A 72,089-nucleotide genomic window follows, 5' to 3' on the forward strand; every position below is an offset into this window, starting at 1 on the left:
TTTTTCTCTATAGTCTCACTACCAATTTTTATCTCTTGCCTTTTTGACAACAGACATACTGACAAGTGTAAGGTAATATCTCTTTGCAGGTTTGATTTGCATTTCCCTGATGATTAGTGATATTGAGCATCCTTTTGTATAACTGTTGGCTATTTGATTTTTTTTTAATAGCTATTGAGGTCCTTTGGCATTTATTTGTTTGTTTATTTATTTATTTATTTACTCTATTGAGTTTGAGTTTCTTGAATATTTTGGATATTAACCTCTAATCAGATATGTAGTTAGCAAATATGTTCTCCCATTCCATATGTTGCCTTTTAATTTTGTTGACAGTTTTCTTTTGTTTGCAGAAGCTTTTTAGTTTGATGTAGTTCCCCCTTATTTATTTTTGCTTTTTTTGCCTTTGTTTTTGGTGTTGAATTAAAAAAAGTCATCGCCAAGGCTGATATCAAGGAGCTTATTGGCTGTTTTCCTCTGAGTTGTATGATTTTTTGGGTCTTATTTTCAAGTCTTTAATCCATTTTGAGTTGATTTTTGTATATGGTGTAAGATAGAGATATGGTTTCATTGTTTTGTGTGTAGTTATTCAGTTTTTCCAACACTGTTTCTTGGAGAGACTATTCTTACCCCATTATACATTGTTAGCCCCATTGTCAAATTAATTGACCGTGTGTGTGGATTTATTGCTGGGTTCTCCACTCTGTTCCATTAATAAATGTGTCTCTTTTTATGCCAATCCCATACTGTTGTGATTACTAAAACTTTGTGATATAGTTTGGAATCTGCTTTCTCAAGATTGCTTTGAATATTTGGGGTACTTTGTGATTTAATGTGAATATTAGAATTGTTTTTATATTTCTGTGAAACTGCCATAGAATTTTGATAGGGACTGCATTTTATCTGTAGTTTATTTGGGGCAATAAAAATATTTTAATAATATAATTTTTCCAATATATGAGCATTGATATTTTCAATTTACCTAAATTTTTTTCATCAATGTCTTATAGGTTTCAGTGTACAGATCTTTCACCTCCTTGGGTAAGTTTATTTTTAAGTTTATTCTTTTTTATACAATTGTAAATGGGATTGTTTTCTAAATCTCTGTTAATTAACCATTAATGTATCCAAATATGACATATTTTTGTATATTGATTTTGTATCCTGTGACTTTACCAAGTTCATTGATTTGTTCAAATAGTTACTTGGCAAAGTCTTCAGGGTTTTATGTATATAAAGATCATATCATCTGCAAATAATGATGGTTTTACTCTTTCTTTTCCATGGATAATTTTTATTTATTTTCTTTGCCTAACTGCTCTTGTTAGAACTTCCTGTTCTAGATTAAGTGAAAGTGGCAAGAGTGGGCTTCCTTGTTCCTGAACTTAGAGGAAAAGATCCAGCTTTTCACTGTTACATATAATGGTAGTTGTGAAGTTGCCATATGTGGCCTTTATTATGTTGAGGTATATTCCCTCTATATCCACTTTGTTGAGAGGTTTTTGTTTTGTTTTGTTTTTTCTTGAAAGGATGTTGAATTTTTCAAATATATATATTTTTCTGCATTTATTGAGATGATCATGATTTTCATTCTTCATTTTGTTAATGTGATGAGTCACAGTGACTGATTTGCAGATATTAAACCATCCTTGCATCCCTGGAATAAATCTCACTTGATCAAGGTATATGATTTTTTTCAATATGTTGTCAATTCTGTTTGCTCATATTTTGCTGAGGATTTTTGCATCTAAGTTTATCATTGATACTGGTCTCTCTATATTTTTTTTGTAGTGTCTTTGTCTGACTTAGTATCAAAAGTTATGCTGGCTTTGTAACATAAATTGGAAGGGTTCCTTCCTTTGTTTTTTTTTGTTGTTGTTTTGTTTTGTTTTGTGTTTTGGAAGAATTTGAGAAGAATTGGCATTAAATCTTCTTTAAATGTTCAGTAGAATTCACCAATGAAACCATCATTGGTGGTTTCATTGGTGATATCATCATTTTTTGATATTCGGTTTTCCTATATTTTGATCACAGGAGTTTCTTTCAGATACTTTTTGAAATTTACTTTGGAGTACTCACTTTTATATATGTTCCATGTTTATATTTAATGTTTGCATAAAAATGGTATATTTATATTGTTAGATTAAAAAATATTCCAGCATATGTGAACGTTAAACATACAAAAAAAATTCAAAATTGTAATAGAAAACTAACTTCATAGTGTCTTTCTTCCATTGATGGACATTTTCAATGTTTCTAGTTTTGGCCATTATAGGCACTGCAACTTTAGATACCCTAAACACTTAGAAACTTATATGTAGTTACCTATATTTCTACTGTGCGAATGAAAATGTTGAATTGAAAGGACATTTTCTAGTTTTCAATTTTAATAGATGTTTTCAAATTTTTTTCTAAAAACACTATAATTCTTCACATTTTCTCAATCTGTAGATAAACACTCTTTCCTTCACAGCCTGATACCTATAGGTATCTCCCTACTAATTTTGCCAGTCTAATAGGTATAAGGTAATCACTTTTCTTGTTACGTTAATTTCTATAGTTTAGTTTTCAGACAACTAGAGAATATGAGCATATTTTAGTTTATTTTTCCATAGGTTTTCTGTGAATTCTTTTATGTTATGTTTTTATCCAATGTCTTTTGAACTATTTGTTTTTCTATTTTTAAGAACTTATACTTTATAAATATTAACACTTTGCGTGTCATAAAGTTAGAAGTAGTTTATCTGTTTTACTCCTATTCAGCCACAGAGAACTGACTTATTTATCTAGCCACTGAATATTTTTTAAATGTTTTTCTGTTACAATAAAATTTTCTCTATTAATTCCTACCTTCTGCATTTTTATTTCCTACTTTATTAAAATTGATATTATTTTAATTCCTTTTCACCATTAACCTCAAAGGCATTTACAGGTATTCATTTCCCTTTGAAAAAAGAAGGAACTATTACATAGACATTATTTTGCCATGTTACATAGATATTCTTCTGGGCTGTTCTTTTTCTTACTTTCTAGATCATTTGTAATTTCATTTACAATTTTAGACTTTCTTAGTTACTATTCATACGTACCTTGAAAACTAGTAAACTTGATTTTATTCCTTCCATTTTATTTTATTTTATCCTTTATTATACATTGTTTTCTCTCTTTCTTTGTGTTGTGCTCAGTTGATGAAGTTACTATTCCTTTCATGTTTCCCTTATAAATTTGGTAATTCTGCAAATTTCAAATTAAAATGGTTATTATTTTTATAATCAGACACTTCGGAATATATTATTTATTGAAGCTAAGAGACAATTTTTTCCACCAAGCTATACTTACATCACCACAAAGAGACCAGGACCAATATGTACTTTGTGTTTCAAAAGATCTTTTGTAAAACTTCCAGGAAATATAAATGTAACCCTTTATATTACAGAAGACATATTCAAATTGTAACGATGGCATAGAAACCTGCCCAAGCAGTTGGAACACCAATCTCAGAAAAACACACCATCCATATACTGTGAGTCTGCTTGCAATTACTGGCTAACTGTAGTTCTGCACATTGCTATTCATACATGTATTTCTATATCCACCTATATCTCGTTCCTTAGCTACGTAGATACCTAGTTATGTAGCCTATATATCATTTTTTATTAAATTTTTCTCTTCTTTACAATTTCTAGGTTTCTTTTCTGGTTCATACATTTATTGTTGTGGTTTGTTGTTGCTGCTGTTGTTAATGAGAGACAAGACTCAGAATTCTGGTCTAACCCCAGATATCTATCTTTCATTTTCACCGATGAATGAGGTCTTGGCTGCTATAGGATTCAGTAGACAACAGCCCTTTTCCCTTTCACTACTCTCCACATTGCTGCTTCCTTTTGGTTGTTGTTGTTGCTGTTTCCAGCCTTCCAGTTTTAGAGATGAAAAACCTGGTGATGGCCTGATTTTTGTTTTTTCCTTTGGGATATTTTATTAATTCTGCTTGAAAATGGTTAGTTTTTTAAATTAAATTTATTGAGGTGACAATGGTTAGTAAAATTATACAGGTTCCAAGTGTACAATTCTATAATACATCATCTATATCTCACATTGTGTGTTCACTACCCAGAGTCAGTTCTCCTTCCATCACCATATATTTGACCCCTTTAACCCTCTTCTAACACCTTCCCTCCCCTTGATTTTTTTTTTTTTAATCAGTTTTTAGAATCAGAAAATTTACTACTATTTACCTAGGTGTGTTTTTTTCCTTATCAATATAGCCTGGTGTAAAATCAGAACTTTTTTTTTAAGGAAATTTTATTTTCTCATTTGTTTCAGTTTGCCTCTCTTGCTTTTTTCCCCCTTCTGGAAGTAATATTTTTATTTTCTGTTCTCACTGTAATTTGCATTTCACTATATGTTTTTCTCTGCTTTGAGGTACTTTGGCACTTGATCTTCCAGGCCTCTAATAAATGCTAACCTACCTACCTCATCTCGAGTCTTCTAATAAATTACTGTGGTGGGTTGCATTGCTATTCACCATTATTTCTTCGTCATTCTTTGGAAAAGCATAATATATTCCTGTCCCTTTGAATTCAGTTTTGACTATGTGACATGTTTGTCTGATACATATGAATTCATATGACCAGTGCTATGCTTGAGCCTAACCCATATAGGGAATGGGCTCCCACCAGCACTCTTGCTTGTACTTGCATTTTCCATATCAGGACTGCTCCGTCTGCCTGGGGTAAAAGATGAAAGACAGGTGGAATGCAGCTGCAGCAATCCAGCTGAGGTCTTCATTAGAAATAAATCTTTGTGAATTGTATAATAAGTCAAAGATATTTTTGATGCTCCCTTGTCCAAACCTGTGGCCCACACTCAGTAGGACAGGCAGTCCTGAAGGAAGTGGAGGGTGGGGACTGAACAAGGATAGATTGGGAACCGTGAGGATGAGCTAGAATCCACAAAAATGGATAGGAATTCATATTGGTCTCTGACAACCTCTAATAATCTACTTTTGATGACAGTTGGAAAGGCAGGAGAGGCGGGTGTCTTTCACAGTGAAAGTAAACCTACAAGGTTCAGGAATCTGAGAAGTTGGAGGAAGGTGTCAAATGGGATCTGGAAGTGGTGTAGCCTCAGCTGTTGGTTCATTTCAACAAGGTGGGCTAAGGGATACGTGACAGAGCCCCAGAGAGAACATGCTGTGCTTCACTGCTGTTGTCCAAATCTAGCACAAAATATCTCCTGTCCATGGTCCACACTAACTGGACCTATGCCGGGAAGGGAATTCTAGAAACAGTTTCAGCTCAGCTAAAAGCAGACAACAATAGGACATACAAAAACTTCTCAAGTAATATTTGATAAATGAATGAACGAATGCATGAATGAACAACTAAGTTAAATGCCTTTAGTATTTCACTGTAGTGAATTTCACATCTTTAAATTATCAGGGCTTCTCTCTTCCCTCAGGGAATTTAACATTTCATTTATTGGAAAAATATATTTATTATCATTTGTTTATTTGTTAGCATCACGTCTCTCACCTTATACCTCCTGTAAAACATCATCTCAGCCCATCCACTGGAACTGGTATTTGAATCAGTCTCAACCCATTTATCTATGTCAAGGATGCTGCATTGCCCTAGATTAACCAAGCATCGCTTTCTTGATGTTTTGATTATTCTAAATGTCTATCTCAACATGCAAGAGTAATCAAATAGCATTTATAGAAAGGGTTCAGGAGAGATAAAAGATAATAAAAGCTGCCTCTTGTTTAATGGAGCATGCAATGTTAACTTCTGTAGATAATGAAAAAGAGGAGGCAAGGAGAGATAAGGAAAATAAAGATTAGCTGCTTTCCTTCACCCCAAACCTCGATCCTAATACATTTATAATAAGTTACCATCTATCATGGTAAAGATAAATATTCAAAAATTAAGAGATGACTGATAGCTTTTGATTATTATTAAGTGATTTTCCAGCATTAGCTAATTTGGATGTAGAAAGTTAATTCATTAAGAGTAATTACAAAAATGATTCACATTGAATCGTTCAGTGCCAAAATATGGCAACACCCCTGTGACAGGAAGGCTCTTATACCTGTGGTTCTCAAACTAGCATGGGGAAGAATCACCAGGAGGGCTTGTTGAAAGCCCAGGTTACTGGCCCCCACTCCCAGAGTTTCTGATTCAGTAGGTCTGGGGTGAAGCATTTCTAAGAGGTTCCAGATGATACTGATATTGCTCATCTGAGGACTGCACTCTGAGAAACTCTGGTAGAATAAAGCTACCTAAAGAGGATGGAGAGTCTGTATATTATTTGTCAGGATCACTTAAAGGTATGTCTTGCAGGTACCTGCAATTAACTCCACAATTAAAGTACTTATTATCACAAATGGCTAAACACTAAGCTATGTGTCAAATCACTGCTTAGCACAACCTTAAGTTAAAGCATCTACTGTATGTCTTGTTATCCAGCCAATACAGAGAGTCGAGCCAAGTATTTAAAATCCTGTTTAAATAGACACAGTTACTATATCTAATCAACACAGCAGTGGGGCTTGCCAAAAACCTATAAAACTAATGGGTTTGCAAGAAAATTACATCACCTTCGAATCAATGCTGGTAACATAGGTGGCATTTATAAAAGTACAGAAATTGACATGAACACAGTCCATCTCTGCAGCCTGCCAATGAGTATTCCAGCTTTGTTAAGGAAAGATTCTCTCCCTTCCAAGAATTATATTGAAACACCCTAACATAAATCATTCTAAAATAGTGCAGTAGGAAGGACCGTTGACTGCTCTAAAATATGTCAATTGATAGGTTGAGAATATTTGGATCTAAGTATCAGAGGGATGTCCTTATCCAGCAATGGGAATGGTCTTTAAAAACCCATGTGTTTTTTTTTCCTGTTGAAAAATAAATAAAAGCATTACCCATCTAACTCAAACGTCCCTCGCTCCATCACTACAGAGGCCACAGAAATTGCAGTGCACAATGTAATGAAAAAGCAGCTGAGATCTTTAAACTGTGACTGCATGCATAACCTCTGCTCTGAGGACCTGCATTACTTAGCAGATGGAATTAAAATTCTGATAAGTGATATAAAAGGTTTGTAAGGGAGGAAATTGGTGTGTGGTCAGATTGTCTCCCTTAATCCCCTTCACTTTGCACTACCCAGCTTGTTGTTAGAATCAATCCATGGGGAATCATTTTCACCTTGAATACTGCAGATGTTCATGTGAAGCTTAAAAATAAAGCTCTCCGGGAAAATGCTTCCCTGCATAATTCTGGAGAAACAGGTAGTACATGTTGAAAGTGCGTATATGCACACATGTGTGTGCTTGCACACCACCATCATAAACAGCTAGCATATTTCCTAAGAAGAGATAGTGTGTGTTCCAGATTTAATCAGCTACAAATCTATTCAAGCGTAGAAACAGCTTTTATTCCACTGACTGAGCTGCACAAATGTTTCACCAACATGACTAGATAGTGACATAGACTATTTGGATCACTCGTGTTTAGAAGTACCTGTACTGTCCACTATGAACATTTTGTTATCTCCTTTAAGGAAAAAAAAAATAATTAGAGAAACTCAGAAGCATGAGCTACACAATGGAAACCAAATAGGTAGTGGTCAGTTTGCTTGTAAGTTTTGGTATCTTACATAGCTTATTTTTGTTCCTAAGGACTAAAAACCTGAAGAGGTTATATGAACAATACCCATATTAAAGATATTTATGTATATGAGAATTCTCCAATGAATTATTTTAGAAAGAGAGGTTTGAACAAAGGATATCCGTAAATATAATTAGCTACAACATTTTTTTTAAACCACTGTATTAGCTCAGGCTTCCATAACAGAATACAGCATGTCCTCCAATAGCATCATTTCAGTCAGTGTTGTTTTGTTATGTTGATGAGATACCATAGGAACGCAACTCTTATTTATATCAATTAACCTCTGGTACAATTGGTTTTGTTATGCATCATTTTTGCTTAAAGTCCCAGAGCCTATCAATGACGTTAAGCGAGGATTCTGAACGATAGACTGGAAGGCAGAGATTCAGATACATAACAGAAATAAACAACAGAAATTCATCTTCTCAGTTCTGGAAGCTAGAAGTCCGGGATCAAGGTCCAGCAGGGTCAGTTTCTGCTGAAGCATCTCTTTCTGCTTTGTAGACTGCCACCTTCTGCTACTATGTCCTCACGTGGTCTTTCCTTAGTGCGCGCACATAGAGAGATATAGATGGAGTGAGCTCTCTGACATCTCTTCTTAAAAGGACACTAATCCTATTGGATCAGGGCCCCACCCTTATGGTCTCCTTTTACTTTATTTACCTTCTTATTCCAAATACAGCCAACCTTCTTATTCCAAATAAACTGGGGTTTAGGGCTGCAACATAAGAATTTTGGTGGCCATATCCATTTAGTCCATAACAAGTGGTATTCCCATTAGCAATTAATTTACCCAGCCTTCACCTGAGTATTTGTCCTAATGTAATTACTCAGAGAAAAGCCAAACTGGATTTTAATCACATTGTATTTTTAGCATTGTCGTTGTTTATTATGCTTCTTAAGTCGACACTTAAAACTGAGTGAAAAACTGTGGCTTTTGAGGAAGTGTTGCTTCCTGCTTTAGATTGCATTAATTATTTCTCAGAAGGGCCCAGGGAGGGACACATTATCTCCATATCATAGAGGAGGAAATAGTCACAATCCATTCATTCACACTCCCTCAGAAATTGGAAAAAAAAAAAATCTTTCACAGGTTTCTCTTTTAGCATCTCCTGAACTAGAAGAGAAACTACTTTTTTCTAAATTACGTACTAATATTTTTGACAGCGAAATGTAAAATAGCATGTGTTGACTTATTTCTGGTCCAAGGTTCTTCTAATTATGTTTTCTATGAAGAAGGTAGATGAGGTCATTATATAAATAATCAAATGATTAGCACTATCTTCTTATTTCAAATACAAAGTGAACACCCTGCAGCATATCCATTTCCCCTCTCTGATTTTAAGTTCACCTTTTGGTCACTCCCCCTTAAGTCTAAACATGTGAGTCATTTATTCCAATAATTCACTTACCCAACCTCACAACGTAACCAATTTCTACATTCGATAAACAAGAAGCATTCTGATGGCCAATAACATTCCATTTTCTAACCTGAGTTTGTCTAACTTGGCCCCACTGTGGTCTGAGATGAATAAGACAGTCATGAAGTCCTTATTCCGGGGCCACTGCATAAACCCAGCACATTGTGCATTGCAGTACGAGACACAACATCCTCATCTGTTTATGACGTGACTGGTGCCCTCTAGAGCAGTACTTGGTCACTGTTGTAGCCTTGTGAGAAGAACATGTAAAGTATGTGAGAGAAGTCTGAAGAAAACACTTTATTAGAAGAATATCAAGAACCAATATTTGCTAAATTAATATATTCTGGTTTTTCTCATTTATTGATATAATAGAGCCTTTACATTTAATATTACCCTGAATATTTAAACAAACCCAATACAACTTTCACAATTATCTGTCCTATGGACAGTATTTCCTCATGTGTGTATGTACGTATTTTTTGTCACAATAAAAATGAGTAAAGCAGTTTGAGGTACAGATGGGAAACTTTGAACATGGGACGTAAAGCATATATAACATCAAGTGTATGACCAAGCTAACATCTTTATGGTTGTGAGTGTGTCAACACAAAGCAGATTGAAGACAAAATGACAGCGTGATAATAGTTTTCATCAGCTACATTCACACAATTCAAGTAAAGGCACAGATGGAAAACATTCCAATTGCAAATGTTAACAGGCACTATACAGAGGAGAAAGAACAATTAGGTTGAGCAATGAGCTATTTATGATTTCAGTTGCCTTGAATCTTGAATTTTCCTTACCACCGTGTAGCTGTGGTTATTTCTTGAATGAGTCTCAGCCTGACGTATCCTAGTAGCAGGTTTTCAATTTGATGAAAAAAAATGACACTTTTTTTCCTTCTAAAAAATACGAAGGTGCTGTATCCATATCGGTGAGAGAAGGACTTTTGTTATCCTTTTATTCTTCTTGATGTCTTTTTTCTCCACCTTTTTTTGCATTTGGCTGTGAATCCATTATCTTAGCTAAATGTGACAACAGTGGTCCAGAGTGATGTTACAAAACAAAGAAGTTTCAGTTTTAATATACTAGATTTTAAGGTTCTTGAGGGCAGGGACAAATTTATTTGTATCCCTAGTATCCAGCATACTGTCTCTCAAATAGTAGAAAAGAAATGCTTTTTTGAATGAATGAATGAATAACATATGATTGATCAGTATTTAAATCAACAGAACATTATCAAATATACATACCAATAACATTGTTCCAAAATAATTTTTGTACTGTGATTCAGAAAGTAGAATATTATTTCTTATCCTAAGTGAGTAGTATAAATAATGATAGATAACAATCACATTTAGATTGTTTTAGCTTTCGGTTATTTGGACTCTTGATGGGTACTGTAAAATTTATCTTCTGATTTTTTTTAAAGCATTAAAAGCTTTTAAATTCTTCTCTTTCCTGTAAAATGACTTAGAATGCCTTTCTTTGTTCTTTAACATGGTCTGGGCTTTGAGGAATAGCAGTAATTAATAAAGATGGAATACACTAAGAAACTTTTTCCATAAGAGCCATTATAAATATATCACTCCTGACAGCCTTTTATTCCCACATAAACTCTTCTCTCACCAAAAGTTATCAGTCTCACAACCACCACGAGAATCTACCAAACGCAGATTATTATACATTTTGTCAATTCAAGCTATATTTATCGGAGGACAGGAACTTTAGGTTAAAAAGGAAGCTAGCCTACAAGGAGCCTCTCTCAAACTGAAGAACTGTTTCAGCATCACTATCCATGGTCTGTGTAACTGGAATAACTCAACAGTAACTGCACATGTCCGGTAGGTCTTTTCACTTCTGAGACCTTTATTTAAGAGCTGGAGGGGTTCTTTTAATGTGGACTTTATAATAACTAATAAAGGATTTTAACATGGGGAAAGAAAACTACTTTGTGGAATAAACAATTTACAATATATTCATTCATTCCATACATATATTGATGGAGAGCTGCCGACATGCCAAGAAATGTGCAACTAAACTTTACACTATTAACTGTTGTATGCATATATAAAATGAGAAGTAAGTAATGTGAAGGTATAATTGCAATCTATAAATGGGTTAGCCTCCTCACGGTGGTATTTTTTATCTTATCTAGAAGCAACAAGGCATTGGGTTCTGATTGGGGTCTTCATTTAGATCTTCCTTTATCATTATAATTCTATGGCTCAAGCTGCTTTTGTTGTCTATGAAAGACTGGCCGTGTTGTGGTGTGAAATTCTCTATACCTTGGTTCGTCACAATTCTTCACTTGTATCATTGTGAGAAGTCTTCTGATTAGTAATTGTTATTGTCTAATTCTATGCATTGCTTGTAACCACGGAGAGGTAAAAACAAGTATTTTCAGTGTCTTGAAATATTTGCAAATATATCCCATCTTCTAGTCTGTGATGGGTGGAGATTTCAAAATCTCCTCAAATTAAGATGAAATACAAATAAGTTCTGAGATGAAAGCTCAGGTCACTTACCCACCGTGTTTTTCCTTTGATACTTTGAAGTCCCTTTCATTCTTTACCCCTTCCCAATGCCATGGTCCCCCTCCGCTGCAGCAGCAGAAGTTGAAAGATAGCTCAGGCCATTCTGCACTTGTGTACAGAGTAAACCCCCCTTTTCAGGTCGACTTCTATTGGATAGATGCTCTAAATGTATTTTGAATATCTTTTTACTGCTTCTGGATTCTGAAGGGAATGCTTTAGAACGTTTAGATTTTAATCATTTTTGTCACCCATCTATGCTATTTTTCTTAATCCTCTCTTTACCCTCTATATGGAAACAGTTCTCCTATGTATCTGTTACAAATTGCCAGGGACAAGAATAGGCTAATCTTGGAAAGAGGTATCGTCTTCAAGTTGGGAGATTTATTCCTATTGATGCTGGAAACTATGAAAATAAAGTTAAGTAGTATACAAAAAATATGTGGGAGGGAAAGCTAAGCTGAAGCACAACCCTGAGGCTGTGTAAATAAACACTTCTACTTGGCATGATGTGACAGCAGGTAAGAATCAGGGCTTGGACCTGCATCATCTGGCCTCCAGTCCCCAATCCGCTTCTCTTTGTGCATCAGTTTTCTCATATGTAAAATAGAGGTAATAATAATAAGTATCCATGTGGTTATTGACAAAATTAAATAAGTAAATCCATGTAAAGCAATAAAAATGTGCCTGACAAAAATAATAAGCCCTCAATTAATACATTTATTATTATTAGCTAGGTAAGAATTGGAAAAAATGCCGTCTACTGCTTACTGTTTTGTAAATGCATATAATAGAGCAAAAAGATCAAAAACACATGAAAGCACAGGCATGATAATGTACTTGAGATACTTGGCCATATATTCACTTAAGAAGTGTTATCGAGTACTTACTATAGACCAGGTATTGTAAGGTGTTAAAAGACATGGTGCCTATCTCCTACCAAGTCACTTATAGAAAAGGGACAGATGAATACCAAGAACATGCTACATGTAAATGTCATGGTAGAGATGAGAGAGGAAGGGGTTTACAGGCAGCTCAGCATGTGCTCCAGACTGTAAGGTAGAGAGGCAGGAAATGACAAATAGCCTTCAATGTCATATTAAGTACTTGGGCTTTTAACCTTAGTAATGGTGAGCATTAGAAGAATGGTTTTCATCTCACTGTCTACATTGGGGGAAGGAATGGAGGAAGGCATAGGTGAAGGCAGGAAAACCAGTTAGTTTGCCATTTCAGTATTCCATAATCTGAGAGAAAGCTGAGTGATCTGAAATAAGGCAATGGAATTGGAATAGTGAACCGGCAGAAGACTGAGGGACATTAAGATAAAAAATAAATATATAATTTTTGTCATCAATTGGATTAAAAAGGTAAAGAAGAGGTAGAAATAAAGCATACATTCAAGATGAAGAACATTAAGGTTTAAATAGATTTAGGTAAAAAGGTGCTGTCTCCAGATTTGCGTCTATTTAGACAGAGATTCACTTGTAAATTCCTGCAAAAGAAGTTTAGTTGACAGTAGAACCTATTTGTTTATTACACAGAAGAGAGGTCTGGATTAGAAATGCTGATTTTGGAGATAACTCCTAAAAATGGCAGTTGCAGCCTACAGAGCCATATTTTCACCCCAAAAGAGTGGTTGAAATGGAACAAAAACAAAGGCTAATGATGGAACCCTGAAGATTACTAATATGTAACATAGAATTAGGAACCTGCTGAGAATTGTCAAGAACAACTACTGGAAAATCAGGACAAAGTGGTGTCACTGATACCAAAGGAAGGGGAACTACAAGAAAGATGAGATGCTCTTCAGGAACAAATTCAGCAGAGAAGCTTAGTAGGTTGAAGAATTGAACAAATTCTGTGACATTAGCATCTGGAAAGCCATTGACAGTTTTGGTAAAAAGTATCCAGGTGGGTGACAGAGGTGTGTGTTCATAGGGAACGTGTAGGCGTGTGGAAGTTATGGGAATGTTGGTTGTTCTTTATGGAAGTTTGTCAGAGTAACAGCTACAGAGAGATGGGTAATGAAGTGAGGTTTTTTTGTTTAGTTTAGTTTTGTTTTTCTGCCTTTCTTCTGGCTCTTAGATTTAAGAGATTTGAAAAGGAAATCTAAAAGGAAAAGCCTATGTGATAACAGTAGACAAATTTTGGAGCAAATGGTGATATGATCCAAGCAGTAGAAGTACAGATATAAGAAGGGAGAGGATGATGGTTTGGGGCACATTTTGTTCATGGAGTTGGGTGGCAGTTTGAGGTGTTCTTGACTGACTTTCTCTGTGGAAAAAGGAAAAGAGATTATCTGTGGAAAATGATGATAAATGAATGAAGCCGAGGACTTGAAGGGAGGATTGACTGAAATAATTGATTCAAAGATGAGGAAATGGAACCAAGGAGGAAAGAATTGCTGGTTGGCATCATAAGCCCAGACGGGTTAGCTTTGTAATGGTGGCACCATGCTAGACTAGAATTCATATTTCCCTTGTAGGCTTTATGGTCTAATGAAGAGGGTATAATAAAACATTATTTGTAAGCTATGTGAGGCCTAGGACGCTTGATAAGGATTGTATAAATGGAATTGCTTTGAGGGGCACAATTCACACCATATAACAAAGTAACATGGGCTAAGTGGCTAAGAATTTGGGCATTGCCCTTATGGAGGAAACCACGTGGGCCCCACAGTGTAGACAGCCCTGAGTGATCTCAGAAGAGCTATGGCTGAGCATATCCAGACTCCGCCTTCCTAAGCCATAGGCACACAAGCCTTTCTTGGGAAACATCAATTGTTCCTGAGTTGAAGGAGTTTCTTCCCTTTTGAAGGAGGTCTTAACCCTCAGGTCTTCACACCAGTGAGTTGTTTACAGGCATTATATTAAATCTTTAGTGACATTCAATCTAATAATATCTTTAAATTTGAGAATGGAGCCTTGTAAAAATATCATAATCACTGGTAGACTTGTCTCGTGATATGTCTGTCTCTCAGTCAGAGAAGTCTGGAGGTCCAGATATACCAGTTTGTATGTTTGGCTTTCTGGCTTTCTGTTATGAAATTATATTTCAGAGTCACATTTTTGTCAAGTTTTTTTCTAAACACACTTATAAAATTTATTGCATCTGCCTTTTTTTTCCTTTCTTTCTTTTTTTTTTTTTTTTTTTTTTTTTTTTTTTTTTTTTTTTTTTAGGAAACGGCAGCATCATCAAGGGAGACAGGAACAGAGCACTAAAGGAATAAAGGAGCCCTAGGTTAGCGCCCCAGTTCTACCAATTACTAATGTATATCACCTATCCAGCCACATAAACCATCAAGCCTCAGATTTCTCCCTTGGATAGAAAAGGTTTGACTAGATATTATAATTTTCAATTCGAATAGTTTTCGTAAGATAGAAATTTTACTTTGTCATGGTCAATTTGAAGTGTAACATTAAAAGCCAAACAGCCAAGAACACCTGCAATCAGGGCAGGTAGCAGGCTGTGCCCATGTGTTCTAGAAGCCTAATACTGACACCAGAGTTTTACAGTACAGCAGCATAATCGTTTCTACCAGCATGTTCCATTAAAGCTTGACTTACTGCCAGGGAATTCACCTGCTGACATAGTAAAACTCCTAACTGGAAGCATTAACATTGCAGTGTCAGATGGGGGAAAAAATTGTTCATAAATTCCATGAACGTGCACTGCTTTATTTGGGGTCCTGGTTGCAAACTCATTATTTATGCTGTGTACAGTAGGCCATCAACATATCCCACTGGGAAATTAGTTTGCAATTTAGAATCGTTTCAAAGTACAAGTGATTCTCAAGTCATTTTCCGAGGTTAAATGAGAACTCTTATTGCTTTCTGCAGGCTCAGAGGGAATTTTTACTCCACGTGTTCCCTCTTGCCCCAGTATAGCTTCTGCTATACTGTCTTGATTTTTCTTTCTTGAATGTACTTTGGTGCTAAATCTCTTTTTTTCAATTTTTCAAAGCCAGTAAATGAAATGGTATTTGTTGCATTTTCTTGCTTTCTGGGACTGCTTAAGTACCTCACTTTTGATGACTGCTTTTATTCTTCGAAGACCCCTGAGAGGTTTCCAAACGGGAAACATCTACAGACGGGATTGCTTAGCTAACACAAGAGTGATTTTGGAAGATTGGATGGCATCCATGTTAGGGAACAGTGAATCAGAGTCATCACTCCACTCCCATTACAGCCTCTTGCTCAGGGACCGGACCAGTGGACAGGGATTCACGCAGATGGCTGAGAGCAGAAGTGAGTCTAATAACTCCGGGTAATATAAATTGGAGGTTCAACCCTGCCAATGAGCCCATAAGCACAGAACAAATTATTAAGGTAAAAAGGGTTCCACTGACCTTTCCTACTTTCACACATCCCTTCGGTTGTTTGATTCTTTCCTTTAGAACCTCCTTAAGCATTTTTAAAAACTTCATTCACTGGTAAAATGTGGGCATGCTCCCTGTGGGGACAGAGCCCCAAAAAGCAGTTTCCAGGCTCTCAGCCTCACATAGAAAGGTGCTGGCTCAGGTAGTAAATGGCCATCGACTGTGATCAAATGGCCATCAGCTGTGGCTAGTTGGCCGTCAGCTGTAACCAGTGAGCCATTGGCCACTAATATAACTGCCGTGGCTGGGTTAGCAGAAAATGGGGGCTAGCAAGGAGATGGTGGCTGAGCCTGCAAGCGGCACAGTGAGGGTTGAGAATTGTGTGGCTCCTGTTTCCTGTGTCTCCAACACAGCGGCCAGTGAGAGTATAGTGGTGTGACTCCCCTACCTATGGCTCCGTGGGGGTTCCTTTTTGGCCTCGCCATGTCCTGCGTTTTTGTGTGGGGAGTGGGACCAGAGACCCCGCCTGACACCCCGCACGACACTCCCCCACCCCCATCTTACCCCGATTTAGTAGAATTGGCCTCAAGCTACCTTGTAGACAATTTGTAACCTGATATTATCCTTGGGGAATAAATACCATTATTTTAAGTGTATCATGCTACCCTTTATCACTCCCAAAAAGTAGAAAATAATTGGTACTATGAAGATCTTACAGGGATTTTTTTCTTTTCCTCTTTTCTCAGCAAATATCCAAAATTCCAAGACCTGATATTATTAGATATAATAAAGACCAAATAGAAAATAAAGCAAAATTGTTAAGCAACATCAAGTGACTCTCCTCTACCCCAACAACAAGAAGCACTAGGGTTTATTTGAAACCAAGATTTCAACATCTCTCTAATGCATTAGGAGAGTGCTTCCATAGGCACAGACCAGAAAGTATACAAACCAAGGAGATTAAGTGTTTAGTTTCAAAATACATGAATCACTAGCTTAAACATAGAAACTGCACACAAAGAGTGCAAAGAAACAATGAAAGCAAGAGATCAACAGAGTAAATACCAGCTAGAAATACTAACAGTCTTAAAGGTCAGAAATCCTTAGTTAAACAGAAAAGACCCATCCATCAAAAGCAATCAATTGCAAGATAACCTGAGACTACTACTCTATGAATTCCCTTTAAAAGCAGAAGTTATTCAGCGAAAAGCTATTAGCTATGTGCTCTAGAGGTAACTAAATAGAGCAGGTAACAAACAGACTGAAACCCGAAGGAAAAGAAACTGAAAAATAAGTGCATTTGAAACTGCTTAATATCGAACTTGTAAGGCATAGGGGAAAGCCTTTTGTTTTGTGGATATCCATTGCTATGTGCCAGTGTGTACAAGTTCTTTGGAGCTTCATGGAAGGAAAGCAAAACTGTTCACTAGATTCAGGATTCTGAATTAGTCTTTTTGGTTGAAATTGGCTTAAAATGTTTTCATTGATTACTGATAATTTGAGTCCCCCCACACACACTATTTGAATGTGACAGTGCTTCAAAAAAAAATTTCCTTATCCTTCAAGCTTTTAAAAAAAAAAAAAAAAAAAAAAAAAACAGGTTTGGGTATGGTTTGTAGTGCTTTTGGTGTTTTTTTTTCTTTTCTCATGTTGTATACACACTAAAATTTTTTAACATCTATATTTAACTCATCTTGGCTTTGCTTGGTAAAATAATAAGTTAGACAGGTATGATACCTGGCATACAGAAACTTAACATCTTAGAATCTTTAGGAACATGCAAGTGTTCCCAACACCATTTATTGAAGAGCTTGTCTTTATCCCACTGTATATTCTTATCCCCTTTGTCATAGATTAATTGACCATTTAGGCATGGGTTTATTTCTGGGCTCCCTATTCTATTCCGTTGAGCTGTGTGTCTTTTTATGCCAGTAGCCTGCTCTTTTGATTACGATGGCCGTGTAGTATAGTTTTGTTATTATGTAGCATGATACCTCCACTTTGTTCTTTCTCAAGATTACTGTGGCTATTTGTGATCTTCTGTTGTTCCGTATTAATTTTAGGATTATTTGTTAGAGTTCTGTAAAAACTGTATGGGTATCTGACCAATTGGGATTGCATTGAATCTATAGATTGCTTTGGGTAGTATGGAATATAATGTACCTCCAAAATATATGAACTCATACAACTTCACACCCCCCCAAAAAAAAATCTGATTAAAAAATGGACAGAGCGACCTAAACAGACATTTCTCCAAAGAGGGCATAGGGATGGCCAGTAGACATATCAAAAGATGCTCCACATCACTAATCATTAGAGAAATGCAAATTAAAACCACAATGAGATATTACCTCACACCTGTCAGAATGGCTATCATCAATAAGTCAACAAACAAGTGTTGGTGAGTATATAGAGGAAAGGGAACCCTTGTGCACTGTTGGCAGGATTGCAAATTGGTGCAGCCACTATGGAAAACAGTTTTGAGGTTCCTCAAAACATTAAAAATAGAACTACCGTGTAACCAGGCAATCCCACTTGTATTTTTCTGAACAATTCCAAAACACTAATTCAAAGAGATGTATGCACCCCTGTATTCACTGCAGCAGCACTATTTACAATAGCCGAGATACGGAAGCAACCTAAATGTCCATCAGTAGATGACTGAATGAATATGTGGTGCATGCATACAATGGAATATTACTCAGCCATAAAAAAAGAATGGAATCTTACCATTTGCGACAACGTGGATGGACCTACAGAATATTATGCTAAGGTGAAATAAGTCATACAGAGAAAGACAAATACCATATGATTCCACTTATATGTGAAATCTAAAAACAAAGAAACAAGGACAACAGAAACAGACTCATAGATACAGAGAACAAAGTGATGGTTGCCAAATGGGAGGAAGTTTGAGGGGTTTGGTGAAGGGATTAAGAAGTACAAATTGACAGTTACAAAGTAGTCACAGGATATAAAGTATAGCACAGGGAATATTGTCAATAATGTTGCAATAACTATGAATGGTGCCAGATGGGCACTAGACTTATTATGGGAATCACTTTGTAAGTTATATAGATGTCTAACCACTATGCTATATACCTGAAACTAGTATAATATTGAATGTCAACTGTAATTGAAAATTTAAAAAGAAAAAAAATAGAACATGCAAATGGATGGCATTTATAAAGACATTTCTCATGTCTCCCACAATTCTTTTTCCTAGACTTCCATATTGTATTAGGTTGGTGCAAAAGTAGTTGCGGTTTTTGCAATTATTTTTAACCTTTTAAACCACAATTACTTTTGCACCAACCTAATAATTTTTACTTTTAGATGGCATACTAATTATTTATCATTAAAGCCCAAATCTTCTCATAGGTATAGAAAGATAGGCTTAAGCCATTAAATCTTCCCAACTCTCGAGGACATTATCTTATTATTAAGACAACTTCAGAGACTTCTGCAATTTTAATGTTTCATGAAATAATTTTATTTTTTAATAATTAATTTTATTAATACTGGTTTCCTACAATGTGGAAAAAGGCAGTAGGAAATACTCTTGTAACTTTTCTATTTTTACATACATTATTTGAGCAAGAGAAGAAATACTTCTCTAGAAGTCAGATTCCGTTTCTCGCTTCTCTAAATTCTAACCTACTTTGGCTGTGTGATAGCACCTTCCTTGGAAGGTATATAAATTGTAAAAATGGAGAAAAACATTTCTTCCTTTCCTCTCACACCAAAATGTTGACCTTGCTCAAAAGCCTTATGCTTTGCCATGTGCCAGAGGATGCCTTCTCTACCTAAACTAGAATCTGAATGATTGTAAAACCAAATCTTTGAAAATAATTCCACACAGGAACTATTATTCCACAAGTCCATGATAGGCCATTTTGTTTTTCTAGATCACTAACAGCTAGTGCGATTCTATGCTTACAGGTGAACTTTTACAAAATGCAAACATTGAAAGCAAGAGAAAAAACAATGACTTCAAGGCAGCAAGAAGGTTCCAGGTTAGAACTATTGTCATTTCAGTGGGTTAGGATGCTGGTGAAAGTTGCGAATCCTATTCTTTACGTAAATATCTGCCAAAATCTAATTCTATGCATAGTCATCCCTTGCTATTAGCAGGGAATTGGTCCCAGGAACCCCCGTGGATACCAAAATCCATGGATGCTCAAATCCCATATATAAAATGGTGCAGAACAATACATACAGTCAGCCCTTCACTTCGAGGGATTGCCAACCATGTAACAAAAATACTGTTTTTGAGTGATTATTGGTTGAATCCACTGATTTGAAACCCGAGAATACAGAAGCTGACTGAACAGTATTTGGAAAAAAATCCACATATAATTCACCCTCAGAGTTCAAATTCATGTTGTTCAAGGGTCAACTGAGCTAGGAGCTGGCCTTTTTTTAATCTTCATTGGCATTATTGCACCATCCTTCTAGCCACACAAACATTTTGTGTATAATTTCTGGGTATTATTTATTTTCACGTTAGATGTAATCACACACTTTAAGTTTGCTTAATTGTCCTGAAATCCTTCACCAATGAGAAAGGAAAAGAACAGGACACATCCTCTGTATAAAACACAAATTTCCAACAATTGTACCTTCTTTCTCTCATTAGTCCTGTGGTCAGACCTCTGGAGCACAGTTACTGTACACAGACTGCCTGATTATGAAATTTTCAATAATCAAAGTAATATTTTAAAAAGCCAACATAATCAGCCTGAAATCCTGCTGTTCTAGACCCGTAAACACATGGCCTTGGAAGGAACAGATGAGGCTGTAACAATTTTAATGGCATATTGTTGAAGCAAAGAGTGGAAAGAACACAGTGTGTCCATTTCTTTATCTAGTGTTCACAAGTTTGTCCCTGTCAGCCACTCAGTCTTACCATAGTCAAAACAGAATCCTGGAGTTGATCTTGTTGCCTCCAAAGCTTGCTGTTCTGCCATGTAGAGGTCAACATTTTTTGTGACCTTTTTAAGGTTTTATTTCTGGGACCAGAGAGCAGAGGTTAGACGTAAATGTATTTCCACACTGATTAACTTGGCTTTCTTCCTTTTTTACATTTCTTAGAAACATACTGGCTCTCCCTGTACAGATTTTTAAAGATCTTCTGTCTGAGTGCCTTTGGAAAATGAAAAATTAAAAAAAAAAAAAGTCTATGTGGCACGTGGCCAGATTTGGCTTAACAAAGTTGCTAATTTTGGACTCACTTCTCTCCATTAGGGCAGTGTGAGAATTATGCACACAAGGCTGGGGCTTTTCCCTGCTTAGAAAACATCTGCATTCAATTAGAAATAAGCCTGAGTTGTCGTGTTAATTCTGCAGAACCAAACAAAGTCATTTTTGTTTAAACTCTTTCAGTACTGGGAGGATGAGAGGTTACAGAAGAAGAAGAAAAAAAAGGCAATAGAACAAAACTGCTGTGTGGCCCTGGAACGGAGCTGAGGAGGAAAATAAGAAGTTACTTTTCCTTGAGAATACAGACTTGGAATTTTTTTCCAGAATTCTCTTCTCTACCATTTCTCTCTTGGGGGTATAGGGGTGGGGAGCAAGCCTACTCTTTTTTTAAAAAAATGCATCTTTTGAGGCAATGGAACATTCTCCAGATTCCCCCAAAATGAATTAAGTCCCAAATAGTTGATGTTTGTCAAATGAGTAGTAGCATTTTTTTTTTAATTCTGTGGAAAGCTAAATAAGTCAAAACTATATTTATAGCCCATTGTGTGTATTTCAAATCACTTTCACAATTACTACATGTGATTGGTGTTCTGACCTCAAATATACTAAAAAAAGCTATTTCTTTTGAAACACTGAAACACGCATCTTGCCATGAACATAGATATACATGCCCCTCTTTTGTTAACATCAGTAGCACTGATTCTACTGGAAATTGAATTTATCTTTGTCTAAGAATCTGTGGCTAACCCTAGATATAATGTCCTCACAAGTACATTGGAACTGCAAGTCTTTAAAGCTGATGGTTCCTATTTAGAAAGGGGATTTCAGCTATTCCTTTGGGCTGGTGTATTATTTCTTTTCCAGGTCCTACTGTATCTTAGATAAGACGGATGAAGACCTTACTTTTGTTTAATTGAGAGTTGAGAGATGAATCAGCCCTTAATCTGAAGCACTAAATAGCTACACTACAGGTTTTTTTTTTCAGGCAGATAAAAATGTTTACGTCTCTGCTATTTAACTCTAATCAAAACATGGGCTGAGGGGAACTGTTTGTGGAGTAAGCTTTATGAGTATGCTAAATATTTATTCTTTTATATGAATCAAACCAAAGAGCTGGGCCATGAACCAAAATGTTTGACACCATTTTTATTGGTTTTCACTAAGTTGTCCAGTAACTTTATGCCAGTTGTCTGTATTGAGAAGCACTATAAGAAACAGTCTAATAAAATGTGCCATTATATTTACTATAGGAATATTTATGTTGCATTATCCAATACCGGTTTATAAGAAGCATGAGAGAAATTTCTCAGATTTTTAGTTTTAGGTATGTTTTTCTGAATTTTCTATTTTTATGTTTTTCTGAGTTTTCTATTTTGTTTTCTTTTTTAAGTCTTAGGACCACTGTGATTCTTAAAACCAGTATTAGTTCCCTTCTTGCTTTAAGTGCTAAAAACTTTGAGGCCTAATCTGTGGCTTATCTTTAGTAATTACTGTATGTCTAATATATGTATTTATATTTTTATATATCAGGAGGTTTATTAGAATGTAACCGTTATATTCTGTTTACTGTGCCACTCTCAAAACTATTTGTTTTATTCTTTTTATGTTTAGTTTTGTAAGCTATGACAATTCCTTTGTGAAATAAGTCAAGGTGTTTACAAGTAAATAAATAAGTAAATCTAAGTGAAGCCCTACTATTGAAGTGTAAGTCTATTTAACCTAAGCCTTCCATGTGAGTGCTTGCTATGTAATAATTTTTCTAAAATATTCAATTTATGTATTATTTTTATATCAGACAGCTTTTTGTTTTATGTTCTAAATTCATAAGAGTGAATAAGATGAAAAGGATGACTTTGAATATGTGCAAAGAAAGTCATGGAGAACGTCTGAAATAATTACATAATTGGCAAAAAGGACATAAAGATTGTAAAATAAATTAAGGTTATTTGACTTTAAGGGGGGAAATGATTCTAATAAAATTAAATAATAATGACAACCATCTTGACAACTGTTTCATACCTCTTTAGAAAACAATGACTAAGTAAAAATAAGAGGAATTAAGTTTAAAAATCTGAAATGAACATTGGAAAAATGGTACTGTATGCTTGCATAATATTTTACTCGAGAAATTGATGCTGCAGTTCACCCATTGCTTTCTGTGTTATCTCTCTAAAAGTGATCACAGAATCCAAACCAATTGAAATAATGCCTTTCCCCTTTAATTATATATCTAAAAAAAAATACAAATTTGAAAATGCAAACGTTTTAAAGCCAAACTAAAACGATTGAGAATTTTATCAACCTCAATTTAACCTGTTCTCAAGTTAACTTTGATAATTGAAATGCAATCACATGTTTGCTAGTATTATCACCATATGTATAAGTATGAATGAAGCGTGAAACTGAAGCACAAAAACGTTAGTATCAAAATGATTGCACTTGTAATCAGATGTGACAAAATAGGCTTGTCTCTTGACTACTGGTTCAAACTGTTTTATCTTTAGTTTTCAAGAAGATGTAGATAGGGATATGAGCTATAGGCTAAATAGAAAACAATAAAGAAAAAATTGGGAAGATGAAACATAAAGCTCAATGTTTCTAGGTCTTCTCCATTCTTTATGTATTGTCTTTAGATTTTAGAGTTTAGAGAGATCTTCATATTATAAAAAAAAAGAAATAAGGGCAGAGATGTAGCTAAAACTCAGGTCCACAATGCCAACTCCCTCTAAACCTTTCTTTAGGCATATTTTCATTCAGGGGAACAAGATGAAAAACCCAAGTGACACCTGGCCAAAGCCTACATAGACTAGGGGAAATATCAGGGGACAGAGTTCCCACTGTTTTGTCAGATCACAAAGGACTATTCTATTTTTCACTAACAATACCCTCTGTACTGTCTCTCAATATGTCCTCAAATATTGAAATGAAAAGTTAAAGCAGAATATCAGTCATTTAACATCTTCCAAAATCCGGAAGTGCTGGTCCTATGCCACCCTAACTCCATTTCCATATGATATAAAAGAGTTTTTTGATAAAGAAATAATTGGTGTTTAAGAGCAGAGTCATTGCACATCTTAACATGGGAAGTTATTTTAGTAGACAGTTATTTAAATTCTGATTTTCCTAGAGACTGGGATACCCACAATAAACTATCACATAAATGACTTACCCACTTTATCTCAATCAACAATCTGGGAACTACTACCTGGTAATTGTGTATGTCCTTTTATAATTTTTAAATAAATATAAACTTATATTTCATCATGAATTCATATTAACACAAAAGATTTTCCACTTAAGGAGAAGAGTAAGGACAGTGTGTGGGGGGGAATGTTGAGAGCCAAGAGGACATCAAATCTTTCATGGTTTTCCTATGTGGATTTTTTTTTGTCATGAGTTGTTTTAAATTTGTCATTATTTCCCATATGAGTACTACCTGGGTAAATTATGGCTTACATCGCCCTCCACTTGAAATGAAAAGCAGATTGCTTTGCAGACTTGAATTATCCTCCAATATTACATGATATATGATCCATCACGCTGGGAAACTATTGTTATATATTTCATAGTTATGATTTCCAAGGTATCAAACTCCTCATTATCTTCCCGTGCTAGCCAGCTATAAATGCCAAACCACTCTAACTTTCAGTATGTACTTTTTGAAACTTATGGTCCTGTGTTCTGTGTATGTTTAACATTTTATGGTGCTGCATAATATAGAAATGTCATAATACTTTATCAAAAGCTCCAGCTATGCCATTGACAGTATAGGTTTCATTTAATTTCTAGGTATAGCAGAAGTTCTTTGATATTTCCTGTATAACATTAAAAAACACCAAATGCAGTGCTTAAAATGAATATCTGAAAATCAATCAGGCTTGAAATTTAATTTTCTCTAATTGGCTTGCTGTATTCTAACAAAATTGAATTACATAAAAATTTCACCTACCCTATATAATTTCATATTTTCTCCAATCATAAAAATAGATCTTTTTCACTTCCTTCATTATAATCTTTCAATTTATTAAGTTAATTTAACCCTCTCCTACACAGGTTGGAAAAAAACAACTGTGTATCCTCATCCTAGGGTAGTAATCACATGTGTAATATAATTTCATATCTGCTACTCTATTCATGCTTCACTGCTATGAATATCCAAGGCAACTTAATAGCACTTTGGTCTAGGTTGTAAGGACTGGTTATTTTTTGTATATACATTTCTGGGATGAACTGAGCTAGAAGAAGATAGCAGCTTATCTCTTCTGTTCTCCTAGAACCTTCTGGAAATAAGGATCCTACATTGATTCGCTCTCTAACAGAAAGGAGTGATCAGTGGGACTCACACCACAGTAAATATTAGCAGTGCTTCTGGGAAAGAAAAGGTAGGGCTTAATGGAAAATATTAAAGCAACAACAGAAGCTGGCTTAAACACAGACAACAATAGGGAAATATATATTTTACATATAGTCTATATGTCAGATTGAAAAATATACATAAATGTAAAACTAGCCATATAGAAACCGTGGAGGAGTATGAAGCACACATTTGTTTCTGATTAACTAACATGATTAATTTAGTATACTTATTTGGCTGTGTTTCCATACTCAGGTGAGTTTATTGAATTTTGTGTTAAAATATTAAAAAATTGTATTTACAAAAACAATTTTGTTGTTGCTATTTTACCCTAATACCAAATAATTACTTTGCTGCCATTTTCCCTCTTTTTATTTTCCTCTAACGGGCATGTTACCGTAGACTTGCATCCAGAAATAACAAGGTAATGGAAACTCAAACATGTTGCTTCTGACCAATTATCAAATATTGCAAGCTAAAGTTAGTGTGTCCATGACAAGTAAGAAACACATCTACCGGACAACCCCAAAAGCAGTGAACTTTTGGAATACTCCTTCTTAATATGAAAATAAGTTCAAAAATATTATTACTCAAATGTCTTTTTCTTTTAATCCTGATTACGTATACATAGGTATATTAGGGATGAACCAGAACAGGCTCAAAACTCTACACAACCAATTTGTATATCGTCTAGTATGGTACAGCCAATTAATTGGCTGTCGCAGGAAGTATGTGTCCCAATTTTTTCTAAGAATGGAAACTTCTGTGACGAGCCAGACAAGCTAAAAAAAAATGAGTTTATGATGCTAAAACTACAGCCTGAAGGAATGCTGATTCTGCAAGCCTCTAACAGTATGACCGGGCAAAACACTGTGAGGAAGCAACGATTTTGTCTTCACCGGCAGCACCAATACCCTTAGTGCCCATGTTCCTCATTTAATTAACTAAAATTCTTACTTAAGTATAAGGACCATTTTCTTTAATTGAAATTCTGGATGAAATGGAAAGTGTGTGAAAAGTATTATTTTCTCTCCACTGACCTCATGTAGCCGTTTTTGGACTAAGTGGGAATGTCTCATTTTTACCTGTGTATCTGATTCCTATTCAGATTAATCCTACTGTTATGATTTATGATGCCCTCACTTTCATATTTATTGCTAGCTCAAACTAATAAGCTCTCCCTGGACCAGTGCCAAGACACGAGGTCAACACGTAGTTAATCATGCCATTGTTTTTCCATACATGTTGCCCTCTGAATTATCTACAATGATAATTGATGAAAACCACATCTTGGATGATGTCATTTTTATAAAAGGAGCAAATTCAAATTTTCAAAAGAAACTTGTTTTTGGTTTGTACCAGACTCTTTCTGAACATCTTAAATCATTTTATTAAGTAGATTTCACATTCATCAAAATATACATATATGTTGAGAATTAGCATTAATCACTATTAAAATCTCTTTTGAATCTCCATTTGTGAAGCCACAAAGCTTCCAAGTTTCCTATGTGAGCAAGAACTAGATCACACCACACCATAGGGAAAGATGGAAGTGTATGGACAGTTTCATTTTTGACATATTGTTTCATATTATATAAATCCCTTTATTTTCTATATTTTATTGAGAGTGACAGTTTTTGTAAGTCACATTAAAATGTTCAAGATAACAGTACTAAAGCATAAGACATAAGATGCACTTCTGAGTTTTCAGTGCTGGCTCTAATTTCTATGAAATCTTTTCATATATAGCATGTGTAGTGTTGCTTTATTTTTTTCCCCTTAAAATAGTATCTTATGTTACAGTTTTTACTATTTCTACTATCCACAAAGGACTATATTCTGCAGACATTAATAGGAGAGAGTCACTTTTGGATTCATGTTTTCCAAGTAATTCGGATCATACAAAATGCTGTAGATGTATAAAATAAGTTAAATCTAGTGTCAAAATATTAAACCAGGAAACAAAAGGTTTTGTATCTATTTCTGATTTTGTGCATCCTGACCTTAGCAGAGTTGCTTTTTTTTTCAGTTTTCTTTTTCTTGGAGTAAATATAGCCTCTGTGTACTAACAACCACAGATATATTACGTTATGAAGATTTAGCCACTGGCTGCCAGAAACAATCAGATCCAAGAATGTTGTGTGGTTTGTTTACTGTATTTATATTGGTTACATGGCACATAATTAAAAGAAAAAACAACAAATCCATATTCTATTGGCTTAAGGGTCTTCAGGAGTGCATTGAGCAAATGGTTTTTAAATCAAAGAAAGAAATTCTTTCTGGAAAGGAGATGGAGTGTGAGGAAGATATGGGAAAAATTAAAAAGTGAAAATAGACAAGCAGATCTATCCAGATAGTACTAGAAAATTCTATTAGTAATGCAATGCTGGTACTACTATTTGCCCTCATATTTTTTTTCTTTCTGTATTGTGTTCATGTTACTGTTCACCTCCACTTATCTTTGTAATGGCTAAAGGTAGTAACTTTTAGCAGTGGGCATCCAGTAATCACAAACAAATTTTGATTGCTAGTATCAATAGCTACTTTCCCCTATTTGACTGTGGAGTATCTGCACAACAAAAATTAAAATGACTGGGTTTGGTGACTAAAATTATTATATGTGAATGACTCTTTGAATTATACATTGCCTTTTCTGTATTCTGTTTTATATTATAAAACCATTTAATTGTTGCTTGTAATACATAGCCACATATAATGCCATGTAATGTCTATTCTCTTTCCACTTTCTATTAAATTCTAGGTTAGCCCCTCACACTCACTGAGAATTGGGCAAACACATTCCCAGTCTTCCACCCTTCTCCTTAGTCCTACAGTTATTCTGCAAATCTTCATTTACCATTTGGGTCATCCAGTCAAGAGTTCACATTTTATATCTGAGATTTCATGTCTGAGAAGGATTATCTTGAAAACTTAAAAGTGGCTCTTCTAATTCTATTCATTGTTTGAGATTTGGAGACCTCAGTTGTTTCCTAATCAGTAAAGAGAACAAGCTGTGTTAAGTGATTGCTAAAGTCCAGTCAATTTAAAAATGTACTGCTTACTTTCGTTGCCAAAACTTTTTTTCATCCTTCTATCTCCATTTTAGAACATATCCCTGGCACGGATACCCATTCCTACCAATATTAAAAATGTAGCATCTTCGTTTCTTATTGTCCACCACCAATTGTCACTAATTTGGTTGCATTTATCTCCCCAATACAGCTAGTACTCGTATCTATAACTAAAATAATTATGATTCATTCTCTCTTACTATGTTCAAATGAAGGGGCATGATCCCCATTTTGTGTCCCTCTGTGGAATACACTAAATATATTTTGACCAACTGACTTAGTCTCCATTCACCAGCACCCCACTCATTAAGGGGGTCAAACTTTAAGAGCCAGAGGCTTGTCTGTATAGCTTCTGACTTTCAAGGCTGCTCCAGCATCTCACATCTAAATGTCATCACTCCGTCCAACTTCCAGAGGGCAGCTAGAGTAACAGTTTTTTTCCTTCCAAGGCTTGGTAAATTCAACCAGTGGTAAATATTCAAATTATCCCTTGGGTTTTGTTATGAAATTCAAGAACGTTTAGCAAACATGGTTCAAAGATTACTCTTTCATGAGTCTTGTCTAACTTTGTAGGAATTCCCAAGCTTTCCCTCTCTGGGCCATGGTGTATCACTTGTGCAATACTATAACATACTGTTAGTTAGACCCTGCAATGTAACATAAACAGAAATAATGTTTTCCTTCTTTATTGAAGAATCATTTCAAATTCCACAAGTTGTCAGCTCTGCTACTTCCTCTAAAGCAGAGGTGTCCAAACTTTTTTCAACGGTTTTCACCAAGGGCCATATGCGGTAAAATACACAAACAGCCGGGCCACTCACTCGAGGTGAAGTACGTATTGCCTCACCTGGTTTATTTAAGTAAACTCAGTATATTTTTGGAATTTGCTGCGGGCCAATAAAAAATGGATTGCGGGCCGCAGTTAGGACACCCCTGCTCTAAAGTATAGAAGAGCCAGCACAGAACTGGACATAAGGATGGCTTAATCCACCAGATTAGGCCTCAGGCCAGACTCTGCGGAATAAATTAGTGAGCAGAACATCCCAGCCTCTGAGACTTTCTATTCTTCGTCATCAAAAATCTCATCACTAGTTATTAGTATGGTTCTTTCTGCCAGTTTCCCAAGTTTCCATTAGCAATTAGCTTGTATCAGTGGTTCCAAAGCCTGTTTATTTGACAATCCCACAGCAATTTCCAAGTCCCCACGGATCCAGTTTCACTAGTAGAACTAGAAACTTGGAATTAATCTCAGCTTGGGTGCCATTAATCTTCTCCACGCTTCTAGAAGAGACTCTAACTCCTTAAGAAACAGGGGCTCCTTAAGAGGTTGGGTTAAACACTCCCAGGCAGCGAATGCAGGAAGTTTTTTTCTTAAGATTTCTTGTATCTGGTGAACATATATACAAATTGATAGGCTCTGTTCACTCTCTGAAACATGTAGTCCCAAATAGCACATTCTCCCTTCTGTAGCAATTTTGACTTCACTGTAAACTCCATTATAACTTTTTCTTTTTTCTTATGTGTGTCTTTTTCTTTTCTTTTCTTTTCTTTTCTTTTTTTTTTTTTAAATATGTTCTTGTTGGGAAGAGCCTCTGTGTGTGTGTGTGTGTGTGTGTGTGTGTGTGTGTGTGTGTGCATATGTATGTATGGGTGTATGGGCTTAATTTTTCTTCCTGTCTTTTAAGAACTATCATGGCTCAAGAAGTTTTCCAATACCACCCACTCCCTTTTCTTTATAGTATTTTCCAAAAATATGAAAGTTTGAGAAAAATAAACCCTTGGCTTAAGTCTACTGTAATGATTTGAACTGGAGACAAAACTGAGAACTTCACTTTGAGTTCAGCCTTCCAGAGGTTAAGCCTCATTATCTACCCAAATGCAACTGGAGGTTCATAGTTACTGAGTGGGCTTGCTTTCAAAGGCATACAGTCTGGCAAACAAAAATTAAAACTAAATACATCCAATTTTTACATTGAATCTCAAGGAAATATTAAAGGATGCATAAAGTACCAGTATGTACAGTATTAATAGACAGAGTATGTTTCTCCATCACTGTTTGCCCAAAAGGTGTTTACCTGAAATTCTGAAATTCTCTTTCCCACAATCAAATCCCAATGCAGAAGATTCTCACCTACAATAAGATTATGCCATCCTTTTTTCTTTCCTTTTTCTTGGTTTTTGTTAAGTCGGTTTTAATGTATCTCAACCAGGATTCTATAACTTTAATTATTTTGACATTAACCCGAATATTACAAATAAGAATCGGGGGACTGAAATAACCCCCAAGAAATCTTCAGAGGGAGATAGAATATTGTCAATAGTCCCCCATTAACAATTTTTGCTTGTATTACATAATGATTTCAGAATCTGCTAAATGAGTAATCAATTTTGAGTTTTCACTATTTATTTAAAACATTTATTGAGAACCTACAAGTGTTGTCCTAGGCTTTGGACAAATAAAACCGCTCAAGTCCCTTTTCTCATGGTGCTTACATTCTAACTAGGAGCAACAGACATAAAAGCAAATACATAGTATATCAGTTGGTGATTAGGAAAAAAAAGTAAAGCAAGGTAAGTGATGAAAATAAGGGAGTAAGGGAAGTAGAAGTGATATCTTTAAAAGAGTGGTTGAAGAAGTTCTCTAAAATTAAAAAGTTGGCACATCTTAGAAGGAATCTGGAAATACTATAAGGCATGGTAAAAGAAACAAGTTTTATTTTCAAAAAAGCAATTATAAATTATTATATTCTTTAATTTATTCAATGAGTACGTACAAAGCAAGCAGCATGAGGCAGGAATTCTGTTACAGTCAGTTGTTAAGGATGCAGAACTAAAACAGACAGACATACAGGTAGTGCTGCTCTAACGGAGCTTGCAAGGGAAAAGAGGCAGTAAACAGGTAGTTTCCAATAATGAAAATGATGAGTTTTCTAATGGACAAACAAGCATGTCATGGGAACCTATATGTGAGACCTAATCCAGTCAGGAGAAGTGATCTCAAAGAGCTAGTCTGTTCAAAGTGAGGGCAAGAGCAGTCTAGAAAAGAGGAATAGTGTACATGAAAGCCCTGAAGTGGGAGGACTTTGGCACATTGAAGGAATGAAGAACATAAAGCAGCAGGAGTCATGTGTAAACATATATATTGCAAACAATGCACTTATTGGTGAAATGCTAGGGACATTTTCCTTTGCTTTAAAGGCAGGATCAGAACTTCAAGGAAGTCCTGGCCAATGCACTATGATAAGAAAGTGATAGATCTTAAAATTATAAAGGAAAGGGGTATTTTAAAACTTCATTAGGCATTCAGATTTGTCTTTCAAATGTTTTTGTTTACTCTTTATTCACTACTATGATTTTTGTGGTAGAAGAGAGTTTGATTTTTGTGTTTGTTATTTTTCTACTGTTTGAGTTTTTTTGTTTTGGTTTTTGTTTTGTTTTTCTTTCTGATTTCTTATGGGGGACCTCTAAGCATAAATTTAAAATGCTATTTTGACCAAAAATATACTCATACTTTAAAAATCTTTATGATTTCCTTCCTCCTGCTTGCTTTGAACGTGCAGTCTGTTTTTCCAAACACTTGAATTACGGATGATACCATTTTTATGTTGTTTAGCTTATTTACTTCTGTGATATCTTCTTAAATAATGAATGGATTTAGGGTAATGGGTTTACTTTTCTGCACACAGTTGACTCTACAGAGATACTCACTTTTGTGACACAGAGCCTGCTTTTATAAAATGAGAAAAAATCTTCATAGAAGTTTATTACCAAATGAGGCATAGTGTAACACTTCAATGAATTAACCTTAATTACTTATTAAGATACACTCCTTAAGTAATGATATGTAGTGATTTCTACTTTGGTTTTTCCTAAATGATTAAAAATAGTGTCGATTTCGTATTTCCACAATAATTATATAATAGCAATGGTGATTTAACACAAGTAATTAACATTTTAAGAGTAACCTTTGTTAATTCCTAAATGGTTTGTATTGTGATCAGAAATCACACATATGAAATACTGGCTGTGAAAAAAAAATTGACGTTGTAGCAGCATTTAGTCAATGTTTTAAATGTTCAAAGGCTATTTGAACAGGGCACATATAATCTAGTTGTAGGTTATAAATCTTAAGATGTTTGTAGTAACTCAGCAATTTAAATTATGTTTTTAGCCCTTTAATAGCCCTTTGTTTCTACATTGCTCTTGTTAAATCACTCAGTAGTGTTGAGCTCTTCAAAATCAGTGGTAAATTATTTACTACACACAATTTCTTGAGTATAATTATGGTAGAGTATACTTCACAAATATGATATTTACCCTATTGCCCTACTTTTGAATTTTGTCTTGAGTCATTAATTTCTTTTCTGTCAAATGGTAATGATGTAACTTCTGCTCTCTTTAGGAGATAATTATGACAGATAGTTCTTTGATTATATTTTATTTTTATTCTGTTTTGTTACTTGAATTGATTGTTTAAAAATTTAACTGGAAGAGGTCTGATTTCCACAGTTAGCACATTATATTTTAATTAAAATGTTCAGATTTGATAAAAAATTACAATACACAGAAAGAAACAGGAAATTATGGATCCTACTTAAGAAAAAGGAGTAGTCAATAGCAACTGTTCCAAAGAAGCTCATACATATTACATTAAACAAAGATTTTAAATCAACTATTTTAAGTAAGTTTAAGGAACTTAAAAAAAAAATCTAAAGATTTAAAGTATGCGAACAATATCTCACTAAATAAAGAATATCAATAAAGAAAAATAAATTATAAAAAGAACCAAACAGGAATTCTGAAATAAAAAGAAATGTTGCAGAGAGGCTCACCAGCAGATTTGAACTGGAACAGTTAATAACCAACAAAACCAAAGACAGATAAATTGAGATTTTGCACTCCTAGGAACAAAAAAGAAAAAATAATTTAAAAAAAAATGATTAGAACTTAAGAGACCAGTTGGATACCATCCACCACACCATATGCATAATTAGATTCTCGGAGGGAGAGAAGAGAGACAGAAGAATATTTGATGAAATAAAGACCCAAAGTCCCAAAATGATGAAAGCATTTATCTGAACATCCAAGAAGTTCAATGAACTCCAAGCAGGATAAACTCAAAGAGATCATTACCTAGGCTCATCAAAAGATAAATTTTAGAAATAGAAAGAGAAAAGATGAATCATCATATACAAAAGATCCTCAGTAAGATTAAGACATGACTTCTCATCATGAACCATGGAGGCCAAAAGCAATGGAATGATATGTTCAAAGAGCTGATAGAAAACACTATAAAAAATCCTTCATCCAGCAAAAATACACTTCAAAAATAAAGAAAGAATTAAGACTTTACCTGATAAAGAAAAACTGAGAAAATATGTCACTGTAAGAAAGACCCTGGTATTGTAACAGCTGCGTACTATCTATGTTAGAGGGTAGTATAATAGATTGGTGGGGAAGGTGGGGTTATTGATTTGTGAGGGGTGTAAATGTCTAACTATTATATTGCTTTGTACGCTTGAAATGTAGGAAGAAAGGAAGGATGGAAGGAAGGAAGGAAAAGAAAGTCTCATAAGAAATACTAACAGAAGTACATCAGGCTCAAATGAAGGAAATTTCAGAATAACTTGAATTCACACAAAAAATGAAGAACACTGATAAAGGTAACTGCCTCGGTAAATATAAAAGGCAATATAAATGCATCTTATTTGTATCTTTCTTCCCCCTTTTGATTCAAAACACAATTACATAATGATTGCAAAATTGTGTTGACAGGCTTATGTTGTATAGAGATGTAATTTTGTATGATAATACCATAAAAGAGTGAGAAGAGAATGGTTATATTGTTGCAAACGTTTTACATATTATTGAAATTAAGTAAGTATTAGTCTGAACTAGATTGTTTTAAATTAAGATGTTAGTTGTAATCCCTAGGGCAACCACTAGAAAATAACTTTACAATATAGTAAAAGAAACAATAAGAGAGTTAAAATGGCAAACTAGAATACACTGAACACAGAGAAAGGCAGTTAAGGAGGAACAGAGGAAAAAAGATACAGATATATAGAGGCCTAATGGAAAATGGCAGATATAAATCCTAACTTATCAGTAATTACTTTAAATGTAAATAGACCAAAACTAAAATCAAAAGTTTTAGATTGGAAGAATAGATTAAAAAAAAAAGATCAAACTATATGCTTTCTATAGGACACACTTTAAATTCAAACACACAATTAGGTTGATTGAAAGTGAAAGGATAAAAAAAGATATGACATGCAAAAAGTACTCAAAATGGAATTGAAGTGGTTATACTAATACCACTAAAAATAGACTTAAGACAAAAGTTGTTACTAGAGATAAAGATTTTTCAAATGACAAAATGGTGAATCAAGGCAGTTCAACAAGGCAGATTGTGAAGATCATGAACTCACATCCTCCCACAGGCACCACATACCTATACCTGTATATTAAACAGCTCCTTCTGAAAAAGGTCTGGAAACTAGTTTGAAGAGCTTCTACACAACAAAGGATAAAAGGGCCACCAACCCTCAGCACAGCGACTCACAGTGGGAGTCTCACAATTACGGAGCTTATCCCTGAGGAATGATGGGTTTGTGCCACATAAGGCTCCTCAACCCTTGGGGCCTACACCAGAGGTGAACCTCCAAAATGTTTGCCTTTAAGATCCCAACAGAGCTATGTCCAGGAGAACCATAGGGCTTTAGAAAACAGATTCCCCTCTTAAAGGGCTCACATGCAGATTTGCTCTCCCAGGGACCCAGTACAAAAGCAGCAGTTTGAAAAGCACCTGGACCATATTTGAAGGAGTGTCCATTTGTCAATCATAAAGTGCCTGTCAGAGGGACAGAAGCCTAACAGAACTCTCTCCAGGGCTAAAGGCACTGGCACATACTATTTTTGCATTTGCCACGTACCTTGCTAGTGGTGGCACTGGCAGGCACCATTTTGCACTCTCCCTCTAACCTGTGAGCAGGCAACACACTGCCCCTGCACTGCTCCCATGGCCCTGCCAAAGCAGGGCGAATGAATGCCTTGCCCCCATGCCATTCTTGCAGCCATGCCAAAGCCAGCAAGAATGTGTACCCCACACAGGGGGCACTTTTTGAGCAACTGGCTCTGGTGGCCAAAGGAGATTACACTTCTGAGCCCCATGCATCTGAAACAATCAGAAAGTCGGTTCTTGGGCACAGCACAAACAATAGACTAAACACACCCTTATTTGTCCTGTGATAAAGGCCTATTCACTTGTCCTAGGTTTTCAGCATAAAGGGCAGGCTTCAGGTTTACCACACATCTAGAGGCTACCAAAGTGTTCTCTACAAAAGAACATAGGCTAAAGGATGCCATCTTTGTACTCTCCCTGAGACGTAACATACTTGCTGGTACCTTTTAGAAAGGATCTCATACATTCATCTGGAGCCCCATTTTTTGCAACTGTCATCAACGGGATACCTCCAGACCACCTATTCTGGAAGCCAGCAGGGTTTCGGATTGTGGTCCCACAGGACTATATATGAGGCCTGACAATTAAATTCACGAACTCATCCTAGAATAAGTGCTACATACCTCATTGCTGAATATCACTACAGTCAACTTTGAAGTACTCCCCTTGGAAAGCTATGCACCAATGCCAGCGCTTAGTTCACCTTTCAAAGCAATTTTGGAACTCTTTTTCTGGAACAGCCTTCAGATCTGGCATCATATTACCCTTGATGCTCTGAATGTCATCATAATGTCTTCCTTTCAATATTTCCTTCATCTTTGGGTAAAGAAAGAAGTCATTGGGGGCCAGGTCAGGTGAGTAGGGAGGGTGTTCCAATACAGTTTTTTGTTTATTGGCTAAAAATTCCCTCACAGATGGTGCCTTGAGAGCTGGTGCATTGTTTTGATGCAAGAGCCATGAATTGTTGGTGAAAAGTTCAGGTCTTCTAACTTTTTTCATGTTGCCTTTTCAGCACTTCCAAATAGTAAACTTGGTTAACTGTCCAGTGGGTACACATTCATAATGAATAATCCTTCTGATATCATAAAAGGTTAGCAACATCATTGCAACAAGTTCTCAAACTTAATTGTCAAACCTCATATACTTTCATATCGTAAAAGCTGCTGCCTGAGAGTCGAGCTTCTAATCAGCCTGAAGCTAGATGCTGACAGACCTGTTCCTCTGGAACACTCACAGATCTTGGCACACCCTCAACAGCTGGGACCTATCAGGAATAAATCACCCTGCTCAAAAAAAATTTACTAAGGTTGGAGAGACAACCAAGAGCTTGGACAAGGTTAAACAATGTTTCATTTACTACAAAAGGCCACTCCTTAAGACTGAAAGAGATAGATTTTTTTTGCCTAATACATAGAAACAAACTCAGAGTCAAGCAAAATGAGGAAAAAGAGTAATATATTCCAAATGAAGGAACCTGGTAAAACCCCAGGGGAAAAAAAATTACCTAATAAAGAGTTCAAAGTAATAGCTACATAAACTGCTAACCAAACTCTTGGAAAGAATGAATGAACACAGAGAGAAATTCAACAAAGAGATAGAAAATATAAGAATGTACCAAACAGAATTTAGAAAGCTAAAAAATAGAAGAATTCAAACTTAAACTACCCTAGAGTGTTTCAATAGCAGACTAGATGAAGCATAAGAAAGGATCAGTGATTTTGAAAACAGGACTGTGAAACTCACCCAAATGCAATAGCAAAAAAAAAAAAAAAAAAAAAAAAAAAGAAAAGAAAAGAATCATAAAAAGTGAAGATAGCATAAGAGACCTATGGGAAAACATCAAGCAGAATAACATTCACATTATAGGGGCCACAAAGGAGAAAAAAGAGAGAAAGAATAAGAAAAGTTATTTGAAAAAAGAATAGCTTAAAACTTCCCTAACCTGGGCAAGGAAACAAATATCCAGGTCCAGGAAGCACAGAGAGTGCCAAACAAGATGAACCCAAAGATACCACACCAAGACACATTATAGTAAAAGTATTAAAAGTTAAAAATAAAGAGAATTATAAAAGCAACAAGAGAAAACCAACTTATTATGTGCAAAGGAACCCCCATAAGACTATCAACTGATTTTTCAGCAGAAACATTATAGGCCAGAAGGAAATGGCATGATATATTGAAGATGCTGAAAGGAAAACAAAACAAAACAAAAAATCTTCCAACCAAGGTCATTCTAATGAAAAGGTTATCATTCAGAATTAAAGCATAGATAAAGAAATTTTCCAGACAAACAAAAGCTAAAGGAATTTATCATGACTAAACAGGCCTTACAAGAAATATTAAAAGGACTTATTTAAGCTGAAAAAAAAAAGGCTAAAACTAATAGTAAAACATATGAAAGTTAAAATCTCATTGACAATGTCAAATATATAGCAAAAGTAGTATATTAACCTTTTATGAAGCTAGTATGAAAGTTAAAAGACAAAAGTAGTAAAATTAACATAACTACAATAATTAATCAAGGGATACACAAAAGAAAAAGATGTAAAATATGACAAATGCACTTGGAACATTCTCTAAGATATACCATATGTTAGGCCATAAAACAAAGTTCAATAAAGTTAAAAGAATTGGAATCACATGAAGTATGTTCTTTGACAAAATTGAATGAAATTACAAATTGATAACAAAAGGAAATTTGAGAATATCAGATATATGTGGAAATTTAAAAAACACTTCCCTAAACAACCAATGAAAGGAACTAAGAAGAAATCATAAGGAAAATTACACAATATTTGAGATGAAAGAAAATGAAGACATGATGTACCAGAACTTGTGGAATATAGCTGTATTAGTTTACTGTTGCTGCTCTAACAAATTAATATAAACTTAGTTGTTTAAAACAACACAAGTTTATGTCACGTTTCTGGAGGTCTAAAGTTCAAAATGGCAAAAGTCAAGGTGTCAACAGTGCTCCATTCTTTCTGGAGCCTCTATGGGCAAATGTGGTTTTTTTGCCTTTCTATCTTTTACAGTCAGCCTACAATCCTTGGCTCATGATGTCTTCTGCAAATACTGTGTGATGTCTTCAGATCTCTATGACTACCAGTGTAATGTCTTCAAATCTCTATGACTGACTTCTTCCTCCATCTTTTTAAGGATTATTGTGATTACATGGAGCTCACCCATATAGTCTAGAATGTCTTCCCTTCTCAAGACCAGCAGATTATCAACCTCAATTCCATCTGCAAGCTTCCTTTCCCCTTGCGATGTAAAATAACATCTTCTCAGGTTTCAGGGATGAGGATGTGAACATTGTTGAGAAAGGGAAGGGCATTATTACTTTTTTTATGGAGTTATAATTGACATGTAACATTAGTTTCAGATGTACAACATAATGATTCAATATTTGTATACTTTGCAAAATGATCATCACAATAAGTCTGGTTAACATCCATCACCTTACATAGTTACAAAAAAAATGTGATATTTTTCTTCTGATAAGAACTTTTAAGATCTACTCTAACTGCTTTCAAATATGCAATACACTGTTATTAAGTATAGCGATCAGGCTGTATATTCCATCCCCATGACTTATTTTATAAATGGAAGTTTGTATCTTTTGACCCATTTCATCCACTGCCCTTCCCCCGCCACTGGCAGCCACCAATCTGTTCTCTGTATCCATGAGCTTGGTTTTTGTTTCGTTTTAGCTTATAAGTGAAATCATATCGTATTTGTTGTTGTCTGACTTATTTCACTTAGCATAAACCTTTCAGGCTTATGGGTGGTAAAGATCCCTGATGTTTCTGGTTTGGGTTATTGAGTTTAACCTGGTAGTGTCCCTACATCTGCGCACACAGTTTAAACAGCAGTTTTATTCAAGTGCCCGCCTATCTCCTATCAATCCCTGTTGATATGCTGTGTTTGGTTTAATATCTTTTCATTGTGTTATATGCTTTACATTTGGTTTCTTTGCTTTTTCATCTTCTTCTAGTTTGTTAGGGAATGTCTTTCAGTTTTGTTTTCAGCAGGGCTGTTCAATACTTAAGATTAGCTTAAGGTCTTAATGCCGTTTTTAGAACTATATTAAACTACCGATATCTGTAACAAATATTCCATCTTTCTTCAAGATGAGGGATTTGGCCATTTTCCCACCTCTCTCTCTTTCTCTGTTTTAGGTAATTTACTCTGTGTTTGTAGCCTTTCTTCACTTAAAAATATTTCATTTGTTTAATTACTTTACATTGGGTTACATGACTATTATTATGTTTTTAAACTCATTGTTTTACCTCATAACGATGTAATAACAGCAATTGAATGTCAAGAAGAGTAGGTCATTTATATCAGAGGTTTTTTAAGTGTGTTCAGGTCAAAGAGAATGGAGACATGCTTAATTTACCTTAGTTGCTATATATATATATATATATATATATATATATATATATATATATATATGTTTATAATAAATATAATAAATATAAACATAGTTACAAAGCAATGAAGGGGAAATAAGAGGAAATTCCTTTGAAGCTTGGGATGGGCAGATCTGATAGATAATTCAGGTAAGTCTAGCAGTTTTAACAGAAACTTCAGTTACTATGTTATATTATGCTATATTCAAAAGAGCAAAGGTCCATTTTTTTCTACACTGCAACTCAGTAACAATTGTACATTTTTAGTTTATAATTTCCTTTTAACTTCATTCCTTGTGCACCGTTGGCTGCAACCATTTTGGCCATCTACCACCCTTACAAATCCAGCATTGAACTGGGAACAAGCGAGGGTTCACTCAAAGTGTGATGTGTCTCCAAAGTAGAACCATCTATATCTTGAAATCCAACATTCTCCACAGCAAAATTTTTATGACTTTGCCTTTATAGCTTAAAAATTTAAATAACTTTTTTATGTTCCTGGTTGGTTCATTTTTATCATTTATAATATTTCTTGAGACATTCATTATGAATTGCTGTTCGGATTTTGCATTATTTATTTTCTGTGCAATTATCTTTTCTCTCCAAATTCATTTAAGCTCTTTGAGACCGCAGACCTTTTCATTTATATTTTATGTACATCACACACCTAAGCTCAATGCTGCAGATACAGAGATGTTCAATAAATATTTCTTAATTTGATTTATTACATCTCTTATTAGTTCTGTCTGCTTAGTCTGGTAGTACATTCCCTTCTGTTTGGTATAAAGCAGACGGCACTTGATATACTTTGAAATGCAGTCCAGAGTTAATAATCTCTGAGAAACCTGATATGCTTTTAAACTTCCCAGATCTCTTGTTATAAAACTCAAAGACTTTAAGCATTGACTTTTCATAGTCTGTTACCTCATTTGGTGTGCACTCATATCTACAGCAACATCATGAGGTGAACAAGGGCTCCACAAATCTTTGGATTTGTTTAAAATTGGCATTATATATATATATATATATATATATATATATATATATATATATATGGTTTTCTTTTTAAAAGCATTTGGGGAGAGTTGAGCTGCCAGGTCCCTTGAGCAAAATGGTTTTCTTGACACTGCTTCTGTGTTGTCTCACAGCCATATATTTGGCCCTGTAACTTGAAAACAGGAAAAGGAGGGGGAGGGAGAGAGAACTTCTGTTCACTCCCAGTGACAAATGCATTGAGATTCTAAATACTTGAATAATTGCAATTCAGTGGGAGGCTTAAAGTTATAATAGAAGGAAACAATATGTAGAAATTCTAAAATAGTAAGCTGATTCCATATAATTTATAACGATGTTCCAAATGACAGAGGTTTAAAAATCACAGCCCCCCTTGATAAATCCTTAATTCTATAAATAGCTCTATGGATTCATTTCAACTGGTCCTGCCCCCAGTTGAAGGTGGTATCTACACAACTGATATAAAATCATTGGAAAATATTATTTTATATTGATATATTTAAATAGCCATGTTTAGCCACAAGTAAAACAAACATCCAGGTGATTGACTAGATTATTAAATATTCCTTCCAAATCCTGATAAAAATGTTAAGAATGCAAGTTAGAGATAGATCCATGTTTAATAATCTTAAAGAATCATATTATAAAGTAAAAGACTTTAGAATTTTTCCTCAAATATTATTCCTAAATATGCCAATATGTAGAGGAGCTGCTCTTCTCTTTCTGCCCCCAGAATGGAGGAGGTTCTGTACAGCCAGTCTGATACGTAGACAGGTGAAGAGGTAGGTGTTCCTTCTATAATCTTGCATGTGTACTTGTGTTGAAGTGACCACCAATAGATGCTATGTTGATAAATGCTATAGGAAAGCACCTGGACACCAAGAGATAAGATGACTGAATTGTTATAAATTCCAAATGGTAGCAATCTCTGAGGTCCTTTTTAATGATTGAAAGATGAATGGATATAGCAAAATCCTAAGAGCCACAAAATGTCTATTTAAAAGCCATTTTTGTTTGGAAAGAACTCTTCATTTTTATGAGCATTAAATTTTCTATTTTTATGTGTAGTATAGCTCACTGACTTTTAAAATAATTGGAAGTATTAATTGATGGCATTGATAGAAGTGTTATAAAACCTAGCGGTGACAGACATTCAAGACACTGAATGTTATTCAGATCATGAGCTTTTCTCTAGTTTGTCACCATTCTTTCTCCACCTCAAACTGTAATTTTCCAGTGACATTTACCCAGACTGACCCATTGTTTCGCAGTTGTCACTAAAAAGGCCCTCTTTCGGTTTGATTATTTAGGGAATTATGGCAGGTAATGGTGAAAAAACAAAAGAGTGGATACCATTGATCACAGTAAATTTTTTTCCACTGTTTTTCAGCCACATGATAAAAACAGGATGCCTCACTCTTGGGGACCAACAGCTGGCGTAACTTATCATAGCTGCCTTTCCCTTTCCTCTGACTTTCCCCTTTGTTTCTTTGAGGGATGTAGAAATGACATCAAACTGTTCAAAATAGCTCTGCCCTATTATAGATGAGCAAAGAGTTATTTGCTTTAATTTGAAGAAAAAAAAATAATAGCTCTAACCTTTTGCTTTGTATAGAAAACAAACAGGATATATTTTTTCATCGTCTCCAGGTTTTATCTCATCCTTTCCTGCTCTTTTGAAACAAACAAACAAAAAATCATTTTTAAAAAGCAAAGTAGAATACATTTTAAAAAGAAAAGTTGCATTACTATTTTCCCTAGTAAAGTTCCAGTGACATCTTACACACCATGCCTGCAGATCTCATTATCCTAATAAATGACTGTGGATCTAAATCATAACTATTTTAAGGACAAGAAAAGAATATGGAAACATTTTACATGTGTAAATCAAGGGGGTTTCTTTTAAAAATAAATGTTAACATTTAGCAGTGTGTTCAGTTTGCACCGTCTCAAGTCCTTACTTTGCCTCTTTAAAGATTCCCTTTCAGCTTCTCTAAGGCAGCTAGGTCTAGATCTAGTTATATCAAGATAATTTCGCAACAGCTATAACCTTGTAATTCAGCAGAACCAGTTCTGTAATACACTGCCCTACTTGAAACCGTCCTAAATCACATCACCAAAACTAGCTGAGCTGTCCCAGAAAAATCATCTAATCATTTACATGGTGCAAAACCTCAATCCTGCTCTGGAAGATCCATACTAACCTAAGCAACTCTTGAGCTTTCCTCCACCTCCCCTGACAGAGTACCTGATTCTATGCGTTTAGATGTCATGATGGCATCTTTCTTTAGAGCAGTGCTGACCAAGTGAAATATCTACAATGACAGTTTTGTATTTTTTTTAATTTTCAATGTCCAAAATGGTAGTGTCTAGTCAATTATGACTACTCTGCACTTGAAAGGTGGCTAGTGCATCTAAGAATCTTTAATTTTATGTAAGTTAATTAATTTACATGTATATAGCTACATGGCTAGTGACTGCCACAGTGGATAATGCAGCTTCCGAATTCCCTAGAATTCCCAGTCCTGAATTCCTTAATGTATATTTAAGTAACTGACAACATTTCTGATCCTTTATTTTGTTAAATAAATTTTAAAAAAGAATAATAATAACAAACATCTCTTCTCAAACTAGGATAATAAGAATGTTTAATAGTTTTTGGTAATGATACATGAAAAGTCTAAGTTAGGGCATTTCAAGCTGAAGTTCCAAAGACCCCCTGCAGATATATTATCTTACATTTCAATTTTTTTACTTTTACATAATTGTAAATCATATGCAATATTAGAATAAAATACGGGCAGGTAGACGAGGTGTGACAATTAAGTTCGTGAACTTGTTGCAAATATGCTGCTAACCTTTTTTGATACCAGAGGGATTACTCATTATGAATTTGTACCAATTGGACTATTCGAATGTGCTGAAAAGGCTGCATGGAAAAGTAAGGTGACCTGAACTTTTTGCCAACAATTCATGGCTCTTGCATCACGACAATGCACAAGCTCACAGGGCACTGTCTGTGAGGGGTTTTTAGCCAGTAAACAAATCACTGTATGGGAACACCCTCCCTACTCACCCCAATGACTTCTTTCTTTACCTGAAGATAAAGGAAATATTGAAAGTAAGACATTTTGATGACATTCAGGACATCAAGGGTAATATGACGACAGCTCTGATGGCCAGTCCAGAAAAAGAGTTCTAAAATTGCTTTGAAGGGTGGACTAGGCACTTGGCATCAGTGCACAGCTTCCCAAGGGGAATACTTCGAAGGTGATTGTAGTGATATTCAGCAATGAGGTATGCAGCACGTTTTCTAAAATGAGTTCACGAATGTAATTGTCAGACCTATGAACATATCAGAGACGCCTGATGCCATATTTTTTATATGCTTGAGAGCTTTATACAGATAAAATCATGAGCTCTTAAGTCCTACACAATAACTTGATCAAGTGTTGGTTTTGAATATAAGCTCATAGCCACTATTAATTGGAAGGATCATAAATGCTATCTCATTTTAATCTTTCAACAAATCATAGTTAGATAATCACACACAGAAGAGAAGAAACTGAAGCTCCTGGAAGTAAGTGATTTTCTTTTGGTCTCAAAGATAAGAAATTTAGTGGAACTTAGTTTTGGTCTTTGTCATTCCAAAATCTACATTTTTAACCAATAGGATATTTTGCTTCCCTGATTTTTACCAATATAGGTTCCGTTTCATGAAACAGTCAGTTCAGGTATGTGTAATACCAACTAGTTATTGAGGGACCTACCAAATTCCTTTCAAGAGAGTTTAGAAAATGCCTCCACTATTACAAACAATTCTATGGCCATGTAGGATGGTATCATAAACTTATTCCTTTGAATTGGCCTTGGCACCCTGTCTTTCTTTAAACAGAGCATAAAAGAGAGAAGCACTGTCACCCTTGAGATAGTTCTGTTAGACATAGAGAAGAAGGTGCTTGAGAAGAGTAGGGAGTAAAAGTGGTGATCTGACCTGAACCAAGTTTTGATAAATGAGGACCATGAATTGCACTTAAAGATCCAAAGTCCCAGTCTGAAGTCTCCAAGAATCTTGATTTGAAGATATTTCCTTTATGTAAACCAGGAATTTCTTGAACCCAGGAGGCATATGGATGGACTTCAGGGTCAGGGGAAGGGAGAAGAGAGTAATATGAACCTCAGCAAACATATCCAAATATTTCTGAATGCATGCATATTTCTGGACAGACTATCAGTTGCCATCATTAGCTACTCCAAGTGGTCCAAGACCCAAAAAGTTTAAGAAATACCAATATTATTTATTTATATTTTTATTATAGAAAAAATTCAACATGCACAGAAATAGAGATAATAGTAAAAAGAAACTCCCAGACAGATAGCCCCTCCAACATCAACAGTTTGTCAATTTTATTGTGGTATCTATTCCAGACCACTTTCTAATTTTGAATTGTGTTTTAAAAGAAATCATACAGTGTACAGTAGTTCCTTACCATGTGTCTCTCATTTCTCTGCCCTCCCATGCATTCTGTACATCTCTGCTGAGTTATCTGAAAGCCCCATTCTCCTCACAGTGCTCCAACAGTCAAACTTTGAAGATATATTGGCTATGGGACATTCAAGACTTTTCAAAAATCACTTCCAAATAACCTTTCTATTTTTATCTCATAAGAATACTCTAGAACCCTTTGCCCTGAAACAGGTCTTAAATCTTTGCATGTTTAGGACTAGGGTCACCCATGACTCTTTAGAATGTCTGTACAGTTCACCTCGCTAAATTTAACCAGCCCATAAAGTACAACTGAAATTCCATCATGCTTTTCAGAATATCGCAGAGACCTGTAATGAATCTGACTCATATGAGCTCCTTAAAGTCTCATATATTTTACATATACATTTGTCATTGTGACAGTACAACTGTACACAATTATTTCTGCATTGCAGATGTGCTTTGAAACATTTTGGAAAATGTCTCCCAAGGATTTATTCCAGCTAATCAGAAAGCAGCTGACTTTCATGTTGGACTTTCTGTTTTCTAGCAAGCTATATACAGACTAACTATGGTATATACTAGCCAAATACCACTCCATGGGTATTTTGCCCATATGTTGGTCTACCTGAAAAGCTTAAATAACTTCTAGATATATACTGGAGCCATTTTTGGGTGTGTGTCCCAACTCTGAGTAAGCAAGAAAGGAAATGATGACTATTAAATAAAGAAACAATTGCAGAACTTGTTTCCCATACATTTACTTCATCCCCATAACAATGCAATAAGGCAAATATTACTTTTGTTGTCATGATTATTTCCATCATTATTTTTGTTCTTGTAATTTTTAATGAAGAGACTGACACACGGAGTGAATAAAGAACTTAAGACAGTTGCATAGCTTTAAAAGGAAGATGTAGACTTTATTTATGTATTTATTTGTTTGTTTTAGGACAAAGTCGGATACTTTTATTCTCACCACATTAACAAAAAATACCATTTTTCTTTTATTTGTGCATTTATTTATTTTTATTTTTTTCAATTTTAGTTGGCATTCATTATTATTTAATATTAGTTTCATATATACGCCATAATGGAGAGACTTGTATGTAATTCATGAAGTGATCCCTCCAATCAGACTCACCAGGCACTATACATAGTTATTACAATATTGATACTGTATTCTCTATGCTGTACTTTACATCCCATTATTTTGTAGCGACTATTTTGTTTTTTTAAGATTTTTTATTAAAAATATAGCTAACATACAATATTATATTAGCTTCAGGGGTACACCATAGTTATTCAACATTTACATACCTAAAGAAGTGATCACCATGATAAGTCCAGCAACCATCTTACACTGTACTATGCTATTACAATATTATTGACTATATTCCCTATGCTGTATATTACGTCCCCATGACTTATTTGTTTTATACCTGGAAATTTGAATCTCTTATTCCCCTTCACCTCCCCCCCTTTAAATGTTTTAGTTACAGTTGACATTCAATATTATTTTATATTAATTTCAGGTGTGCAGCATAGTGGTTAGACATTTATATAATTTAAGAAGTGATCCCCCTGACTAGTCTACCAGCTACCTGGCACTGGTAGGTTGCTTGCATCCATTTCTTTTAGTTCTTTTTCTGGAGTTTTCTCCTGTTCTTTCATTTGGGATGTATTTCTTTGTTTTCTCATTTTGACTTCCTCTCTATGTTTGTTTCTATGTATTAAGTAGCTCTTCTGTGTCGTCCAGTCTTGGCCGAGTGACCTTATGAAGTAGGTGCCCTGTGGGGCCCTGGCATAGTCTCCCTGGTTCCAAGCTCTGGGTGACCCAGGAGTGTCCCTTGTGTAGGTTGTGTGTGCCCACCTGTTCTAGTTGAGACTTGATTGCCATTGGCATGTCAGTAGATGGGATTGGTCCTCAGGCTGATTGGCTGTGGGTTTTGCCACATCCACAGCTTATGGAACAGGATTCACCCCAGCAGGCTCTGGTGGCTGATGAGACTTCTCTTTCTGTGTGTGACTTATAGGGCTAATTGGACAGTGCTCTGCTGTGGTCCAAAGCCAGCCTCCAAGTTTGTTGGTTCTGGGGCCTCTTGGAGGGCCTCTGGTGCAGGCCCAGGTCAGCCACTGCCTGTGACCATCCAGGGACTACCTGGTAGGAACCACAAAGTGGTCCATTGTTGTTTGCCGACTATGCTAAAGTTGGAGGCATGTGGGAAACGCCACATTCCAGAGGACGGCTGCCACCAGTACTGCGCCTGGGGTAGCTCTGCAAAAATCCAGGATACCCCAAGGCCTACTACCACCTGCCTGCTCCCTGAAGTTTCAACCGCTGATAAAGCCTCATGCGGTATGTGAGTTCGGTAAGGCAGAGCCTTAGGGAGTCACTAGAGTGGGAAGAGTTGTAGTCACAAGGTTAATGTAGATGCTGGTTTGGTACCAGTGCTGAGCCTGGAGCTACTCAGCAAAAGTCTCAGAGCACACCAGAGACAATGGCCAGTAGCCATTGTCCTGGGGCCAGGTTGCAGATAGTTTTCCAAGAGAGTGCAATGTGGGTGGGGCTGGCTCTCAGGAGAAAGTGCCTTCAGCATTGGGGGAGTTGGCTGGGGCGGGGTTCCAGTGGAGCTCACCAGGCCAGAGTGTCAGATTTGGCTGTGAGGGGGAGGGCTTAACACAGGAAATATGGCCCCTGCCTGCTGGCTACACAAGAAGAGTACCCCACACAAGGAAAATGGTGACTGTCCTCCAGCTCTTTCCATAAGCCACACACCTCAGTCTGCCCCTGTGTGCGTGCAACACCCCCTAGTCACCATCTCTCTGCTGGAGCCCAGGGTGAGTGCCTATGAGAGAGTGAGTCTGTGTGGGACCTTAAAGAAGATGTCTGGGTTTTCCGTAGCCTTCCGTCTGACCTGGAAGGTCGGAATCTTCCTGTGTTTCACAGCCACGTCGTGTGGTGGCTCCTCTTCACACCAGTACTCCGGGCTGGGGAGGCCGATGTGGACCTGGGACCCCTCGCTGCTCTTGGAGGAAACCTCCCCAGCCAAGAAATCCCTCCTTATTCTCAACCGCCACACGGAGGTTTGGGGCCAGCCTGTTTTGTGTTTCCACCCCTCCTACCATTCACGACATGGCTTCTTTGTATCCTTAGTTACACGACTCTGTTCAGCCAGACTAGAGATGTTTCTCCAGGTTGATTGTTCTATAATTTAGTTGTAATTTTAATGTGTTCACAGAAGGAAGAAAGCACAGTGTTTATCTACTCTGCCATCGTGTTTCTCCTCACAAAGATGCAGACTTTAAAACAAGCTCTATCTGATTAAAAAAAAGTTTTGCTTGTTTCACTTTCACACAGTGAGTCCTCAAAGAGTCCATGATGACACTATATATTTCCCTGAAACCTAATCTAAACGACCCAAGGTCTCTTCATTCTATCTCAGACCTACCAGCTTCCTGATCAATAACAACCAAATACTCGATATTTTTAATCAGTATATTCATTAGACCAGATGACAGTGATCAAATAATCAGTTCTGACACCTGCTTTGTAGATGACTAAGTCACCTACCTAGGTTGATATCACCACCTAAACATCAACTATAGGATTCTCCCTCTCTCTCTCTCCCTCCCTCCCTCCCTCCCTTCCTCCCTCCCTGCCTCTCTCTCTCTCTCTCTCTCTCTTTCTCAATGCTAAATAGATTTCTCACTGACCTATGGGTAATTACAGTCTTTATTTTACATTGTGAGATCTATTCTGAGAACTTCATTTGCACGGTCAAATTAAAAACAACCAAAAAAAGGTCTATATCAGTGTATTTCTTGACAGAAATATATTCAGGAGTGTGTGTCTCTCTCTAGCACAAAGATTATAAACAGGTAGTACCTCCTACTTCTCTTAGTACTATAAACTTCATAACTGGCCCTTTATTTTTGCATAACAAATTGTAAATGGGGTTAGGACAGTTTACATATTAATTTGCAGAGAGTTTAGTCCAGTTACAAATGAGTACTGCAGAGTATTTTTTGACAACTTATTAAAAATTTAACTATGATTCCAAACCCTCAGGCTACTTGATTTTTAAAGTTAAATTTTCTTCTGAAATAGCAATACATGATGCCTGTCAAAAACCCAGAGCCATGATAGCTCTAGGCTACTTTCCAAAAATAAAATAGCAGTCTGTACCAGTCAGCAGTGTGCTGGTGCCTTGCTGTACATGTACTTGTACTCCTTTAATGGTTGATAACTCCTGCAGTTGAAATTTGCCTGCAACTTGGCTAGAAAAGACTGGCTCTGTGTTAACAATATGAAACGAATTATGCCTTGTCCATCGAGGTGATGAAACAAGAGTGGACAGCCTGCTTTTGAAAAGCAAATGGCTAAGAAAATGACTTACCTTTTCCAAATGAGCAATGAACTCATAACCAAAATATCTCAACATGAAATGTTTCCTTACTTCGTGCCGTCCTCTTGGGAAAAAGGGCACGAGGGAAAAAAAGTGCTGGTGTTCACTGAATACCTATTCTGTGCCGGATATTTTACAAATTCTCCTGTTCTGGTAAAAAGACTGATTCTAAGAAGGGATTTTTCTAGGCTTGATAGCCTATGTGAGCTGGGGGGAGGGGAGGATAAATTTAAAGAGAAAAAAATAAGTATTCTCCTAGAGAACTGTCTTTTCTATTTTAAGAAAATATACTTTTTTAATTCTACATCTGTGCCTCTCAGCAGGGTGATACCATCCACCCAGGGAATGTTTGCAAATGTGTGTGTGAGTGGGGCGGTGGCAGAGGGGTGGTTCTTGCTTTTCTTAATACTGAGGGGAGGGGAGCTCCTGGCATTTAGTGAGCAGGAGCCAAAGATGATGATTTTACTACTGTCCAGCACAACATGTCAGTAGTACCATCTCCCCGCCCCCAGTGAGAAGCATTAATCTCTACTATTAGGTATTTATTTTACGTAAAGATGAAAATGAAAGGACATCTTTAATATAATTCTCATGAATATTGAGATGACAAATATCACATATTTATGATCTTATTAGTGGTAGTCTAACATAAGTATGTAAAGAAGAACAAAAGAGATTTATGGTATTTTCTTCCCCCATGAATCAAATAAACTCAGGTATCTGTTATTATAATTACTGCTACTATCATTACTATACTCTGTGTTTGGAATAGTTTTCAGGAAATGGAATGCGCCCCCTTGAAGAAATTATAGTTCTTCTAAAATACATTTGATTTATGATTTAGCTGTCCCTTCCAAAAGGTAAGTTTCTTGCTTCTACGCAACATGGCTTGCAGATTACCATCTTTATGTCTTTTATGTTTGCTGAAAAATAGTCATGATGCATAATGATATTCAGAAGTGGTTTATACCCGTTCAGTTATCCACAGAATAATATATATCTAGCTCCAAAGGAGAGTAGAGTTTCATTCTGCATGTGGGAACAAGCTCCACTCCCATTCTTCACTGTCACTCGTAAGTTCATACAGGCTTTGAAAAGGAAACTCCAAATAGTGCTGGTGTGACTGTCAGGGCAAGGGAGCTATAGGGGATCAACATGGAATTGTCAATGCTTACTTAATCTCTATTTTCTTTCACACGCACCCTTTCCTGGTCACATAAACCAATTCACCCTTTTCATGCTGCCAGTAAGACCAGACAACTGGAAGGGGTATTTTTTCTATGATTTGTCTTTCGTTTTATTTATGCTTTTTTTTGTTTTTTAAACCAAATTGTATTTGTTCTCTATAAAATATCTTACAACATTCTATGACTAGTTCAAGAGCCAGGCTATTTGAAGGCCCAGAATATCTTCAGCAACTTACAACCAACCTTCTAACTTATTTTTCCAAGGGTATTTTCTTTCTGGCTTCCCTTTCCACGTCATGGTTCACTTGTTTTTCTCTATGACTCCCTCTCTAGCGATATGGTTAGAAAGCATTTTATTCCTATTAATTTCTCTACCTTTACCGAGAGAATGAGAAATTTAAGATACTAAGTACTAAAGAAAATTCCTCTCTAAACACTTACAAATCACCTGGAATATGTAGAAATTCTTGAATTGGATTCTGCCTCGTGTCTGTTAGGGGCTCGGAGAGCTACATAAAATGCTCAAGGTGAGAAAGGTGCCATTTGTCATTAGGATGTCACTCTTGCTACGAGTATAAGTGAACTCAACACCGAAGTCACCTTAATATCCCTTTCTTGTACACTCATATGCATAAAGATCCCTCAAGAGCCATCTGATGATGTAAGATCTTAAATATTCCTGGGAATGCCAAAAAAAATTAAATTTAAAATGTATTTGTCATTTATAACTTAGAATTTTTATATCATTAGATTCAACCCTGTGAGCAGGATTTAATGAGGGGTTGGGAACTCTAAGGAGCTTATTAGGCTACATTATAACTTAGGGGAAGGAGGAAGTACTTCTAAGGAGAGAAAGCAGGCAAACAAAGAAATCTGCAAGGTCATCAACGTTTTATCTATGGCCAGGATGAACACAGTGTCTCTGTGGATTAGGTAATTTGACCAAGACATTTTAAATACACTCATGATTTTATTCAACTTTAAGTAAAATTTATATCTTCGAGAAATTCTGAAAAACAGACGTTCTTATATAATGTGAAAAATCAGCTCTTATTTGTTTTCTGAAATTTGAATTTTTCTTGACAAGTTGACTTAATGAAAGAAGTAAGTCTTGAGTAGGTACTTATAAAACAAATGCTTATCTAAAGTGAATCATGTGTTTGTTTTATTTCCTATTACTTACATCACCATTCCAGGACTCATTCTTAGGGAGAAAAGTGTGACCCAAAGCCAAACACTGTTGTTTGCCAGTGTGTTTCTGGCCTCTGACAAAACGAAAAGTCTCCCAGTGAGTTGTCAGGCAGGAAGCATCACTGGACACAAGGGCTGGGATCTTGTGAGATCCATGTCTTAGACCTGGGTATTTGTGTGTGAATATGCCTTCCAGGTGCCATGAAGAATAATAACAGTAATAAGGATGATGGTAATAATAATTTAACATTTAATATTCTGTTTAAGCATTTTATATACATATATATGTGTATATATATATTCACTGATTTAATTATAAATACTCCTTCTGGAAAGTATTATTATTATCACTTGCATTTTACAAAGAGTGGCATATCCTGTCTGACCAAATTATAGAAACAGATGCTGCAAACATTTAGTACTTCTCAGTATTTCATGTTGTTGAAGGGACAGCTGCCTTTTCATTTATTCCAAACATTGGCATTACTCTGTATATTAGTTTCCTAGGGCTGCCATGACTAGAATCTGCCTCAAACTGTGTGGTTTAAAACAACAGTCATTTATTGCCTCACAGTTCTGGAGGCTGGGAGTCTGAAATAAAAATGTCGATAAATCCATGCTCCCTCTGAAATCTGTAGGGTATCCTACCTTATTTCTTCTAGCTCTGTTGGTTTACCAGCAGACTTTGGAATTCCTTGGCTTGTAGGTCCATCACTCCAATTTCTGCCTCATTATCACAGGGCATTCTCTCTGTGTGTCTTCACATTGTCTTTCCTGTGTGTGTTTCCTGTGTCCAAATTTCCCAATTTTATAAGAAAAATATAATCTACTCATATTGGATAGAGGCTCAATTTAATGGTTTCATAATATGGTTAAATCTGCAAAGATGCTATTTCCAAATAAGATCACATTCTGAGTGCAGGTAATAAGGGCTTCAGCCTATTTTTTTGTGGGGGGAGACACAATTTTACCCAAACACTTGGTATTGTGGTAAAGGAAAGTTATACAAAGACGAATTGGACATCGTTCCTGTCATTAAGCATCTCACAATCTAATTGAATAATCATGAAAGTAAATGGAAAATTACAACAGAGTATTAAATACTTTGATTAAGTGAAGTTGAGGGTACTATGAAGGGAATAGGAAATTTATCAAGAAAGACAAGCTGAAAAATGCCTACGTAAGTCATGAAAAATAGAGATGAATTAGTCAAGTGAAAAAAAATACGCAAAAGACAAAAGTGAGAGCGAGTGAACGTGATACACCATGAAATTTTCTTGGAGTTGTGTAGAGCTGGTATTTAGGGAATGGATGCAGATATGGAAGGAAAAGACATGAGACATAAAACTGAACTGATGGAGGACAAAACCAGAAAGGGTCTTATGTATCATTAAAAAAAAAAAAATGGGTATTTGCTCCTACTGACAATAGGAAATTATGGATGGATTTTTAAGCAACTGACCTGTTAAAATATGTGTAATGTTAAGTGTGGGAGGTATTAAGTGTGAGAGGTATTTAGGAGACGAAAAGAACAGGATATAATGACCAATTGTGATGGGGAGAAAACAGTGGCAAGGATGATCCTCAATCTCTAGTTTAGACAACTTGTTAGGGGAGTGGGTCAAATCCAATATCCAAAATTGAGCCGCAAGATCTACTTTGGGTATAAAGGGTAATGAGTTCAGTTTGGAACATTTCAAAGAATCTGAGATGTCCGAGATATCAACATGTTCATTTGGGGGAAGAACAGTTGAATCTACATGTCTGGAATGTGGCTCAGAGCTACATATTGAATGTAGGGGCAGAGAGCTCACCAAGGGGGAATTAGAGGAGTGGAAAGGGGACCTTAAAGAAGACCATAATTCAAAACATGGAAACTAGTAACTTCTTAAAGTTTAGAATATTGATTCCTAATCTTTTGAACATTATGGCACACAGTGAAAATGAGCATCTGTTACATAATGCATCCCACATGACCAAAGTCAATTCTGGGGATTCCTGCTGTCCCACACCCATAGTCAATTCTATACTAACACTCGCCGGCACAACTGTAATCCATTTGTATTGCACTGGAGTGCCTGGAGTGCCTATTGTGAAGCTCTCAGAAAAAGGTAAACAGTAATCAAGTCTCAGAAAGAGAATAGAAAATTCAGGAGAGTGATAAACTAGAAGACTATGAAGAGATTCAAGAATGGAGAAATGATTTACAGTGTTAATGCCTCAGAAAGTTCAAGATAATGACTTTAAAGTGCCCACTGCACTTAGCAGCTCGGATCTTTGATGATCTTGACAAGATCAGGTTCTCTGTATGAGGGATGCAGAAGCCACCTTCCATCAGATGAGAAATTGAATGAGAATTAAAGAGTTGGAAGCATCCGGTTCAGACTACTCTTTCTAACAGCTTTGTTATTCAAGGAAGGAGAGAAATATGTGATCAGTAAAAAGAAAAATCAGAGCAGATATTTAATTAGGAGTGTTTGGAGCATGATTATGTGCTGAAGGAAATAATCCAGAAGAGAGAGATAATTATTTTAGATGAAAGAAGAGGTCACCAATGAGTCATGGAGGCAGGCATTGATAACCTTGAGGCTCAGGTGAAGCTATTAACTTTGGAATATGTAAATAAGTGTGTGATGGGTGGTGTCAAAAGGTAGAAAGAGAAAACAATGAACCAGGAGCCAAAGTATGCACCAAATATAGAAAAGAAACCTAGAAGTCAGTAGGTGACAAAAAATAAGGTGAGAGAAAGACAATAATATAAATGGAGGAGGTAGTCTTTAGGAGAGTGTGTCAACGATCAGTCTAGAAGAAGATATTGGAACTCTAAGTCTGCTAACTTTGGTTCTGGATGCATTATTTGGTGGAGCTTGAGAAAAGCAGTCATCATATGAAAAGCCTACTAAGTAAAAAGTCGGGGGGATCATTGTTCCAGGAATCACCTGCCCTGGTACTCCTGTGACCTATGAATGGATAAGAGATAGATATTTGAGGAGGTGACTGTGTCAATATATAGTCTGACTTGACTCTACTAGGAGTTGTCAAAAGACTATAAAGGTTCTAACAACAGTCGAAGCACCCTTGGATAACCTAAGAACTTGATGTGAGCTATGGGCCTGTCATGCTCGTATACGCAATGGAATATTACTCTGCCATAAAAATGAAATCTTCCCATTTGCAACAACATGGATGGACCTAGAGAGTATTGCGCTAAGTGAAATAAGTCTGACTGAGAAAGACAGATACCATATGATTCCACTTATATGTGGAAATTAAACAACAAAATAAATGAACAAACAAAACCGAAACACAAAACTTATAAATACAGAGAACAAACTGATGGTTGCCAGAGGGGTGTGGGGTTGGGAAGCTGGGTGAAAAAGGTGAAGGGAGTAAGAAATACAAATTGGTAGTTACAAAATAGTTATGGGATGTAAAGTAGAGCATAGAGAATATACTCTAGAATGTTGCAACAATTATAATATAGTGCCAGGTGGGTACTAGACTAATTGGTGGGATCACAGCAAAAATTGTATAAATGTTTATCCACTATGGTATACACCAGAAACTAATATAAAACAATATTGTCAACTGTAACTGAAAAAAAATTTTTTTGGTTATTTTAAAAAATAATTAATTTAATTAATTAGAAAAGGAAACTCAGAAATGCAGAATTTCATCACCAAATATCTAGTTAAAAGCAAAACCAGATAGAGCTAGAAACTATGTTTGGAATGTGGAAGATAAATACTGTATGATTTCAGTCATATGTGGAATCTTTAAAAAAAAGAAAAAAATGAACTGATAAAAACAGAGAACAGATTGGTGGTTGCCAGAGGTTGATGGGAAAGAGAGAGAAAAAAATGGGTGAAGGGAGTCAAAATTCCAGTTATAAGATAAATAAATTCTGGGGATTTGTTGCACGGCATATGGGCTATAGTTAAAAAAATGAAATTCATTTAAATTTGAAGTTTGAACCTGTGTCAAAATAATGGCTGTTCAGAAAATGTGGGATCCAACAGAAGATTCAGTAAATGTAAAGACTAAAGATAGCTTGTGTTCTTGTCCCTTACGTACATTAAAACAGGTGAAATGCAAAATTTAGAAATAAAACTGACTCTTTTTATGAATAAAAACTGTGCTTATCTCCAATGCGGTTGAACTTCAAAGCCTAGGCAAATCATACAGTGTGGTTTTCTCAGTTGACTAAATTTCCCTGCTACTCATGCCATTATTATGCTAAATTGGGGGGTAGAGAGACAAGTGGAGTAAAAGCTTAAGCCTCTGTGCATTGGTTTACTTTACTCAAGGGAGAGCTTTGATCAAGAAAAACCAAGTTCAAGACCACCCCTCCATTGAGCTACAGCTATTATAAAAGAAGATATCTATTTAAAGGCCACAATGATTCACTTGAATCATGTTTTTAATGTCTTTTTTTTTAACTCGAATGAAGTTGAGCTCTTTGATTTAGTTTCTTTTTTAAGGTTATGTGTGCCTATATGTGTGTGTCTGTATTTTCTAAAGTTTTGATTGGTTTTTTGATCCAAATGTTGAGATACCTTTTGAACTAGTGTTTAATTTTCATAGTGAACAGTAAATTAGATTTCAGTTCAATTTGAGCGGCCCCCATTGTAAAGTACCTGTGAATATACATTCAGTTATATACATCCCACCAAATCTATGTGATGAGTTTTATTGATGCCCATGAACAATTGTCCTGAAGTGGCTGGTAAACTAAAGAACCAGGAGTCTGATGCCTTTTTCACTACAGTAAACCTGACCAGGAAAAGGTTTCCATCCTTCATAAGTCTTTAGGCCATTTGTGGTTTTTCAGCATTAAAATATGAATTCAAATAGTTTTCAAGAATCATCATTTTTTGGACACATAGTGAAATAGCAAGTGAGTTCAATAGCGTTTTTGAGGTGATAGACGCGTCTGTGCATACACTCATACACACCTCACCTGAGTGTGTTTGCTTGCTGGTGGCTAGTCAAAGACGTATGTTGCAAAAAGTATCTGAATTGTTTTTGAGTGATCACTTTGCAACAGGAAGTGTTTTACTTATTCTTCTCTCTCTTTTTCTTTCTTTTAAACAAAGGAGAGGTTGTTTATAGCAGTTCAGATATATTTTGTAACATATCATTAAAATGATCCAACCCAGGCCACTCACAAGAGCCAATTTGTTCGATAATGATGAAGTTGTGATACACAGAAGCCAGCCAGACAGGTTATTCTGCTGATTCAATCAGATTTTGAGAGAGGGGTCTTGTATGCACAATAATCTTCTCCTAAGACAAAATTAAACATTCTAATGCAAATAAAATATAAATACAAATATCCTAAGACTCCAAATAATGGGCATACCTCAATGTGTATTTCTCTCTGCATCGGGGAACCGAAAATGATAGTGGAAACAGATTCAATGGCAGTGATACTTTTAAAGTGCACTGTATACCTAGTTTAATTTTTCCATGTCACTAACTTTGCTAATATAGATTATATTTAAAAATATTTGGGGGAAAGGAAAGTGACTATTCAAAGTGTCACCTCTATATTCATTTTCAATGTAACGTTTGCATGCAGTAGTAAAGAACATGCACCTAGATGGTTAGCATTGCCCCTTTAATGCAAACATTTCCTGTCTACTCTTTGGAAAAAAACTGCAAATACACAGTACCCCGTGTACATTCTTTTTTCTCTTCCTGCCAAAAGATGAATTCTCCCTTCTGTTCCTAGACACCAGAGATGTCATCAGCTCTTAAAAGAAAAGACAGGTTCCTAAATTCAGACCTTGAAGGAGAAAATCATTTTACTTCATCTTTAGTAAGGATTTCATTTGTAAATGTTTCTGTCAATTGAAACCTACCGAGAAGATAATGAATGAACATTGTAGCCGAGCAAAGTGGCAGAAGGAAATTAGGCTGTGGCAGAGACTGGAAACGCTGGGATTTGCCATCTGTGGAGACACAAATCCATTCAAGATCATAAATATTTCTCACAATCCCATCACTGGAAAAAGGCCATCTACCTATTTGTATTCAACCCAGATCTCTTTCCATTGATAAAAGATGGAGCTTAATCACAAAATGAATGAGAATGTCTTGGAATATGATTAAATTAAATTTCACAAAAGAGAGTGACTATAAAAATTATAAAACCTACCGAGAGGAGAGAGAGAGAGAGAGAGAGAGAGAGAGAGAGAGAGAGAGAGAGAGAGAGAGAGAGAGAGATATCAAAGGCAGCTATCCAAGATCAACTTTGGCTTACTCAAGATTCTGTTCTTAAGGGTCCCTCCTCCTCGCCTTCTTATTTCCACTGGTGAAGAACTTGAGGCAGAGAAAGAAGCCCACGGGGCAACAAGTGAGGATCCTCTGAAAGACACAAATGGTGGGATAGAAACTTAACTTTCTGATTTTAGAAAGAGTAGCCTGTCCTCTTGAAATCTCAAGAATACTTTTCTGGTCCTTTAACATACATACATAGTAACAATTAGCTTTTTTGGGCTATTGTAGTTTACAGACGTTTTGAGAATTTTCCATAGTCTTTTTTAATATATGCTATTGAGCAATACTTAAATTATTCTTCATTTAAACAATTGATTTTTTTAGGCATGTGTGGTAAGAATCAGTATTTATTGTTATTAAAATTTACCTTGTTTGATAGACCCCAGTAGTTCTATAATGCAATGAATTTGTTGTTATATGCCCAGTTTCATGGCATATAAATAGTATAAATTTACTAAAAGACGGGGGAAAGAAAGAGGATGAAATAAAATATCTCAGACTTCACATTTGCATTGGCCTTTGAAAGATAAGAAGGATTTTGAGAAATGAAGATGACATAGAAGGTTATGCTTTTTTCTTATCCTACTGTATACTTTGTTTCTAGCTGTTTATCACTGCCTTCTCCAATACCCACCAAAACTTATCTTACACATAATGGTCATACTGGTGGGATAAGAAAAACAAAAACATAAAATGTCAACACTACCACAAAAAGGATTGTCTTTATGATTTTGCTTTATGCTGTAAGCTATAGGGAATTTCAGAAATTCAAAACAAAGGGAATTAATCGATTTGTGAGCTAAAAAGCTTTATCATAAATGAGGTAATAAAAGGTACATAATGGTAGAAAAAAATGGTACATAATGATCAAAGAATGGTTATGAACTCTCTTGACTAAGACAATATCACCTACCCATTGCTAACCCGTACCCAATTTATTCCAAAATGTGAGAGTTTAAGGGGGGAGATTGGTGTCATGATAAATGGAAGGTACTGCTGACCTTTGGTATCAGGAGCAAGGGATGGTAAATATTCTGCAAATTTTCAGGCAGACCCAACAAAGAAGAACTACCCTGCTCCAAATACCAGTATCAACTCCATTGCAAAATAATGGTCGTGGTTAAATGACTTAAAAAGTCAGACAATGTATGCGTCCACTTGTTGTACAGAATGTTCACTTTTTGAAGCTTTAAAATCCTTTATGTTTGTACAGTAAGGCATTTTATATAAAAAAAAGTTTGTAAAACTAGATTTATTTTCAATTTTCAGGTTTGCTTTTATTTTTCATGTGGCTTATTTGGTGTTTAACTTGTGCTAGCCAGTTGTGTCTCATTCTACAAATAGGAATTTAGACAAGTCAGAAACTGAGAGTACTAGAAGTTACTTTGCAAAGATATAAATAAATGGAACTTTTCAGTGATATAAATAAATGTCATTTCACCAACTAAACTGTAAGAACTTTGGGGATAAGTCCATGCCTATTATTTTGCTATAACTTTAGTTCTAAGCACAATGACCTATGAAATGTAGGAACTTAACTGTTTGGTTTTGAGGAAGTTAATAGGAAAGTATCTATATGTGCAGGTGGGAGAGCATTTTATTTGTAAAGTATATTAATTATCATCCTTTCTAATAAGATTATGTCATTAGACAGGGTTCTAGAGAAAATATGCTGAGTTTCAAGGTGGACAACATAAATGCTGAGGAGATCCTAGAAGTACTGCAGCACTTGGATTCTGCAGATTTCCTTAAAAAAATATGTATCTAAAATGCACATGTCTATAATCACTTCAAAATGAAAAGTCAAAAATATGAACAGAAGTAAGAGAATAAGCTTCATTTTTGAATATATGCTTTGGTTTATAAGCATGCATATAAGCATTCTCCATACATTGGGATTTATGGTTTGTTTGGGTATCTGCCAAGGATTTGAAGCAAGGCTGTATTTTGCTCTCTTTCTTTCCCCATTGATTAACTTACGAGGTGACATTGAGCAGATTCCTCATTTTTTTCCTGTATGTCAGCATCTTCACCTCCACTAATATATCTTGGGAGCCAGGAACATGACAATCTATACCTCCATATAGTAACAAAGAGCATAATAATTTTTAACAAAAGAGGAACTGTACTTTTTATTTTATCAACAATACACCTTAGAGTGTTTTTAGGAAGTTGGGATTTATTTAGTTCAGGATAGTTGTTTTTTTTTTTTTTGTTTTTGTCTTCATCTATGAATTAATATACTGTATGAATTTAAATGACTGAGAAGTTTGTCTAGATCAATTCTGCAGGCAGTTCTACTTCATGTTCAGTGCTCATTTGTTCCCTTATAACATGACCTCAAGATTTCCACAGGGACACCTGTAAGCTGAAGTCGTACATTTGGGAAGTTTATCATTTTTTTTTAATGTAGATCATGCATTAATTACCTGTATCAATCCCGTTGGTCAAATGTAATTCACAAGGTGAACCAAACAGAAAATTAAGAAAGGAGCAAAGATGAAGAAGGCAACAAAACAAATACATACTATACCTACTACACAGCATTTAAGTTAGCTACAAAGGTCACTATAAGACATAAATTATATAGAGTCTTTATTTACTGTCTTTCCTCTGATCCTTATTTCCCCTTTTAAAATTAATTTTATATGGTTGTGTTAATTCTTTAAAAACAGCCTCAGTTACCCTTATGTTTTGTTTTGTTTTTTTCTTTCTAAACCACACCAATTCTAAAAATATACTAACAAAGTCACACACACAAAAAGAAGAAAGCCCAAAACATATATAAAGGTGCAATTCAACAAGAATAGAATGATGTCAATCCCCTGGGATAGTTCTGCCTTAACTGCCATAGAGAAAGCAGTGAAGGCAAGAATGGTAGTAAACCGGAGGGAAATGAATCTTGTATCTGTGATATGTTGGGCATTTAGAGCTCAGTTTGAGAGAAGAAAGTAACATTACTTGACTTAGAGTGATGTTGTTTGCCATGAAATTTCGGTTTTAAGTCCTTACTTCACTTTTATAGAAACCCATCAGGCCTATTCAGCTATAACCACCAGAAGAATTCTCATTTCTACATTCAAAGCTGGTCTTCATAGCTAAGATTACCTATTTATTTCAGACAACTTCTGACACTATGTGAGGTGTGTAAGTGCTAAAGACTTTCTGTATCATCCTTGGGCATGGTTGGTGGTTAGGGGTAATCACTCAATGTATGGATAATCCTATTTCAAACAGAAAACAATAGCTAGAACTGAGGAGGGAAGAGCAATTACCTACCTTTAAATCAGGACTCTCAGGAAAGCATAGTACTGAGTCCTGTGGAATAGACAGAAAAATTATTTGGGGGTGGAGGGTGTAAGAAAAACAGGCGTTGTATGAGCATCCAGGTTAGCTCAGGGCCTAGGGTAACAGATTCATTCTTAAAGGTGAAAGGTAATAGAAAAGAAAATGCTAAATTCAAACTTTCCCTACTTAATAATTTTGCCTCCAGGTGGCCCGGAGTGGAAAGATTCTATGAGATCATTATGAGCTTTTGGCATGCAAAGTCTCAATACAGTATTTTCATATTATATTCCTGGTTTTGAAAAAAAACAAACACGCACTGAGCATTTGAAATAGACCTTTAAAACATGCTAAATTCATTTTAATGTATATTAAAATTTTCAACCAAAAAGTATCTAAATTGTATGTACATTGACTCTTTTTTTTTTATTCCACATCTATATACTCTAAGGATGTGAATTCAAAGTATTATATGAACAGCTGTTTGTTTTACAAATATTTAATCAATTCCACATCTGTTTACTTTCATTAATAAATACAAGAAGATAAAAGGTACTTATTATTGAATACATAATAGGGCTGAGCAGCCAGTCACTTTGTATTACCCCAGATTCTGGCCAACGTCAGAACTCCTCAGTCATGTCCACGCGGACACCATGATATGGCAGGCTTTGCCGATGATGAAATTCGCAAAACAGGTTTCACAAATCATTTTGAGCAAAGCTCTATGCTGGCTACTTTATAGAGCTTAACAATTAAAAAGTACTTAGTACTTGATCTTAAGACACTTAGAAAGTCCAGAAATGTTAGCGCTGTCCCACTAACCAAAGGGGAAGATTTAGGAGAAAACCAGAATTTATCCATTTACTTCTCTATTTAAAAATAAATTCAATGGCTATTATTTTGAGCAATTTGCTAACTTTTCACTGAGTAATTTAGTTAAATTTTCCCTTTGAAATTCCATAGAAACAATCTCCTTTTTAATCAATAACTGCTTAACACCCTAATCACTTTAAGCCGAAGTCAAAATATAATTCTTACCTGAGCCTGTTTCTTAGTCTTCAGTCTTCTGTTGCATAGGACTATCTTAAAAACCACTTCCATTCAATGTGACATTTACTGAAAAAATTAAAAGCATTGTTAATTGTTGAAAAAAATGGTAGAATGTAGAAAAGAATAAAGAAGATATAATCACCCCAGTTTTCACAGAAAATCACAGTTGATATTTAGTATATTTCTGTTCAAAATTTTCTAAGAATAAATCTACATTTAGCGGAATATTTTACAAAATTGAAATTGATTTGAATATATTGTAATCTGATTGATCTTAACATAGTAATATATCAAGTTCATTTTTCACATGTTAAATATTATTTAAGACATGTTTCAATGATTGAATTATCCCAGTGTGTGTGTGTGTGTGTGTGTGTGTGTGTGTGTATCTAAGTTACTTAACAAATCTCCGTATTGTTTAGACATATAGATTGTTTTCAAATTTTCACTATTATAAAGAGATAGCAATAATCCTATATGGACATATATTTCTAATCTTTTTTATAAGTTCTCTGAAGTAGAACTGTTAGGTCTAAGGTCATAAACAATTTTTAAAAGTTTTTATCTAATTGCTCCATTGCCCTACAAAAGTTCCACAGTGTTTCTCATAGATAATTTTTCTTACAGTTGTTTTTGTGCATAGATGAGTACCATCTTGTTTCCTAAACTAGATGGTCCCTAAAGGAGGTGGCCATGATCTATACCTTTGGTAATATCTCTAATTTTTACACTTAATACACTTATCTCATGTAAAGACTGTTCAGTGAATAACTTTGTTCCTAATAGTGCTTGCAAGGCTTAACTGTTTTTCAGACAATCCACCCCCTTTCTTTTTTTTTTTTTAATCATAAGAAATGTATCCCCAAAGTAGCTAAAATACATGCTATAAGAAGACATATCTCAACATAATTGTTTCAGGCAGAGACGTTGAATTGACACAACAGGCTCTGGTCTGAGAATGTTGTATCAAACAAATTTGAATGTTGCCCCATGTGTGGATGAACAACGTTCTCCTCTGAGTACCTTCTCCTCTGACTAGCCCAGAAGCCAGTCAGGCGGCAGCATTTGCTCTTTGTCCCTTGTGCATCCCAGCACTCTCATTTTTTGAACTTTGTTTGCCTTCAAGGTGTTTCTCTGTGCAATAACTTTATTTGTAAGAACGTTTGCAGTGAAAGATGATCATGGGACCGAAAGTGCTGGAAATCTGCTGAAGAAAAATGTAGAAAGAAAACACGTTCCATAGCAACACCTTCACACTCCTCCAGTACCATCCTTCACCCTCCACGCGGGCTCTTCCTCTGAAAGCAAGTCAAAAAAACCTTCATTACATTGTATTTTATGTACAAAGTGTATGTACTTACTTCCAAATTATTGTTAATTTTATAAGTGTGGTCAAGTGAAATATATTTCTGTCAGCAACAAATGGGAAGGAATTACATATATTTTTCCTCAATAAAATTGATGGAAATATGTTTTTATTTAATACTTTTTGACATAATAGTGAGGCATTCAGAAACAACTCGGCGTCATTAGGTGAGGATTGATGTGTAGAGTCAGGTGGGAAAAAGCTGATTACAAAATAGTATACCCTTTCTGATCATAATTGAATGTACTGTTATACAGTATATATACTTTGAACCTAAAAGCAGATAACCACAAATTTGTAGAAGTAACCAATGTTTCACTCTAGGACATACAGCTTGGTTAAAACAAGTACCTGTTGCCATATTTTGCCTAAATTATATAAGCAATTAGAACTTCAGCTGTAGTACTGAAGGTAGAGACAGCATAGTTGTGAAAGTGTGATATCCATCAGATCACTTTTGGGGTACATAAGGGGCCCAGGTCGAATACTCTGGTTTCAACCAAATTATTTTCTTTCTTGAAATACCTCATACTGAAAATTTTCTATTCCAGGTTTTCACTAGGATATACTGACTTTGTCAGTAAAAAATCTTATAGTATAGAAAAATGGATAAATAAAACATGCTTTATTCTTACTTAATCCCTCATAAAAGTGTTTAAACTTACGGATTGAATACCCATGTGGAGATTCCCATATTTGCGTTTGTCCTTGGTGATAGGAAGAATATTATCGCTTTCTGTAAGTGTACAGATGTAGTCGGAGGTTAAAATTTTTCTTGAACAAATGCAAGGGAATTAAAAGCATTGTCTCTCCTGATAAAAATATCAAAGCTTCTTTTTCTATTTAACTTGTGATAATTAACAATGATAATATTTCTGAGTTCATATGTGTGATGTTTAAAAGCAGTATTTGAAATTTCCTAAGTTTGATGCAATAATGAAACATTTCATTCTTATTAGATGCTTTTAAAATAAAAATACAGGCATATTTATTTGGTAATTTTGTTTGCCCTCATGGCATATTTTAAACAACTCACGCAATTTTGAGGAACTTAAAAGTCAACTGACTCTTTTTTAAATGTGAATTTACTAGTTTTGGTTTTTATAATTCACAAAGGGATAGATGATCTTTATGGCCTGTTTCTAAATAAAACAGGAACTTCAACACTGTTCCTTGTTTTTGAATATTGTTTTATAGATTGCCAACAATGAACTAGGTGACATATTAATAAAGTAAGTTTAATTTTAGATCACTAGATTTTTAAAAATGTATAAAGTTGCAAATACTTTAAGGCAGATAACATGGATCAGGTTGAATATAAGTAGGGAATAATTTGATATTTTAGCTATGTGTCTCCACTGAGTCCAAAGGTGGCCTAATTCTTGAAAAATCAGAGGTGGTCAACTAAGATTTATTGATAATCATTTTAACAGTGGACAATAAATTAGGAGATATATATATATATATATATATATATATATATATACACACACACACATATTCCCATAGATTCTTTGCAATAATTTTATAATAAAGTTATTAGACCATGTATTAGTTTCCTATTGCTGCTATAATAAATTACCCCAAATTTAGTGGATTAAAATAAGACAAGTGGATTAAACAGGAAAAATGTATTAACTTACAGTTCTGTATGTCAGAAGTCCAAAAGGGTCTCTCACAAGGCTAAAATCAAGGTATTGGCAGGGCTGCATTTCTTCTGAAGGCTCTAGGCCAGGAGAACTCCTTGTCATGCTGTTCCATCTTTTAGAGGCCACCTCATTCCTTGGCTCCATCTTGAAAGCCAGCATTTACATCACTCCTAGCTTTTATTCTGCTGCCACATCTCCTCCTTTGACTGACTCTTCTGCCACCGTTTTTCACTTGTAAGACCTTCACTTGTGATTATACTGGGACCATCCAAATAATCTAGGATAATTTCCCCATCTCAAGACTCTTAATTTAATCACAATCTGCAAGGTCACTTTTGCCATGTAAGGTAACATAGTCACAGATTCTGGGAATTAGGACATGGATATCTTTGGGGGTATCATTATTCTTAAATGTCAAATATTATTATTCTTAATATGAACAAACAATATGCATCTATTATTAAAGTTGCTTTCAAAATGGGATTTTATTTTCTCTAAATATTTTGACATTTTATGGCTGATTTCCATTTTTACCTTAAGTTGAAGAACTAAAAGGAGACATTAGATACTCCAGTACAACATAAATGAGTCATTTGAACATCAAATTGTCACAATAAGGGTATTGATAAAAATACTTTATTGATAATAGTTTTGATAAACATAACATTGTAATAACCTTTGACATACCACTTAATTCTAAAAATTTTGACTTTTTATTGTATTCCCTTCTCACTCAAGGAAAGAGAAAGAAAGGATCAATTTACCATTGCCTATTGTGATTTGAAGATGTCTTTGAACAATAGCCAGTTGAGAGAGCTAAGGGTTAGTGCAGGCCTCTCCTATTGGTCTTGAATGTTCACCATGGAGTGTTTTTCTCTAACTATCCTAAAGGTAAGCCAGAGTTTATCAGTCTCATTAATCCAGGTTTCCACTGGGGCCTGGGAGAAAGGTTTAGAATGTGATCAGTACACAGCTTTCATGACCTTTCTTTTGAGTAAGGATTTTAGCAAGGGAAGGAGACCGCATGTAAGTCTCAACCTCCACAGGAGGTAGTTTTCTCATTTCTATACGGGGATGAAAGGAACCATATCAAAGTCAATTCAGTGGAGATGATAAAAAGGTCACTGTGACTCAAGTATTCTCAATATAGGCTGACTGGGTCTAGCTTTAAATTTTTCATTCCTCAATCTATTTTGTGTTGGTGACTTTTTATTAACAAGTGTGGTGGATATCTTTATCACTTTTCCTATAAAATAGTCTTGATCGATAGTTAAAGAGGGAGGCTTGATTTTGGATGATTACTTAATGTCATTAATTCATTAGAGGTGGCTATTTTTTTTATATTTAGCATTTTTATTGGGGCATACCGTAAAAAAGGAGTGGGAAAATCTAAGTCTTGTTTGGATATATTTGAGGGTCGCATGTGTAGAATATAACCAAGGAGTTTTCTGTATCTTTACTTCCATCTGTTCCTGACACTACCATACTTTAGAAGAACAAATTCTTAGTTCTGGTGAAGGAGAGTCCAAAGATATGGCATGCAATAGAAACAAAAATGCACTTTTGGAGAAGGTTTTGGGAGGGGGCAAGCCAACTGCTTTCTACCTGTGCTTTCAATGCTTCATGAAAACATGAGGTAGATGAAGTCAAATTGTTGTATCACATGTGAACCATTGGAACTTCTGTGAACCTTGGCAACATTTAGCATCAGCAGGGACAAATAAAAGATGCCAAGGTGTTGTATTACTTGTAGTAAATCAGTAAGAATGATTTTTGTGGTCAAGCTGACCTTCTAATGATTGCACTTGCATCCATAGGAGACCTATAATAAGCAAGTGTTATTCATTACTGCTATATTACTGGAACTTTAACAAGAAGTGCAGTTACGTGAGCTCACATCACTCGGGGTAAACTAACAGGCTTTACTGTGTGGACATGAATAAGCTATAATTATGTTTTCTCTTTAGTTGAAACACACACACACACAAAACAAACAAAAAAACCTATTTTGGGAGTATTTGAGGAAATGTCTAAGTGAATGTAAGGTTGAGTGCTCTATTTATAATTAATAGCTAAATTATACTAAATGATCACTATAAAATATAGAGGATGCCATTTTTATTTCCCTCTAAAAGGAGGGAAACAAAAACTCATATGCAGTTGACCCTCAGGTAATGTGGGTGTTGGGGCACCATCACCTCCTCCCCATGAAGTTGAAAACCCATAATCTTTGACTCCCCAAAAACAACTACTAGCCTACTCTTGACTTACTGGTAACATAAACAGTCCATTAAAATATATTTTGTATTTTGTATGTATTCTATACTGTATTCTTATAATGAAGTAGAGAAAAGAAAATCATAAGGAAGAGAAAATACATTTACAGTATTTACTGAAAAAAATTGGAGTGTAAGTGGACCTATGTGGTTCAAACCTGTGTTGTTCAAGGGTCAGCTGTATTCTTATATTCTCTTACATAAGCTAAATGTTTATTTTACTTTAGAAAAGTTACGGTGAATGAAATAAGTTTAATAAGGAATTATATTTGAGATGAGCAAAATATAACCAGTAAAATCAACAAAAACCCCCAGTGTCCCAGTCTTTTGTGACCTTAGTTGCTTGCCTGTCCCAATTTGCCTTCTGGATTGAAACATGTCTCAGATTCTCTAAAAGTCTTGCCTTGTGATATTTGCATAATCATTATTCATAGCTCTTTCTTCTAACAGTCTCAATTTCATTTTGAAACCACTTCTATTCCTCTTTATTTTTGTGGTTCCAGCAATGCTGATCCTCACTCTAGCTCCATGAGGTTTATGTGACTCAGGCCTGGACAACCTGTTTAATCTACTCTCTGACCATAGTAATAGCTTCAGGAATGGATCTTGGCCCATGCCACCAGTATTTTTTTTTTTTTTTTTTTTGAAATTACTGAGTAAGAGGTAGCAGTGTGCTGGTAAACCACATATAGGGTGGCGGGGGCTGATGGGTAGTGCAGAGATGGGAAGCCATGATTCATCGCATTTGCTGATTTCCCATAAAGTAAATACTCCTACCTTGGATGACTTCCATCTACCAAGTTGGCACCACTAAATATGAAGTTTTCTTTATGGTCCTCCAAATATAGTGGGCAGTATCATGCCCTGAGGAATAAAGTTTGCCTTCTCTTAGGCTATTATATTAACATGTTATTCATAACCCCTTTTTGCATGCAGAAACTTCTTGGTGAAATGTCTCTGCCCACAGCCCTTGAGGAAGAGACAGCTCTTCCCCTCCCTCTGTAAATGTTTGGGTAGGAATGGGTATTCATCAAGGGTGGTCAACCTACTAGCTGTACAGAACCTGTGATGTGGTAAGCTTGGTCACTGCAATTCATTTGATCTGGGATTTTCATTGATAGGGACAGAGAAAACCAAGCAGTTAGTAGTCATTGCTGAAGGTCAGAAGAGGCATAGAGAAAGAAGCCATGAGGCAGTATTGTGGCTTTCAGGTAGAGACTGTGGTAAACTGAAAATACAAACAAAATGAAAAAACAAACAAACAAACAAAAAACACAAAACACAAAACGAAAACAAAACAAAACAAAAAAAAAAACAGACATAGTAAAATACAGAATCTCATTTACCCTAAGAAATACAGATAGAATAGTTGGCTGCTAGATCTGCTTCAATTCCTGTCAAGACTCTTTTTCCAGAGATGGACCATATATATTCTTCAAAGAAGCTCTCTTAAGAAAACCACTTTAATGTGTCTGTTTACTTGTAACAAAGACTGTAAGTAAAACATAAATTAGTACCGGGAATCAGGTGTAAACAAATGAAACTGGTGGGTAATTGGAATTATTTAGTACATTACAGTGGCTATGATACAGCTAATTAAGTCCTGATCTGTGATTTCTGGAGAACAGGAGCATCAGGACATTTCACTATAACAGATTTAAGCAACTAGTTAATATTCTTGAAGTTTCTCATCCTGTTAAATATCTTACTTACTATCCAAAATAAATGCCCCATAGTATCAACCACAGGAGCCATATGTTTCAAGGTTAGTGAACTATTCTAGTAAATGTGATATGTTTAGAACCAGAACAAATGAATGGTACATATTTCCAGATAATTAAAAGATTTCTCATTTCTCTGTCTCATAAAAATTAGCTGTTATGGCAGTTTTAGGTTTTTACTACTATTTTATATCAGTTGTTTAGTAGGGTTTAATTGTGGAAGTTACACATACAGAGAGGAGACAAATAAAAACTGAGTGTATTTCAGTGGTACTATTTAAAATCAAAGCTAACAGTACATGTTCCAAGTACTCTTTGAAGTACTTTATTATTGCCTCAATTCTCCCCAAAATATTATAGGGTAGACGAGAAACATACTCATTTTATGCATTATGAGACTAAGGGATAAAGAGATTAAGACAATTGCCCAGATATTAAATGTCAGAGTCAAATTTCATAATCTAACTTCAGATTAGTGGTCTTGACTCCAAGATCATCAAGCACTTGTTATTACTTCTAGAAGCAGTAGATGGAGTTGACAGAAGAGTCACAGCATTCTGTTTGCAAGATTTTGGTGTATTTACATTATACGTAATAGATGGAATGTATTAGATGGGGACAACTTTGGAATTGTGTGGGTGAGATGTAGGCAGTTTGCTCTACTGGTCAGCAAGAGCTAAGCTCTATCAGACATGTCAAGTACCTTGTTCCTCACAGGTATGTTCTTTACCAGAGTGAACTGCCTCACCAAAAGCTTATAGCACAGCTTTTCACCTCCTTAGCCATCCCCAATGGGACCAAGAGGTAGGACACCAAACTCAAGGGAAGTCAGTCCAAAAGTTGATGTGGAAACTGTGATGTAGCCTGGCTCAGAAAAGATAAGCTCTGTGAGTGAGAGTCTCTTGAGAATCAGAACTAGGAAATTCTAGGGGAATGAGTCATTTAGCAGCAGAACCAAAGTGAAATGTTGTAGAAATCAGCCTGGAAAGACAATGATGGACTTTGCCAAAGTTATGAGGTAACAGAAACTATAAGTAAACAGAGCTATTAGATAGAGAAAAATGATCAACTAAAGGGTAAGGAAACTTTTTTTTTCTTCCATAGGACATTAAAAGTAAGCATGTGGAGAGTATTTGCATCATATGGTTGGCAGACCAGGGTGAACAATAAAGTTTCCCCAAATGTTTGCTGTTGAGGTCTTTAGATGTATTGTGGGTGCAGGATTACCTTTCTCTTCAAGACTCCATTAGAAGGTGCCATGTCAATACATCCTCTTCTCTCTCACCTGAGGTTGTTTTATTTTTCTTGTACATGAAAACTACTACCTAAGACAATATAGATGGGTTCAGAATCATTCAGAACCCATAAATCTTAGGCAATAGCTTCTGGTAGCTAGTATTTCTTAGCTCCTCTGGGTTAAGAGTTAGCAAATCGCTCCGGGATTCAGTCTGTGACACTTTGAATGGTACTGGTATGTGACAATCTTTAAAGAAGCATTATTTGTTATCCACTAATATGAATGTGTCTGACTTCACAGAAGAGAAAGTTAGCCAAATAAGAATTACCAGCTACAGAAATAAAAAAATGTGTCTCTTACATGAACTAGATCTTAGATATGAAATTGAAAGAGTAACAATTTTTATAAGAATGTATTTGTGGAGAAATGGGAAAAATATTTGGACTGATTTTAATCGTTTCCTCAATTCCAACTTCTCCACAGTTAATTAAATAATTGAGCAGGATTTCTCATATCTTTTGTCAAAAATAATGCAGCTGATATCTTATTTTTCTTACTGCTTCAGATGAATTTCCTAAATACCATTACAGTGTGTTACATACTAAGTTCTTTGTTCATCCTGACTTTCCTCCTTTTAGGAAACTACACCCATGTCATTCTGTCCAGATATTTTTTACATCTGGCAGTTAGCTGGTTGTCTGTAGCATTCCTTTATAGTTACTATACTAATCGTGTCTAACCATATCACCTGGAATTTGTTTTTATTCTGTTTTCGATTAAAAGCAATGTAGCTTAGGCACACCTAAATTAGGAGTTGTAATATAAACACATGGTGGTTTAAACTTATAAAACAATTTTAAATCAAATATCTTTTTTTATACTCCGATAGCTAACTTTTGAAATGACTTATCATTCATTACTATTTCCATTTCAGGTATGTTACTCAGAATGGTTTCTGTTGCAATTGACAGAAACCCA

This window comes from Rhinolophus ferrumequinum, chromosome 9, assembly GCF_004115265.2.
Source record: "Rhinolophus ferrumequinum isolate MPI-CBG mRhiFer1 chromosome 9, mRhiFer1_v1.p, whole genome shotgun sequence".
Taxonomy (NCBI): Eukaryota; Metazoa; Chordata; class Mammalia; order Chiroptera; family Rhinolophidae; genus Rhinolophus; species Rhinolophus ferrumequinum.